This window comes from Anopheles moucheti, unplaced genomic scaffold, assembly GCF_943734755.1.
Source record: "Anopheles moucheti unplaced genomic scaffold, idAnoMoucSN_F20_07 U1, whole genome shotgun sequence".
In the NCBI taxonomy this organism is placed as follows: domain Eukaryota; kingdom Metazoa; phylum Arthropoda; class Insecta; order Diptera; family Culicidae; genus Anopheles; species Anopheles moucheti.
In genome coordinates, this window is record NW_026453624.1 from 1,788,830 (window position 1) to 1,860,918 (window position 72,089).

The 72,089-nt window shown below is 41.9% G+C and overlaps 1 protein-coding gene across 1 annotated transcript; it reads right to left on the reverse strand.

The window, feature by feature from the left end:
* Positions 1-32,419: 32,419 nt before the first annotated feature.
* On the reverse strand, positions 32,420-35,298 carry LOC128309250 (uncharacterized). Its single transcript, XM_053045623.1, has 5 exons — positions 35,106-35,298; positions 34,105-34,224; positions 32,844-34,044; positions 32,535-32,655; positions 32,420-32,491 (listed from the first exon to the last, which is right to left on the reverse strand). Exons 1-5 carry the CDS (start codon positions 35,296-35,298, stop codon positions 32,420-32,422), a joined length of 1,707 nt encoding a protein of 568 aa, XP_052901583.1.
* Positions 35,299-72,089: the final 36,791 nt, after the last annotated feature.

A 72,089-nucleotide genomic window follows, 5' to 3' on the forward strand; every position in this document is an offset into this window, starting at 1 on the left:
ACTTTCGCATCCATCGACCATCCGATTTGAACTTGGTACTTTTGAATTAAGGTCCGCGAGTAGTGACTTTGTCATTCAATAGCTTTTGACTTTCACATCCATCGACCATCCGACTTTAACTTGGTACTTTTGAATCGAGGTCCGCGAGTAGTGACTTTGTCATTCAATAGCTTTTGACTTCCACATCCATCGACCATCCGATTTGAACTTGGTACTTTTGAATTGTAGTCCGCGAGTAGTGACTTTGTCATTCCATAGCTTTTGACTTTCACATCCATCGACCATCCAATTTGAATTTGGACTTTTTGAACTTAGGTCCGCGAGTAGTGACTTTGTCATTCACTAGCTTTTGACTTTCGCATCCATCGACCATCCGATTTGAACTTGGTACTTTTGAATTGTGGTCCGCGAGTAGTGACTTTGTCATTCAATAGCTTTTGACTTTCGCATCCATCGACCATCCGATTTGAACTTGGTACTTTGGAATTGAGGTCCGCGAGTAGTGACTTTGTCATTCAATAGCTTTTGACTTTCGCATCCATCGACCATCCGATTTGAACTTGGTACTTTTGAGTTGTGGTCCGCGAGTAGTGACTTTGTCATTCAATAGCTTTTGACTTTTGCATCCATCGACCATCCGATTTGAACTTGGTACTTTTGAATTAAGGTCCGCGAGTAGTGACTTTGTCATTCAATAGCTTTTGACTTTCACATCCATCGACCATCCGACTTTAACTTGGTACTTTTGAAATGAGGTCCGCGAGTAGTGACTTTGTCATTCAATAGCTTTTGACTTTCGCATCCATCGACCATCCGATTTGCACTTGGTACTTTTGAATTAAGGTCCGCGAGTAGTGACTTTGTCATTCAATAGCTTTTGACTTTCGCATCCATCGACCATCCGATTTGAACTTGGTACTTTGGAATTGAGGTCCGCGAGTAGTGACTTTGTCATTCAATAGCTTTTGACTTTCGCATCCATCGACCATCCGATTTGAACTTGGTACTTTTGAATTAAGGTCCGCGAGTAGTGACTTTGTCATTCAATAGCTTTTGACTTTTGCATCCATCGACCATCCGATTTGAACTTGGTACTTTTGAATTAAGGTCCGCGAGTAGTGACTTTGTCATTCAATAGCTTTTGACTTTCACATCCATCGACCATCCGACTTTAACTTGGTACTTTTGAATTGTGGTCCGCGAGTAGTGACTTTGTCATTCAATAGCTTTTGACTTTCGCATCCATCGACCATCCGATTTGAACTTGGTACTTTTGAATTGTAGTCCGCGAGTAGTGACTTTGTCATTCAATAGCTTTTGACTTTCACATCCATCGACCATCCGACTTTAACTTGGTACTTTTGAATCGAGGTCCGCGAGTAGTGACTTTGTCATTCAATAGCTTTTGACTTCCACATCCATCGACCATCCGATTTGAACTTGGTACTTTTGAATTGTAGTCCGCGAGTAGTGACTTTGTCATTCCATAGCTTTTGACTTTCACATCCATCGACCATCCAATTTGAATTTGGACTTTTTGAACTTAGGTCCGCGAGTAGTGACTTTGTCATTCACTAGCTTTTGACTTTCGCATCCATCGACCATCCGATTTGAACTTGGTACTTTGGAATTGAGGTCCGCGAGTAGTGACTTTGTCATTCAATAGCTTTTGACTTTCGCATCCATCGACCATCCGATTTGAACTTGGTACTTTTGAATTAAGGTCCGCGAGTAGTGACTTTGTCATTCAATAGCTTTTGACTTTTGCATCCATCGACCATCCGATTTGAACTTGGTACTTTTGAATTAAGGTCCGCGAGTAGTGACTTTGTCATTCAATAGCTTTTGACTTTCACATCCATCGACCATCCGACTTTAACTTGGTACTTTTGAAATGAGGTCCGCGAGTAGTGACTTTGTCATTCAATAGCTTTTGACTTTCGCATCCATCGACCATCCGATTTGCACTTGGTACTTTTGAATTGAGGTTCGCGAGCAGTGACTTTGTCATTCACTAGCTTTTGACTTTCGCATCCATCGACCATCCGATTTGAACTTGGTACTTTTGAATTAAGGTCCGCGAGTAGTGACTTTGTCATTCAATAGCTTTTGACTTTCACATCCATCGACCATCCGACTTTAACTTGGTACTTTTGAATCGAGGTCCGCGAGTAGTGACTTTGTCATTCAATAGCTTTTGACTTCCACATCCATCGACCATCCGATTTGAACTTGGTACTTTTGAATTGTAGTCCGCGAGTAGTGACTTTGTCATTCCATAGCTTTTGACTTTCACATCCATCGACCATCCAATTTGAATTTGGACTTTTTGAACTTAGGTCCGCGAGTAGTGACTTTGTCATTCACTAGCTTTTGACTTTCGCATCCATCGACCATCCGATTTGAACTTGGTACTTTTGAATTGTGGTCCGCGAGTAGTGACTTTGTCATTCAATAGCTTTTGACTTTCGCATCCATCGACCATCCGATTTGAACTTGGTACTTTGGAATTGAGGTCCGCGAGTAGTGACTTTGTCATTCAATAGCTTTTGACTTTCGCATCCATCGACCATCCGATTTGAACTTGGTACTTTTGAGTTGTGGTCCGCGAGTAGTGACTTTGTCATTCAATAGCTTTTGACTTTTGCATCCATCGACCATCCGATTTGAACTTGGTACTTTTGAATTAAGGTCCGCGAGTAGTGACTTTGTCATTCAATAGCTTTTGACTTTCACATCCATCGACCATCCGACTTTAACTTGGTACTTTTGAAATGAGGTCCGCGAGTAGTGACTTTGTCATTCACTAGCTTTTGACTTTCGCATCCATCGACCATCCGATTTGAACTTGGTACTTTTGAATTGTGGTCCGCGAGTAGTGACTTTGTCATTCAATAGCTTTTGACTTTCGCATCCATCGACCATCCGATTTGAACTTGGTACTTTGGAATTGAGGTCCGCGAGTAGTGACTTTGTCATTCAATAGCTTTTGACTTTCGCATCCATCGACCATCCGATTTGAACTTGGTACTTTTGAATTAAGGTCCGCGAGTAGTGACTTTGTCATTCAATAGCTTTTGACTTTTGCATCCATCGACCATCCGATTTGAACTTGGTACTTTTGAATTAAGGTCCGCGAGTAGTGACTTTGTCATTCAATAGCTTTTGACTTTCACATCCATCGACCATCCGACTTTAACTTGGTACTTTTGAATTGTGGTCCGCGAGTAGTGACTTTGTCATTCAATAGCTTTTGACTTTCGCATCCATCGACCATCCGATTTGAACTTGGTACTTTTGAACTTAGGTCCGCGAGTAGTGACTTTGTCATTCACTAGCTTTTGACTTTCGCATCCATCGACCATCCGATTTGAACTTGGTACTTTTGAATTAAGGTCCGCGAGTAGTGACTTTGTCATTCAATAGCTTTTGACTTTCACATCCATCGACCATCCGACTTTAACTTGGTACTTTTGAATCGAGGTCCGCGAGTAGTGACTTTGTCATTCAATAGCTTTTGACTTCCACATCCATCGACCATCCGATTTGAACTTGGTACTTTTGAATTGTAGTCCGCGAGTAGTGACTTTGTCATTCCATAGCTTTTGACTTTCACATCCATCGACCATCCAATTTGAATTTGGACTTTTTGAACTTAGGTCCGCGAGTAGTGACTTTGTCATTCACTAGCTTTTGACTTTCGCATCCATCGACCATCCGATTTGAACTTGGTACTTTTGAATTGTGGTCCGCGAGTAGTGACTTTGTCATTCAATAGCTTTTGACTTTCGCATCCATCGACCATCCGATTTGAACTTGGTACTTTGGAATTGAGGTCCGCGAGTAGTGACTTTGTCATTCAATAGCTTTTGACTTTCGCATCCATCGACCATCCGATTTGAACTTGGTACTTTTGAGTTGTGGTCCGCGAGTAGTGACTTTGTCATTCAATAGCTTTTGACTTTTGCATCCATCGACCATCCGATTTGAACTTGGTACTTTTGAATTAAGGTCCGCGAGTAGTGACTTTGTCATTCAATAGCTTTTGACTTTCACATCCATCGACCATCCGACTTTAACTTGGTACTTTTGAAATGAGGTCCGCGAGTAGTGACTTTGTCATTCAATAGCTTTTGACTTTCGCATCCATCGACCATCCGATTTGCACTTGGTACTTTTGAATTGAGGTTCGCGAGCAGTGACTTTGTCATTCATAAGCTTTTGACTTTCGCATCCATCGACCATCCGATTTGAACTTGGTACTTTTGAATTGTGGTCTGCGAGTAGTGACTTTGTCATTCAATAGCTTTTGACTTTCACATCCATCGACCATCCGACTTTAACTTGGTACTTTTGAAATGAGGTCCGCGAGTAGTGACTTTGTCATTCAATAGCTTTTGACTTTCGCATCCATCGACCATCCGATTTGAACTTGGTACTTTTGAATTAAGGTCCGCGAGTAGTGACTTTGTCATTCAATAGCTTATGACTTTCGCATCCTTCGACCATCCGATTTGAACTTGGTACTTTGGAATTAAGGTCCGCGAGTAGTGACTTTGTCATTCAATAGCTTTTGACTTTCACATCCATCGACCATCCGACTTTAACTTGGTACTTTTGAAATGAGGTCCGCGAGTAGTGACTTTGTCATTCAATAGCTTTTGACTTTCGCATCCATCGACCATCCGATTTGAACTTGGTACTTTTGAATTAAGGTCCGCGAGTAGTGACTTTGTCATTCAATAGCTTATGACTTTCGCATCCTTCGACCATCCGATTTGAACTTGGTACTTTTGAATTGTGGTCTGCGAGTAGTGACTTTGTCATTCAATAGCTTTTGACTTTCACATCCATCGACCATCCGACTTTAACTTGGTACTTTTGAAATGAGGTCCGCGAGTAGTGACTTTGTCATTCAATAGCTTTTGACTTTTGCATCCATCGACCATCCGATTTGAACTTGGTACTTTTGAATTGTGGTCCACGTATAGTGACTTTGTCATTCAATAGCTTTTGACTTTCGCATCCATCGACCATCCGATTTGAACTTGGTACTTTTGAATTGAGGTCCGCGAGTAGTGACTTTGTCATTCAATAGCTTTTGACTTTCGCATCCATCGACCATCCGACTTGAACTTGGTACTTTTGAATTGTGGTCCGCGAGTAGTGACTTTGTCATTCAATAGCTTTTGACTTTCGCATCCATCGACCATCCAACTTGAACTTGGTACTTTTGAATTGAAGTCCGCGAGTAGTGACTTTGTCATTCAATAGCTTTTTTTTTCGCATCCATCGACCATCCGACTTGCACTTGGTACTTTTGAATTGAGGTTCGCGAGTAGTGACTTTGTCATTCACTAGCTTTTGACTTTCGCATCCATCGACCATCCGATTTGAACTTGGTACTTTTGAATTGTGGTCCGCGAGTAGTGACTTTGTCATTCAATAGCTTTTGACTTTCACATCCATCGAGCATCCGATTTGAACTTGGTACTTTTGAATTGAGGTTCGCGAGTAGTGACTTTGTCATTCAATAGCTTTTGACTTTCGCATCCATCGACCATTCGATTTTAACTTGGTACTTTTGAATTGTGGTCCGCGAGTAGTGACTTTGTCATTCAATAGCTTTTGACTTTCGCATCCATCGACCATCCAACTTGAACTTGGTACTTTTGAATTGTGGTCCGCGAGTAGTGACTTTCTCATTCAATAGCTTTTGACTTTTGCATCCATCGACCATCCGATTTGAACTTGGTACTTTTGAATTGTGGTCCGCGAGTAGTGACTTTGTCATTCAATAGCTTTTGACTTTCGCATCCATCGACCATCCAACTTGAACTTGATGCTTTTGAATTGAGGTCCGCGAGTATTGACTTTGTCATTCAATAGCTTTTGACTTTCGCATCCATCGACCATCCGATTTGAATTTGGTACTTTTGAAATGTGGTCCGCGAGTAGTGACTTTCTCATTCAATAGCTTTTGACTTTCGCATCCATCGACCATCCGATTTGAACTTGGTACTTTTGAATTGAGGTCCGCGAGTAGTGACTTTGTCATTCAATAGCTTTTGACTTTCGCATCCATCGACCATCCAACTTGAACTTGATGCTTTTGAATTCAGGTCCGCGAGTAGTGACTGTGTCATTCAATAGCTTTTAACTTTCGCATCCATCGACCATCCGACTTAAACTTGATGCTTTTGAATTGTGGTCCGCGAGTAGTGACTTTGTCATTCAATAGCTTTTGACTTTCGCATCCATCGACCATCCGACTTAAACTTGATGCTTTTGAATTGTGGTCCGCGAGTAGTGACTTTGTCATTCAATCGCTTTTGACATTCGCATCCATCGACCATCCAACTTGAACTTGGTACTTTTGAATTGTGGTCCGCGAGTAGTGACTTTCTCATTCAATAGCTTTTGACTTTTGCATCCATCGACCATCCGATTTGAACTTGGTACTTTTGAATTGTGGTCCGCGAGTAGTGACTTTGTCATTCAATAGCTTTTGACTTTCGCATCCATCGACCATCCAACTTGAACTTGATGCTTTTGAATTGTGGTCCGCGAGTAGTGACTTTGTCATTCAATAGCTTTTGACTTTCGCATCCATCGACCATCCGACTTGAACTTGGTACTTTTGAATTGAGGTCCGCGAGTAGTGACTTTCTCATTCAATAGCTTTTGACTTTTGCATCCATCGACCATCCGATTTGAACTTGGTACTTTTGAATTGTGGTCCGCGAGTAGTGACTTTGTCATTCAATAGCTTTTGACTTTCGCATCCATCGACTTTCGCATCCATCACTACTCGCGGACCTCAATTCAAAAGTACCAAGTTCAAATCGGATGGTCGATGGATGCGAAAGTCAAAAGCTATGGATTGACAAAGTCACTACTCGCGGACCTTAATTCAAAAGTACCAAGTTCAAATCGGATGGTCGATGGATGTGAAAGTCAAAAGCTATGGATTGACAAAGTCACTACTCGCGGACCTTAATTCAAAAGTATCAAGTTCAAATCGGATGGTCGATGGATGCGAAAGTCAAAAGCTATTGAATGACAAAGTCACTACTCGCGGACCTCAATTCAAAAGTACCAAGTTCAAGTCGGATGGTCGATGGATGCGAAAGTCAAAAGCTATTGAATGACTAAGTCACTATTCGCGGACCTCAATTCAAAAGTACAAAGTTGAAGTCGGATGGTCGATGGATGCGAAAGTCAAAAGCTATTGAATGACTAAGTCACTACTCGCGGACCTCAATTCAAAAGTACCAAGTTCAAATCGGATGGTCGATGGATGCGAAAGTCAAAAGCTATTGAATGACTAAGTCACTACTCGCGGACCTCAATTCAAAAGTACCAAGTTCAAATCGGATGGTCGATGGATGTGAAAGTCAAAAGCTATGGATTGACAAAGTCACTACTCGCGGACCTTAATTCAAAAGTACCAAGTTCAAATCGGATGGTCGATGGATGTGAAAGTCAAAAGCTATGGATTGACAAAGTCACTACTCGCGGACCTCAATTCAAAAGTACCAAGTTCAAGTCAGATGGTCGATGGATGCGAAAGTCAAAAGCTATGGATTGACAAAGTCACTACTCGCGGACCTCAATTCAAAAGTACCAAGTTCAAGTCAGATGGTCGATGGATGCGAAAGTCAAAAGCTATTGCATGAAATAGTCACTACTCGCGGACCACAATTCAAAAGTACCAAGTTCAAATCGGATGGTCGATGGATGCGACAGGCAAAAGCTATTGAATGACAAAGTCACACTCGCGGACCACAATTCAAAAGTACCAAGTTCAAATCGGATGGTCGATGGATGTGAAAGTCAAAAGTTATGGATTGACAAAGTCACTACTCGCGGACCTTAATTCAAAAGTATCAAGTTCAAATCGGATGGTCGATGGATGCGAAAGTCAAAAGCTATTGAATGACAAAGTCACTACTCGCGGACCTCAATTCAAAAGTACCAAGTTCAAATCGAATGGTCGATGGATGCGAAAGTCATAAGCTATTGAATGACAAAGTCACTACTCGCGGACCTCAATTCAAAAGTACCAAGTTCAAATCGGATGGTCGATGGATGTGAAAGTCAAAAGCTATGGACTGACAAAGTCACAACCCGCGGACCTCAATTCAAAAGTACCAAGTTCAAATCGGATGGTCGATGGATGCGACAGGCAAAAGCTATTGAATGACAAAGTCACACTCGCGGACCACAATTCAAAAGTACCAAGTTCAAATCGGATGGTCGAAGGATGCGAAAGTCATAAGCTATTGAATGACAAAGTCACTACTCGCGGACCTCAATTCAAAAGTACCAAGTTCAAATCGGATGGTCGATGGATGCGAAAGTCAAAAGCTATGGATTGACAAAGTCACTACTCGCGGACCTTAATTCAAAAGTACCAAGTTCAAATCGGATGGTCGATGGATGTGAAAGTCAAAAGCTATGGATTGACAAAGTCACTACTCGCGGACCTCAATTCAAAAGTACCAAGTTCAAGTCAGATGGTCGATGGATGCGAAAGTCAAAAGCTATTGCATGAAATAGTCACTACTCGCGGACCACAATTCAAAAGTACCAAGTTCAAATCGGATGGTCGATGGATGTGAAAGTCAAAAGCTATGGATTGACAAAGTCACTACTCGCGGACCTCAATTCAAAAGTACCAAGTTCAAGTCAGATGGTCGATGGATGCGAAAGTCAAAAGCTATTGCATGAAATAGTCACTACTCGCGGACCTTAATTCAAAAGTATCAAGTTCAAATCGGATGGTCGATGGATGCGAAAGTCAAAAGCTATTGAATGACAAAGTCACTACTCGCGGACCTCAATTCAAAAGTACCAAGTTCAAATCGAATGGTCGATGGATGCGAAAGTCATAAGCTATTGAATGACAAAGTCACTACTCGCGGACCTCAATTCAAAAGTACCAAGTTCAAATCGGATGGTCGATGGATGTGAAAGTCAAAAGCTATGGACTGACAAAGTCACAACCCGCGGACCTCAATTCAAAAGTACCAAGTTCAAATCGGATGGTCGATGGATGCGACAGGCAAAAGCTATTGAATGACAAAGTCACACTCGCGGACCACAATTCAAAAGTACCAAGTTCAAATCGGATGGTCGAAGGATGCGAAAGTCATAAGCTATTGAATGACAAAGTCACTACTCGCGGACCTCAATTCAAAAGTACCAAGTTCAAATCGGATGGTCGATGGATGCGAAAGTCAAAAGCTATGGATTGACAAAGTCACTACTCGCGGACCTTAATTCAAAAGTACCAAGTTCAAATCGGATGGTCGATGGATGTGAAAGTCAAAAGCTATGGATTGACAAAGTCACTACTCGCGGACCTCAATTCAAAAGTACCAAGTTCAAGTCAGATGGTCGATGGATGCGAAAGTCAAAAGCTATTGCATGAAATAGTCACTACTCGCGGACCACAATTCAAAAGTACCAAGTTCAAATCGGATGGTCGATGGATGTGAAAGTCAAAAGCTATTGAATGACAAAGTCACTACTCGCGGACCTTAATTCAAAAGTATCAAGTTCAAATCGGATGGTCGATGGATGCGAAAGTCAAAAGCTATGGATTGACAAAGTCACTACTCGCGGACCTCAATTCAAAAGTACCAAGTTCAAATCGGATGGTCGAAGGATGCGAAAGTCATAAGCTATTGAATGACAAAGTCACTACTCGCGGACCTCAATTCAAAAGTACCAAGTTCAAATCGGATGGTCGATGGATGCGAAAGTCAAAAGCTATGGATTGACAAAGTCACTACTCGCGGACCTTAATTCAAAAGTACCAAGTTCAAATCGGATGGTCGATGGATGTGAAAGTCAAAAGCTATGGATTGACAAAGTCACTACTCGCGGACCTCAATTCAAAAGTACCAAGTTCAAGTCAGATGGTCGATGGATGCGAAAGTCAAAAGCTATTGCATGAAATAGTCACTACTCGCGGACCACAATTCAAAAGTACCAAGTTCAAATCGGATGGTCGATGGATGCGACAGGCAAAAGCTATTGAATGACAAAGTCACACTCGCGGACCACAATTCAAAAGTACCAAGTTCAAATCGGATGGTCGATGGATGTGAAAGTCAAAAGCTATGGACTGACAAAGTCACAACCCGCGGACCTCAATTCAAAAGTACCAAGTTCAAATCGGATGGTCGATGGATGCGACAGGCAAAAGCTATTGAATGACAAAGTCACACTCGCGGACCACAATTCAAAAGTACCAAGTTCAAATCGGATGGTCGAAGGATGCGAAAGTCATAAGCTATTGAATGACAAAGTCACTACTCGCGGACCTCAATTCAAAAGTACCAAGTTCAAATCGGATGGTCGATGGATGCGAAAGTCAAAAGCTATGGATTGACAAAGTCACTACTCGCGGACCTTAATTCAAAAGTACCAAGTTCAAATCGGATGGTCGATGGATGTGAAAGTCAAAAGCTATGGATTGACAAAGTCACTACTCGCGGACCTCAATTCAAAAGTACCAAGTTCAAGTCAGATGGTCGATGGATGCGAAAGTCAAAAGCTATTGCATGAAATAGTCACTACTCGCGGACCACAATTCAAAAGTACCAAGTTCAAATCGGATGGTCGATGGATGTGAAAGTCAAAAGCTATGGATTGACAAAGTCACTACTCGCGGACCTTAATTCAAAAGTATCAAGTTCAAATCGGATGGTCGATGGATGCGAAAGTCAAAAGCTATTGAATGACTAAGTCACTACTCGCGGACCTCAATTCAAAAGTACAAAGTTGAAGTCGGATGGTCGATGGATGCGAAAGTCAAAAGCTATTGAATGACTAAGTCACTACTCGCGGACCTCAATTCAAAAGTACCAAGTTCAAATCGGATGGTCGATGGATGTGAAAGTCAAAAGCTATGGATTGACAAAGTCACTACTCGCGGACCTCAATTCAAAAGTACCAAGTTCAAATCGGATGGTCGATGGATGCGAAAGTCAAAAGCTATTGAATGACAAAGTCACTACTCGCGGAAATCAATTCAAAAGTACCAAGTTCAAGTCAGATGGTCGATGGATGCGAAAGTCAAAAGCTATTGCATGAAATAGTCACTACTCGCGGACCTCAATTCAAAAGTACCAAGTTCAAATCGGATGGTCGATGGATGTGAAAGTCAAAAGCTATGGATTGACAAAGTCACTACTCGCGGACCTTAATTCAAAAGTATCAAGTTCAAATCGGATGGTCGATGGATGTGAAAGTCAAAAGCTATGGATTGACAAAGTCACTACTCGCGGACCTCAATTCAAAAGTACCAAGTTCAAGTCAGATGGTCGATGGATGCGAAAGTCAAAAGCTATTGCATGAAATAGTCACTACTCGCGGACCTCAATTCAAAAGTACCAAGTTCAAATCGGATGGTCGATGGATGTGAAAGTCAAAAGCTATGGATTGACAAAGTCACTACTCGCGGACCTTAATTCAAAAGTATCAAGTTCAAATCGGATGGTCGATGGATGCGAAAGTCAAAAGCTATTGAATGACAAAGTCACTACTCGCGGACCTCAATTCAAAAGTATCAAGTTCAAATCGGATGGTCGATGGATGCGAAAGTCAAAAGCTATTGAATGACTAAGTCACTACTCGCGGACCTCAATTCAAAAGTACCAAGTTCAAATCGGATGGTCGATGGATGTGAAAGTCAAAAGCTATGGATTGACAAAGTCACTACTCGCGGACCTCAATTCAAAAGTACCAAGTTCAAGTCAGATGGTCGATGGATGCGAAAGTCAAAAGCTATTGCATGAAATAGTCACTACTCGCGGACCACAATTCAAAAGTACCAAGTTCAAATCGGATGGTCGATGGATGCGACAGGCAAAAGCTATTGAATGACAAAGTCACACTCGCGGACCACAATTCAAAAGTACCAAGTTCAAATCGGATGGTCGATGGATGCGAAAGTCAAAAGCTATTGAATGACTAAGTCACTACTCGCGGACCTCAATTCAAAAGTACCAAGTTCAAATCGGATGGTCGATGGATGTGAAAGTCAAAAGCTATGGATTGACAAAGTCACTACTCGCGGACCTTAATTCAAAAGTATCAAGTTCAAATCGGATGGTCGATGGATGCGAAAGTCAAAAGCTATTGAATGACAAAGTCACTACTCGCGGACCTCAATTCAAAAGTACCAAGTTCAAATCGGATGGTCGATGGATGCGAAAGTCAAAAGCTATTGAATGACTAAGTCACTACTCGCGGACCTCAATTCAAAAGTACCAAGTTCAAATCGGATGGTCGATGGATGTGAAAGTCAAAAGCTATGGATTGACAAAGTCACTACTCGCGGACCACAATTCAAAAGTATCAAGTTCAAATCGGATGGTCGATGGATGTGAAAGTCAAAAGCTATTGAATGACAAAGTCACTACTCGCGGACCTCAATTCAAAAGTACCAAGTTCAAGTCGGATGGTCGATGGATGCGAAAGTCAAAAGCTATTGAATGACTAAGTCACTACTCGCGGACCTCAATTCAAAAGTACAAAGTTGAAGTCGGATGGTCGATGGATGCGAAAGTCAAAAGCTATTGAATGACTAAGTCACTACTCGCGGACCTCAATTCAAAAGTACCAAGTTCAAGTCGGATGGTCGATGGATGCGAAAGTCAAAAGCTATTGCATGAAATAGTCACTACTCGCGGACCACAATTCAAAAGTTCCAAGTTCAAGTCGGATGGTCGATGGATGTGAAAGTCAAAAGCTATGGATTGACAAAGTCACTACTCGCGGACCTCAATTCAAAAGTACCAAGTTCAAATCGGATGGTCGATGGATGCGAAAGTCAAAAGCTATTGCATGAAATAGTCACTACTCGCGGACCTCAATTCAAAAGTACCAAGTTCAAGTCGGATGGTCGATGGATGCGAAAGTCAAAAGCTATTTAATGACAAAGTCACTACTCGCGGACCTCAATTCAAAAGTACCAAGTTCAAATCGGATGGTCGATGGATGCGAAAGTCAAAAGCTATTGCATGAAATAGTCACTACTCGCGGACCACAATTCAAAAGTACCAAGTTCAAATCGGATGGTCGATGGATGCGAAAGTCAAAAGCTATTGAATGACTAAGTCACTACTCGCGGACCTCAATTCAAAAGTATCAAGTTCAAATCGGATGGTCGATGGATGCGAAAGTCAAAAGCTATTGAATGACTAAATCACTACTCGCGGACCACAATTCAAAAGTATCAAGTTCAAATCGGATGGTCGATGGATGTGAAAGTCAAAAGCTATGGATTGACAAAGTCACTACTCGCGGACCGCAATTCAAAAGTACCAAGTTCAAGTCGGATGGTCGATGGATGCGAAAGTCAAAAGCTATTTAATGACAAAGTCACTACTCGCGGACCTCAATTCAAAAGTTCCAAGTTCAAGTCGGATGGTCGATGGATGTGAAAGTCAAAAGCTATGGATTGACAAAGTCACTACTCGCGGACCTCAATTCAAAAGTACCAAGTTCAAGTCGGATGGTCGATGGATGCGAAAGTCAAAAGCTATTTAATGACAAAGTCACTACTCGCGGACCTCAATTCAAAAGTACCAAGTTCAAATCGGATGGTCGATGGATGCGAAAGTCAAAAGCTATTGCATGAAATAGTCACTACTCGTGGACCACAATTCAAAAGTACCAAGTTCAAATCGGATGGTCGATGGATGCGAAAGTCAAAAGCTATTGAATGACTAAGTCACTACTCGCGGACCTCAATTCAAAAGTACCAAGTTCAAATCGGATGGTCGATGGATGCGAAAGTCAAAAGCTATTGAATGACTAAGTCACTACTCGCGGACCACAATTCAAAAGTACCAAGTTCAAATCGGATGGTCGATGGATGTGAAAGTCAAAAGCTATGGATTGACAAAGTCACTACTCGCGGACCTTAATTCAAAAGTATCAAGTTCAAATCGGATGGTCGATGGATGCGAAAGTCAAAAGCTATTGAATGACAAAGTCACTACTCGCGGACCTCAATTCAAAAGTACCAAGTTCAAGTCGGATGGTCGATGGATGCGAAAGTCAAAAGCTATTGAATGACTAAGTCACTACTCGCGGACCTCAATTCAAAAGTACAAAGTTGAAGTCGGATGGTCGATGGATGCGAAAGTCAAAAGCTATTGAATGACTAAGTCACTACTCGCGGACCTCAATTCAAAAGTACAAAGTTGAAGTCGGATGGTCGATGGATGCGAAAGTCAAAAGCTATTGAATGACTAAGTCACTACTCGCGGACCTCAATTCAAAAGTACCAAGTTCAAATCGGATGGTCGATGGATGCGAAAGTCAAAAGCTATTGAATGACTAAGTCACTACTCGCGGACCTCAATTCAAAAGTACCAAGTTCAAATCGGATGGTCGATGGATGTGAAAGTCAAAAGCTATGGATTGACAAAGTCACTACTCGCGGACCTCAATTCAAAAGTACAAAGTTGAAGTCGGATGGTCGATGGATGCGAAAGTCAAAAGCTATTGAATGACTAAGTCACTACTCGCGGACCTCAATTCAAAAGTACAAAGTTGAAGTCGGATGGTCGATGGATGCGAAAGTCAAAAGCTATTGAATGACTAAGTCACTACTCGCGGACCTCAATTCAAAAGTACCAAGTTCAAGTCGGATGGTCGATGGATGCGAAAGTCAAAAGCTATTGAATGACTAAGTCACTACTCGCGGACCTCAATTCAAAAGTACAAAGTTGAAGTCGGATGGTCGATGGATGCGAAAGTCAAAAGCTATTGAATGACTAAGTCACTACTCGCGGACCTCAATTCAAAAGTACAAAGTTGAAGTCGGATGGTCGATGGATGCGAAAGTCAAAAGCTATGGATTGACAAAGTCACTACTCGCGGACCTCAATTCAAAAGTACCAAGTTCAAATCGGATGGTCGATGGATGCGAAAGTCAAAAGCTATTGAATGACTAAGTCACTACTCGCGGACCTCAATTCAAAAGTACCAAGTTCAAATCGGATGGTCGATGGATGTGAAAGTCAAAAGCTATGGATTGACAAAGTCACTACTCGCGGACCTTAATTCAAAAGTATCAAGTTCAAATCGGATGGTCGATGGATGCGAAAGTCAAAAGCTATTGAATGACAAAGTCACTACTCGCGGACCTCAATTCAAAAGTACAAAGTTGAAGTCGGATGGTCGATGGATGCGAAAGTCAAAAGCTATTGAATGACTAAGTCACTACTCGCGGACCTCAATTCAAAAGTACAAAGTTGAAGTCGGATGGTCGATGGATGCGAAAGTCAAAAGCTATTGAATGACTAAGTCACTACTCGCGGACCTCAATTCAAAAGTACAAAGTTGAAGTCGGATGGTCGATGGATGCGAAAGTCAAAAGCTATTGAATGACTAAGTCACTACTCGCGGACCTCAATTCAAAAGTACCAAGTTCAAATCGGATGGTCGATGGATGTGAAAGTCAAAAGCTATGGATTGACAAAGTCACTACTCGCGGACCTCAATTCAAAAGTATCAAGTTCAAATCGGATGGTCGATGGATGCGAAAGTCAAAAGCTATTGAATGACTAAGTCACTACTCGCGGACCTCAATTCAAAAGTACCAAGTTCAAATCGGATGGTCGATGGATGTGAAAGTCAAAAGCTATGGATTGACAAAGTCACTACTCGCGGACCTTAATTCAAAAGTATCAAGTTCAAATCGGATGGTCGATGGATGCGAAAGTCAAAAGCTATTGAATGACTAAGTCACTACTCGCGGACCTCAATTCAAAAGTACCAAGTTCAAATCGGATGGTCGATGGATGCGAAAGTCAAAAGCTATTGAATGACTAAGTCACTACTCGCGGACCTCAATTCAAAAGTACAAAGTTGAAGTCGGATGGTCGATGGATGCGAAAGTCAAAAGCTATGGATTGACAAAGTCACTACTCGCGGACCTCAATTCAAAAGTACCAAGTTCAAGTCAGATGGTCGATGGATGCGAAAGTCAAAAGCTATGGATTGACAAAGTCACTACTCGCGGACCTCAATTCAAAAGTACCAAGTTCAAGTCAGATGGTCGATGGATGCGAAAGTCAAAAGCTATTGCATGAAATAGTCACTACTCGCGGACCACAATTCAAAAGTACCAAGTTCAAATCGGATGGTCGATGGATGTGAAAGTCAAAAGCTATGGATTGACAAAGTCACTACTCGCGGACCTCAATTCAAAAGTACCAAGTTCAAGTCAGATGGTCGATGGATGCGAAAGTCAAAAGCTATTGCATGAAATAGTCACTACTCGCGGACCACAATTCAAAAGTACCAAGTTCAAATCGGATGGTCGATGGATGCGACAGGCAAAAGCTATTGAATGACAAAGTCACTACTCGCGGACCTCAATTCAAAAGTATCAAGTTCAAATCGGATGGTCGATGGATGTGAAAGTCAAAAGCTATGGATTGACAAAGTCACTACTCGCGGACCTTAATTCAAAAGTATCAAGTTCAAATCGGATGGTCGATGGATGCGAAAGTCAAAAGCTATTGAATGACAAAGTCACTACTCGCGGACCTCAATTCAAAAGTACCAAGTTCAAATCGGATGGTCGATGGATGCGAAAGTCAAAAGCTATTGAATGACTAAGTCACTACTCGCGGACCTCAATTCAAAAGTACCAAGTTCAAATCGGATGGTCGATGGATGTGAAAGTCAAAAGCTATGGATTGACAAAGTCACTACTCGCGGACCTCAATTCAAAAGTACCAAGTTCAAGTCAGATGGTCGATGGATGCGAAAGTCAAAAGCTATTGCATGAAATAGTCACTACTCGCGGACCACAATTCAAAAGTACCAAGTTCAAATCGGATGGTCGATGGATGTGAAAGTCAAAAGCTATGGATTGACAAAGTCACTACTCGCGGACCTTAATTCAAAAGTATCAAGTTCAAATCGGATGGTCGATGGATGCGAAAGTCAAAAGCTATTGAATGACAAAGTCACTACTCGCGGACCTCAATTCAAAAGTACCAAGTTCAAGTCGGATGGTCGATGGATGCGAAAGTCAAAAGCTATTGAATGACTAAGTCACTACTCGCGGACCTCAATTCAAAAGTACCAAGTTCAAATCGGATGGTCGATGGATGTGAAAGTCAAAAGCTATGGATTGACAAAGTCACTACTCGCGGACCTCAATTCAAAAGTACAAAGTTGAAGTCGGATGGTCGATGGATGCGAAAGTCAAAAGCTATTGAATGACTAAGTCACTACTCGCGGACCTCAATTCAAAAGTACCAAGTTCAAATCGGATGGTCGATGGATGTGAAAGTCAAAAGCTATGGATTGACAAAGTCACTACTCGCGGACCTCAATTCAAAAGTATCAAGTTCAAATCGGATGGTCGATGGATGCGAAAGTCAAAAGCTATTGAATGACTAAGTCACTACTCGCGGACCTCAATTCAAAAGTACCAAGTTCAAATCGGATGGTCGATGGATGTGAAAGTCAAAAGCTATGGATTGACAAAGTCACTACTCGCGGACCTTAATTCAAAAGTATCAAGTTCAAATCGGATGGTCGATGGATGCGAAAGTCAAAAGCTATTGAATGACAAAGTCACTACTCGCGGACCTCAATTCAAAAGTACCAAGTTCAAGTCGGATGGTCGATGGATGCGAAAGTCAAAAGCTATTGAATGACTAAGTCACTACTCGCGAACCTCAATTCAAAAGTACAAAGTTGAAGTCGGATGGTCGATGGATGCGAAAGTCAAAAGCTATTGCATGAAATAGTCACTACTCGCGGACCACAATTCAAAAGTACCAAGTTCAAATCGGATGGTCGATGGATGCGAAAGTCAAAAGCTATTGAATGACAAAGTCACTACTCGCGGACCTCAATTCAAAAGTATCAAGTTCAAATCGGATGGTCGATGGATGCGAAAGTCAAAAGCTATTGAATGACTAAGTCACTACTCGCGGACCTCAATTCAAAAGTACCAAGTTCAAATCGGATGGTCGATGGATGTGAAAGTCAAAAGCTATGGATTGACAAAGTCACTACTCGCGGACCTCAATTCAAAAGTATCAAGTTCAAATCGGATGGTCGATGGATGTGAAAGTCAAAAGCTATGGATTGACAAAGTCACTACTCGCGGACCTCAATTCAAAAGTACCAAGTTCAAGTCAGATGGTCGATGGATGCGAAAGTCAAAAGCTATGGATTGACAAAGTCACTACTCGCGGACCTCAATTCAAAAGTACCAAGTTCAAGTCAGATGGTCGATGGATGCGAAAGTCAAAAGCTATTGCATGAAATAGTCACTACTCGCGGACCACAATTCAAAAGTACCAAGTTCAAATCGGATGGTCGATGGATGTGAAAGTCAAAAGCTATGGATTGACAAAGTCACTACTCGCGGACCTCAATTCAAAAGTACCAAGTTCAAGTCAGATGGTCGATGGATGCGAAAGTCAAAAGCTATTGCATGAAATAGTCACTACTCGCGGACCACAATTCAAAAGTACCAAGTTCAAATCGGATGGTCGATGGATGCGACAGGCAAAAGCTATTGAATGACAAAGTCACACTCGCGGACCACAATTCAAAAGTACCAAGTTCAAATCGGATGGTCGATGGATGTGAAAGTCAAAAGCTATGGACTGACAAAGTCACAACCCGCGGACCTCAATTCAAAAGTACCAAGTTCAAATCGGATGGTCGATGGATGCGACAGGCAAAAGCTATTGAATGACAAAGTCACACTCGCGGACCACAATTCAAAAGTACCAAGTTCAAATCGGATGGTCGAAGGATGCGAAAGTCATAAGCTATTGAATGACAAAGTCACTACTCGCGGACCTCAATTCAAAAGTACCAAGTTCAAATCGGATGGTCGATGGATGTGAAAGTCAAAAGCTATTGAATGACAAAGTCACTACTCGCGGACCTCAATTCAAAAGTACCAAGTTCAAGTCAGATGGTCGATGGATGCGAAAGTCAAAAGCTATTGCATGAAATAGTCACTACTCGCGGACCACAATTCAAAAGTACCAAGTTCAAATCGGATGGTCGATGGATGCGAAAGTCAAAAGCTATTGATTGACAAAGTCACTACTCGCGGACCACAATTCAAAAGTACCAAGTTCAAATCGGATGGTCGATGGATGCGACAGGCAAAAGCTATTGAATGACAAAGTCACACTCGCGGACCACAATTCAAAAGTACCAAGTTCAAATCGGATGGTCGATGGATGTGAAAGTCAAAAGCTATGGACTGACAAAGTCACAACCCGCGGACCTCAATTCAAAAGTACCAAGTTCAAATCGGATGGTCGATGGATGCGACAGGCAAAAGCTATTGAATGACAAAGTCACACTCGCGGACCACAATTCAAAAGTACCAAGTTCAAATCGGATGGTCGAAGGATGCGAAAGTCATAAGCTATTGAATGACAAAGTCACTACTCGCGGACCTCAATTCAAAAGTACCAAGTTCAAATCGGATGGTCGATGGATGCGAAAGTCAAAAGCTATGGATTGACAAAGTCACTACTCGCGGACCTTAATTCAAAAGTACCAAGTTCAAATCGGATGGTCGATGGATGTGAAAGTCAAAAGCTATTGAATGACAAAGTCACTACTCGCGGACCTCAATTCAAAAGTACCAAGTTCAAGTCAGATGGTCGATGGATGCGAAAGTCAAAAGCTATTGCATGAAATAGTCACTACTCGCGGACCACAATTCAAAAGTACCAAGTTCAAATCGGATGGTCGATGGATGCGAAAGTCAAAAGCTATTGATTGACAAAGTCACTACTCGCGGACCACAATTCAAAAGTACCAAGTTCAAATCGGATGGTCGAAGGATGCGAAAGTCATAAGCTATTGAATGACAAAGTCACTACTCGCGGACCTCAATTCAAAAGTACCAAGTTCAAATCGGATGGTCGATGGATGTGAAAGTCAAAAGCTATGGATTGACAAAGTCACTACTCGCGGACCTTAATTCAAAAGTATCAAGTTCAAATCGGATGGTCGATGGATGCGAAAGTCAAAAGCTATTGAATGACTAAGTCACTACTCGCGGACCTCAATTCAAAAGTACAAAGTTGAAGTCGGATGGTCGATGGATGCGAAAGTCAAAAGCTATTGAATGACAAAGTCACTACTCGCGGACCTCAATTCAAAAGTATCAAGTTCAAATCGGATGGTCGATGGATGCGAAAGTCAAAAGCTATTGAATGACAAAGTCACTACTCGCGGACCTCAATTCAAAAGTACAAAGTTGAAGTCGGATGGTCGATGGATGTGAAAGTCAAAAGCTATGGATTGACAAAGTCACTACTCGCGGACCTCAATTCAAAAGTATCAAGTTCAAATCGGATGGTCGATGGATGCGAAAGTCAAAAGCTATTGAATGACTAAGTCACTACTCGCGGACCTCAATTCAAAATTACCAAGTTCAAATCGGATGGTCGATGGATGTGAAAGTCAAAAGCTATGGATTGACAAAGTCACTACTCGCGGACCTTAATTCAAAAGTACCAAGTTCAAATCGGATGGTCGATGGATGCGAAAGTCAAAAGCTATTGAATGACAAAGTCACTACTCGCGGACCTCAATTCAAAAGTATCAAGTTCAAATCGGATGGTCGATGGATGCGAAAGTCAAAAGCTATTGAATGACTAAGTCACTACTCGCGGACCTCAATTCAAAAGTACAAAGTTGAAGTCGGATGGTCGATGGATGCGAAAGTCAAAAGCTATTGAATGACTAAGTCACTACTCGCGGACCTCAATTCAAAAGTACCAAGTTCAAATCGGATGGTCGATGGATGTGAAAGTCAAAAGCTATGGATTGACAAAGTCACTACTCGCGGACCTTAATTCAAAAGTATCAAGTTCAAATCGGATGGTCGATGGATGTGAAAGTCAAAAGCTATGGATTGACAAAGTCACTACTCGCGGACCACAATTCAAAAGTATCAAGTTCAAATCGGATGGTCGATGGATGTGAAAGTCAAAAGCTATTGAATGACAAAGTCACTACTCGCGGACCTCAATTCAAAAGTACCAAGTTCAAGTCGGATGGTCGATGGATGCGAAAGTCAAAAGCTATTGAATGACTAAGTCACTACTCGCGGACCTCAATTCAAAAGTACAAAGTTGAAGTCGGATGGTCGATGGATGCGAAAGTCAAAAGCTATTGCATGAAATAGTCACTACTCGCGGACCACAATTCAAAAGTACCAAGTTCAAATCGGATGGTCGATGGATGCGAAAGTCAAAAGCTATTGAATGACAAAGTTACTACTCGCGGACCTCAATTCAAAAGTATCAAGTTCAAATCGGATGGTCGATGGATGCGAAAGTCAAAAGCTATTGAATGACTAAGTCACTACTCGCGGACCTCAATTCAAAAGTACCAAGTTCAAGTCGGATGGTCGATGGATGCGAAAGTCAAAAGCTATTGAATGACTAAGTCACTACTCGCGGACCTCAATTCAAAAGTACAAAGTTGAAGTCGGATGGTCGATGGATGCGAAAGTCAAAAGCTATTGCATGAAATAGTCACTACTCGCGGACCTCAATTCAAAAGTACAAAGTTGAAGTCGGATGGTCGATGGATGCGAAAGTCAAAAGCTATGGATTGACAAAGTCACTACTCGCGGACCTTAATTCAAAAGTATCAAGTTCAAATCGGATGGTCGATGGATGCGAAAGTCAAAAGCTATTGAATGACTAAGTCACTACTCGCGGACCACAATTCAAAAGTATCAAGTTCAAATCGGATGGTCGATGGATGTGAAAGTCAAAAGCTATTGAATGACAAAGTCACTACTCGCGGACCTCAATTCAAAAGTACCAAGTTCAAGTCGGATGGTCGATGGATGCGAAAGTCAAAAGCTATTGAATGACTAAGTCACTACTCGCGGACCTCAATTCAAAAGTACAAAGTTGAAGTCGGATGGTCGATGGATGCGAAAGTCAAAAGCTATTGCATGAAATAGTCACTACTCGCGGACCACAATTCAAAAGTACCAAGTTCAAATCGGATGGTCGATGGATGCGAAAGTCAAAAGCTATTGAATGACAAAGTTACTACTCGCGGACCTCAATTCAAAAGTATCAAGTTCAAATCGGATGGTCGATGGATGCGAAAGTCAAAAGCTATTGAATGACTAAGTCACTACTCGCGGACCTCAATTCAAAAGTACCAAGTTCAAATCGGATGGTCGATGGATGCGAAAGTCAAAAGCTATTGAATGACTAAGTCACTACTCGCGGACCTCAATTCAAAAGTACCAAGTTCAAGTCGGATGGTCGATGGATGCGAAAGTCAAAAGCTATTGAATGACTAAGTCACTACTCGCGGACCTCAATTCAAAAGTACAAAGTTGAAGTCGGATGGTCGATGGATGCGAAAGTCAAAAGCTATTGAATGACTAAGTCACTACTCGCGGACCTCAATTCAAAAGTACCAAGTTCAAATCGGATGGTCGATGGATGTGAAAGTCAAAAGCTATGGATTGACAAAGTCACTACTCGCGGACCTCAATTCAAAAGTACCAAGTTCAAGTCAGATGGTCGATGGATGCGAAAGTCAAAAGCTATTGCATGAAATAGTCACTACTCGCGGACCTCAATTCAAAAGTACCAAGTTCAAATCGGATGGTCGATGGATGTGAAAGTCAAAAGCTATGGATTGACAAAGTCACTACTCGCGGACCTCAATTCAAAAGTATCAAGTTCAAATCGGATGGTCGATGGATGCGAAAGTCAAAAGCTATTGAATGACAAAGTCACTACTCGCGGACCTCAATTCAAAAGTACCAAGTTCAAGTCGGATGGTCGATGGATGCGAAAGTCAAAAGCTATTGAATGACTTAGTCACTACTCGCGGACCTCAATTCAAAAGTACAAAGTTGAAGTCGGATGGTCGATGGATGCGAAAGTCAAAAGCTATTGAATGACTAAGTCACTACTCGCGGACCTCAATTCAAAAGTACCAAGTTCAAATCGGATGGTCGATGGATGTGAAAGTCAAAAGCTATGGATTGACAAAGTCACTACTCGCGGACCTCAATTCAAAAGTATCAAGTTCAAATCGGATGGTCGATGGATGCGTAAGTCAAAAGCTATTGAATGACTAAGTCACTACTCGCGGACCTCAATTCAAAAGTACCAAGTTCAAATCGGATGGTCGATGGATGTGAAAGTCAAAAGCTATGGATTGACAAAGTCACTACTCGCGGACCTTAATTCAAAAGTATCAAGTTCAAATCGGATGGTCGATGGATGCGAAAGTCAAAAGCTATTGAATGACAAAGTCACTACTCGCGGACCTCAATTCAAAAGTACCAAGTTCAAATCGGATGGTCGATGGATGCGAAAGTCAAAAGCTATTGAATGACTAAGTCACTACTCGCGGACCTCAATTCAAAAGTACAAAGTTGAAGTCGGATGGTCGATGGATGCGAAAGTCAAAAGCTATGGATTGACAAAGTCACTACTCGCGGACCTCAATTCAAAAGTACCAAGTTCAAGTCAGATGGTCGATGGATGCGAAAGTCAAAAGCTATGGATTGACAAAGTCACTACTCGCGGACCTCAATTCAAAAGTACCAAGTTCAAGTCAGATGGTCGATGGATGCGAAAGTCAAAAGCTATTGCATGAAATAGTCACTACTCGCGGACCACAATTCAAAAGTACCAAGTTCAAATCGGATGGTCGATGGATGTGAAAGTCAAAAGCTATGGATTGACAAAGTCACTACTCGCGGACCTCAATTCAAAAGTACCAAGTTCAAGTCAGATGGTCGATGGATGCGAAAGTCAAAAGCTATTGCATGAAATAGTCACTACTCGCGGACCTCAATTCAAAAGTACCAAGTTCAAATCGGATGGTCGATGGATGTGAAAGTCAAAAGCTATGGATTGACAAAGTCACTACTCGCGGACCTCAATTCAAAAGTACCAAGTTCAAGTCAGATGGTCGATGGATGCGAAAGTCAAAAGCTATTGCATGAAATAGTCACTACTCGCGGACCACAATTCAAAAGTACCAAGTTCAAATCGGATGGTCGATGGATGTGAAAGTCAAAAGCTATGGATTGACAAAGTCACTACTCGCGGACCTCAATTCAAAAGTACCAAGTTCAAGTCAGATGGTCGATGTATGCGAAAGTCAAAAGCTATTGAATGACAAAGTCACTACTCGCGGACCACATTTCAAAAGTACAAAGTTCAAATCGGATGGTCGATGGATGCGAAAGTCAAAAGCTATTGAATGACAAAGTTACTACTCGCGGACCTCAATTCAAAAGTATCAAGTTCAAATCGGATGGTCGATGGATGCGAAAGTCAAAAGCTATTGAATGACTAAGTCACTACTCGCGGACCTCAATTCAAAAGTACCAAGTTCAAATCGGATGGTCGATGGATGTGAAAGTCAAAAGCTATGGATTGACAAAGTCACTACTCGCGGACCTCAATTCAAAAGTACCAAGTTCAAATCGGATGGTCGATGGATGCGAAAGTCAAAAGCTATGGATTGACAAAGTCACTACTCGCGGACCTCAATTCAAAAGTACCAAGTTCAAGTCAGATGGTCGATGGATGCGAAAGTCAAAAGCTATGGATTGACAAAGTCACTACTCGCGGACCTCAATTCAAAAGTACCAAGTTCAAGTCAGATGGTCGATGGATGCGAAAGTCAAAAGCTATTGCATGAAATAGTCACTACTCGCGGACCTCAATTCAAAAGTACCAAGTTCAAATCGGATGGTCGATGGATGTGAAAGTCAAAAGCTATGGATTGACAAAGTCACTACTCGCGGACCTCAATTCAAAAGTACCAAGTTCAAGTCAGATGGTCGATGGATGCGAAAGTCAAAAGCTATTGAATGAAATAGTCACTACTCGCGGACCACAATTCAAAAGTACCAAGTTCAAATCGGATGGTCGATGGATGTGAAAGTCAAAAGCTATGGATTGACAAAGTCACTACTCGCGGACCTTAACTCAAAAGTATCAAGTTCAAATCGGATGGTCGATGGATGCGAAAGTCAAAAGCTATTGAATGACAAAGTCACTACTCGCGGACCTCAATTCAAAAGTACCAAGTTCAAGTCGGATGGTCGATGGATGCGAAAGTCAAAAGCTATTGAATGACTAAGTCACTACTCGCGGACCTCAATTCAAAAGTACAAAGTTGAAGTCGGATGGTCGATGGATGCGAAAGTCAAAAGCTATTGAATGACTAAGTCACTACTCGCGGACCTCAATTCAAAAGTACCAAGTTCAAATCGGATGGTCGATGGATGTGAAAGTCAAAAGCTATGGATTGACAAAGTCACTACTCGCGGACCTCAATTCAAAAGTACCAAGTTCAAGTCAGATGGTCGATGGATGCGAAAGTCAAAAGCTATTGAATGACAAAGTCACTACTCGCGGACCACATTTCAAAAGTACAAAGTTCAAATCGGATGGTCGATGGATGCGAAAGTCAAAAGCTATGGATTGACAAAGTCACTACTCGCGGACCTCAATTCAAAAGTACAAAGTTGAAGTCGGATGGTCGATGGATGCGAAAGTCAAAAGCTATTGAATGACTAAGTCACTACTCGCGGACCTCAATTCAAAAGTACCAAGTTCAAATCGGATGGTCGATGGATGTGAAAGTCAAAAGCTATGGATTGACAAAGTCACTACTCGCGGACCTCAATTCAAAAGTACCAAGTTCAAATCGGATGGTCGATGGATGCGAAAGTCAAAAGCTATGGATTGACAAAGTCACTACTCGCGGACCTCAATTCAAAAGTACCAAGTTCAAGTCAGATGGTCGATGGATGCGAAAGTCAAAAGCTATTGAATGACAAAGTCACTACTCGCGGACCACAATTCAAAAGTACCAAGTTCAAATCGGATGGTCGATGGATGCGAAAGTCAAAAGCTATTGAATGACAAAGTTACTACTCGCGGACCACATTTAAAAAGTACAAAGTTCAAATCGGATGGTCGATGGATGCGAAAGTCAAAAGCTATTGAATGACAAAGTCACTACTCGCGGACCACATTTCAAAAGTACAAAGTTCAAATCGGATGGTCGATGGATGCGAAAGTCAAAAGCTATGGATTGACAAAGTCACTACTCGCGGACCTCAATTCAAAAGTACCAAGTTCAAGTCAGATGGTCGATGGATGCGAAAGTCAAAAGCTATTGAATGACAAAGTCACTACTCGCGGACCACAATTCAAAAGTACCAAGTTCAAATCGGATGGTCGATGGATGCGAAAGTCAAAAGCTATGGATTGACAAAGTCACTACTCGCGGACCTCAATTCAAAAGTACCAAGTTCAAATCGGATGGTCGATGGATGCGAAAGTCAAAAGCTATTGAATGACAAAGTCACTACTCGCGGACCTCAATTCAAAAGTACCAAGTTCAAATCGGATGGTCGATGGATGTGAAAGTCAAAAGCTATGGATTGACAAAGTCACTACTCGCGGACCTCAATTCAAAAGTACCAAGTTCAAATCGGATGGTCGATGGATGCGAAAGTCAAAAGCTATGGATTGACAAAGTCACTACTCGCGGACCTCAATTCAAAAGTACCAAGTTCAAGTCAGATGGTCGATGGATGCGAAAGTCAAAAGCTATTGAATGACAAAGTTACTACTCGCGGACCTCAATTCAAAAGTATCAAGTTCAAATCGGATGGTCGATGGATGCGAAAGTCAAAAGCTATGGATTGACAAAGTCACTACTCGCGGACCTCAATTCAAAAGTACCAAGTTCAAATCGGATGGTCGATGGATGCGAAAGTCAAAAGCTATTGAATGACAAAGTCACTACTCGCGGACCTCAATTCAAAAGTACCAAGTTCAAATCGGATGGTCGATGGATGTGAAAGTCAAAAGCTATGGATTGACAAAGTCACTACTCGCGGACCTCAATTCAAAAGTACCAAGTTCAAATCGGATGGTCGATGGATGCGAAAGTCAAAAGCTATTGAATGACAAAGTCACTACTCGCGGACCACAATTCAAAAGTACCAAGTTCAAATCGGATGGTCGATGGATGCGAAAGTCAAAAGCTATTGAATGACAAAGTTACTACTCGCGGACCTCAATTCAAAAGTATCAAGTTCAAATCGGATGGTCGATGGATGCGAAAGTCAAAAGCTATTGAATGACTAAGTCACTACTCGCAGACCTCAATTCAAAAGTACCAAGTTCAAATCGGATGGTCGATGGATGCGAAAGTCAAAAGCTATGGATTGACAAAGTCACTACTCGCGGACCTCAATTCAAAAGTACCAAGTTCAAGTCAGATGGTCGATGGATGCGAAAGTCAAAAGCTATTGCATGAAATAGTCACTACTCGCGGACCTCAATTCAAAAGTACCAAGTTCAAATCGGATGGTCGATGGATGCGAAAGTCAAAAGCTATTTAATGACAAAGTCACTACTCGCGGACCTCAATTCAAAAGTACCAAGTTCAAATCGGATGGTCGATGGATGTGAAAGTCAAAAGCTATGGATTGACAAAGTCACTACTCGCGGACCTCAATTCAAAAGTACCAAGTTCAAATCGGATGGTCGATGGATGCGAAAGTCAAAAGCTATGGATTGACAAAGTCACTACTCGCGGACCTCAATTCAAAAGTACCAAGTTCAAGTCAGATGGTCGATGGATGCGAAAGTCAAAAGCTATGGATTGACAAAGTCACTACTCGCGGACCTCAATTCAAAAGTACCAAGTTCAAGTCAGATGGTCGATGGATGCGAAAGTCAAAAGCTATTGCATGAAATAGTCACTACTCGCGGACCTCAATTCAAAAGTACCAAGTTCAAATCGGATGGTCGATGGATGTGAAAGTCAAAAGCTATGGATTGACAAAGTCACTACTCGCGGACCTCAATTCAAAAGTACCAAGTTCAAGTCAGATGGTCGATGGATGCGAAAGTCAAAAGCTATTGCATGAAATAGTCACTACTCGCGGACCACAATTCAAAAGTACCAAGTTCAAATCGGATGGTCGATGGATGTGAAAGTCAAAAGCTATGGATTGACAAAGTCACTACTCGCGGACCTTAATTCAAAAGTATCAAGTTCAAATCGGATGGTCGATGGATGCGAAAGTCAAAAGCTATTGAATGACAAAGTCACTACTCGCGGACCTCAATTCAAAAGTACCAAGTTCAAGTCGGATGGTCGATGGATGCGAAAGTCAAAAGCTATTGAATGACAAAGTCACTACACGCGGACCACAACTCAAAAGTACCAAGTTCAAATCGGATGGTCGATGGATGCGAAAGTCAAAAGCTATTGAATGACAAAGTCACTACTCGCGGACCTCAATTCAAAAGTACCAAGTTTAAATCGGATGGTCGATGGATGCGAAAGTCAAAAGCTATTGAATGAAAAAGTCACTACTCGCGGACCTCAATTCAAAAGTTCCAAGTTCAAGTTGAATGGTCGATGGATGCGAAAGTCAAAAGCTATTGAATGACAAAGTCACTACACGCGGACCACAACTCAAAAGTACCAAGTTCAAATCGGATGGTCGATGGATGCGAAAGTCAAAAGCTATTGAATGACAAAGTCACTACTCGCGGACCACAATTCAAAAGTACCAAGTTCAAATCGGATGGTCGATGGATGCGAAAGTCAAAAGCTATTGAATGACAAAGTCACTACACGCTGACTTCAATTCAAAAGTACCAAGTTCAAATCGGATGGTCGATGGATGTGAAAGTCAAAAACTATTGAATGAAAAAGTCGCTACTCGCGGACCACAATTCAAAAGTTCCAAGATCAAGTCATATGGTCGAAGGATGCGAAAGTCAAAAGCTATTGAATGACAAAGTCACTACTCGCGGATCTCAATGCAAAAGTACCAAGTTCAAGTCGGATGGTCGATGGATGCGAAAGTCAAAAGCTATTGAATGACAAAGTCACTACTCGCGAACCTCAATTCAAAAGTACCAAGTTCAAATCGGATGGTCGATGGATGTGAAAGTCAAAAACTATTGAATGAAAAAGTCGCTACTCGCGGACCACAATTCAAAAGTTCCAAGATCAAGTCATATGGTCGAAGGATGCGAAAGTCAAAAGCTATTGAATGACAAAGTCACTACTCGCGGATCTCAATGCAAAAGTACCAAGTTCAAGTCATATGGTCGAAGGATGCGAAAGTCAAAAGCTATTGAATGACAAAGTCACTACTCGCGGACCACAATTCAAAAGTACCAAGTTCAAATCGGATGGTCGATGGATGCAAAAGTCAAAAGCTATTGAATGACAAAGTCACTACTCGCGGACCACAATTCAAAAGTACCAAGTTCAAATCGGATGGTCGATGGATGTGAAAGTCAAAAACTATTGAATGAAAAAGTCGCTACTCGCGGACCACAATTCAAAAGTTCCAAGATCAAGTCATATGGTCGAAGGATGCGAAAGTCAAAAGCTATTGAATGACAAAGTCACTACTCGCGGACCACAATTCAAAAGTACCAAGTTCAAATCGGATGTGTTCGATATTGCAATTTTCACCAAGGATAGATGTAACCCCGTCGAAGGTCCAGTTGAAACTCGTTTATTCCTAAGTCAATGTACAGTTCATTTAGAATTCATTTGATAGTTCATCTGCTATGTCATTCCCATTATCCGGTTCGTCTATACTTGTTACTTAATTTCCTAGCTTCCTAATCCTAATAATTCAAACATTCCGGCCACCAAAAGAAGTAATTCTTTTCTTAATTAGCTGAGTTCATAGAGTATGTTCCTGAAACTATTAGAATTCAAATATGTATCGAGTTCACTTATTGACCGTCTCACTAATCTGATTTCCCTTCCGTGTCTGCAATCGGAAGAATGGCTAACCGAACAGATGGACGAACGATCTGTTTTCCTGATGCTGTGCGTAACGTAACTACACGAACAACATCATCCTTGCCCGGATGCAAAGCTACAATCCTACCCATCGGCCACATCGTAGGATGAACATTATCCTCCTTTATAATGACTAACTGATTTTCCTTTAGTGTCACTGGTGAACCGTTACAGTGTTTGGCACAGGATTGCAGTTGCTGAAGGTATTCGGGCATCCACCGGGACCAAATGTTCCGAACGTTTTTTTGTACCAACTGGTATTCCTTCAGGCGGTTGTCAGGTGTTTGACTGTGGTCCACTTCTGGTACAGCTTGCAGACTTCTGCCAATAAGAAAGTGAGCAGGAGTTAATGGTTCTAGATCTGAAGGGTCATTAGATAGAGGAGTTAAGGGACGGGAATTCAAGCATTGTTCGACTTGAGCTAGGAGCGTTAACATGCTTTCTTGTGTGATACTTATGGTTCCGATACTTCTGATGATGTGTTTCTTGGCCGATTTAACTGCTGCTTCCCAAAGACCACCAAAATGTGGTGCACGCGGTGGGATGAATTTCCAATTCAGTTCGTTGTTTGTGCACCAGTTGAAGATTTCTGCGCGGTCGGCTTCGTTGCACTTGAACATTTGATAGACTCGGTGAAGTTCGTGTGATGCTCCCTTGAAGGTCGTTGCATTATCCGAGTGCAGCTCACATATCCTTCCACGACGTGCAATTAGGCGACGAAGTGCTCCAAGAAAGGCCGCTGTTGTAAGATCTCCTACCAGCTCGATGTGCACGGCTTTAGTTGCAAAACAGACAAATATTGCAATGTACGCCTTTGTTGGGCTCCTGTTGCGAATCGTTGCCTTTAACAGGACTGGCCCACAGTAGTCGACACCGCATACAGTGAATGGGGTTGTTGGAGAAACTCTCGTTGATGGTAGATCTGCAACACATTGTCTCACCAGAGTTGGTTTGGCTTTAAAGCACGCATGGCAGTGGTGATAGACGGACTTTGATAAACTGCGTCCACCGATGATCCAAAATCTCTGTCGGAGAGATGCCAATAACAATTGAGGGCCAGCATGCAGTAACTGCAAATGGTATGCAGTTGCCAATAATGATGCTAAGGGATGCTTCGAATCCAATAAGATGGGATGTTTTGTAGCATCCGGTATATCTGCGTTCCTAAGCCGGCCACCGACGCGAAGGGTACCCGATGGGTCAATAAATGGTAAAACCCATTTCAGCTTCGAATTTCTTAAACATGCCTTGCCATGTGTAAGGTTGTGTAGGTCGTCTGGAAACGAATCTAATTGCGATAACTGACATAAACGCAATTCCGCCTGCTGGAGTTCTTCTACCGTGAGTAGAGGAATGGATGATGATAATTTCTCTACCGATCGAGGGGTGATATCATCGCTGGCTCGGATGTTTGCACCCTTGAAATCACGCAAACGATGTATGTATCGCATGCAATATGCCATAACCCGCCGAAGTTTGCTATAGCTGGAGAATCTCGAAAACAGCATGTTACGGAAGTCATCTACTGTTGAAATTGCTGCAATTCGCGTAGACACCAATCTTTCTTCGGGAACGTCCAATATTTCCGCCGAAGGAAGTGGATCCTTGGGCCAATTTTCCGGTTTCTCTGCTAACCATTTTGGACCATGCCACCATCGTTGACAAACTAACAGCTTCTGTGCATCAAGGCCACGTGAGACATCATCTGCTGGATTATCAACACCTGGTACATGTTTCCAGCTCTGGATTTCTGTTTCTCCTTGAATTTTAGCGATTCGGTTAGCCACAAAAGGCTTCCAACGGTTTGGAGGGGATTTAAGCCAATAAAGGACGGTCATCGAATCTGTCCAACAGATAGTAACCGTAAAGATGCTGAGTGATCGACTAACCTTGTGATATAGTTGAGTCGCCAGGCGCGCTGCACAAAGTTCCAACCGAGCAATGGAGTGAGTATTAGCTAACGCAACCACCTTAGATTTAGCTGCTAATAGCTGAACAGTGACGCGATGATTTGTCTCTGATCGAATGTAACAACATGTTCCGTAGGCCCTCTGGGACGCGTCAGCGGAGATGTGTAGTTGTACATTGGTAGCCTTGTATTGTGAAATAAACCGAGGAACTTGCAACTCCAGAAGAAGGTTCAATGATGAATGAAACTTCCGCCATTGCTCCCGAAGCGATGAAGGCAATTCTCGGTCCCAGTCCCATGGCTTGCCGTCGTGCTTTAGTGCCCATAATTGTTGCATAAACAATTTTCCGATGAGAATGGCTGGTCCTATCAGCCCGAGTGGGTCAAAAAGCTTAGCAATACATGAACACGTGATCCTTTTTGTAAGGACATCTGGTACTGGTGGTAACTCAACTCTGCACCGAAATGTATCACTTATTGGCTCCCAGGTGATACCCAATGCTGAGACTGCTAGAGTATCTTGCCATTCATGAGTAAGTAGTGTCGCTAGATCCTCCTGTGGGACACTTGTCAGTGCCGCTCGATTATTTGATGCCCATTTTTTCAACACGAATCCCGCCGAACGTAACATTGCGGAGATTTCCCTTTGAATCTTGATGGCATCTGATAGATCTTCTGCCCCAGACAAGAGATCATCCATGTAAAAATCATTCATTACCGAGTTCGCTGCCCGTGGGTACTCGTCCTGATGATCTTGTGCGATCTGCCGCAACGTCCTAGTCGCCAAAAACGGAGCTGAAGCAGTGCCATAAGTGACCGTCTGTAGTTCATAGGTATCTGTTAACGAAAATTGTAGGCGAGAATTAAATTGGCGTTCGATTTGGTTTAGTTCTAAAGCAATACTAATCTATATTTCTCTTAATCGGTATTCTTAATTCTATTCCCATTCGGGTTCGCTCGTGAGCGCCGTTTACATATTCCGCTTGGCCACTTCAGGCTGATCCTATCTCAATCCTTAACAGTATCTATAGGATCATTCGGGTTCTCTCGATACAGAATGCGCAGAAAGTTTCTATCTCGACTGTCGTGAAGGATTTGCCGGTACATTTTTTCGACGTCCGCGGTAATAGCAATTGCGTGAGATCGAAAGCGCAGCATGATGGTGAAAAGATCTTGCTGGATAACGGGACCAACAAGAAGCTTGTCGTTTAAAGAGACACCGGTAGAGGTCTTGCACGACGCATCGAACACAACTCGAACCTTTGTGCTGGTACTCTTCTCTTTAAAAACTGCGTGGTGAGGAAGGTAGTAGTGAGGGCAATCATCATCAACAGGATTAGGCATTTTCTTCATATGCCCCAATTTCTCGTATTCCTTCATAAACGCAGAATATGGTCCCTTCATCTGAGGGTTGGCTTCCAAACGTCGTTCTACTGCAAGGAACCTGCGTTTTGCGATCTCTCTCGAGGATCCTAAAACGATACTCGGAATAGGATTAATTGGCAAGCAAACAACATACCTCCCCGATGCATTACGAGTTGTAGTAGATACGTAATGTTTCTCGCAGCTGTCCTCTTCCACCGAATAAACAGGATCATCCGGTATGGTCTCGTTTTCCCAAAACCGTGTCATTATTGCTTCCAATGTTTGCTCGGTCGTTACAATATGACATATACGAGATGTGTGTGATGACTGCGATGTATTTCCTGCTACAGCCCATCCGAAATGCGTCTCCACTAGCCATGGTCTACCAGGGCCCAATGAACGCTTGTGCCCAGTGTGTAGCTCCCAGAAAGCGTCACCACCTATGACGACATCAATCCTGCCAGGAATGTGATACGTGGGATCCGCTAGTGTCACATTCGTCATGTCCCAGGATGATACATCGATTGGTGAAGTTGGTATGTCCGATGACGGTGTTTCCAATACAAGTAGTTCCAACTGAGTGGCGAAGTGTTGAGTTTTGGATCGAACGGTTGCCGTGATCGATCCCCTTACATGTTGAATAGCTTTCCCGATGCCAGAAACGGAAACATTCACCTTGGTGCGGGTGGTCATTAGTTTCCTAGCCAGAGCTTCCGAAACAAAGTTAGACATCGAGCCCGAATCAAGCAGTGCTCTTGCCTCGTGCTGCCTTCCATAATCGTCCAAAATATACACTATGGCCGTTTCCAAGAACACCATTTCGTCCTCCGATTGAGCCGCCATAGTAATCTTCGGTTGTGATGCTTGATGAAGCAGCGTGTGATGGCGTTCATGACATGAACGACAAGTGTAATATGACTTACACCCTTTAACCTGATGAGAACCACTGAGGCAGTTCCAACATAATCCCTTTGACTTTACAATGTCCCGCCGCTGTTGTGTATCGTTGGTGAGAAAGGCCGGACAATTACGTAGCAAATGAGCTTCCGAACAATTTAATGGACATTTCAGCGGTTGAGAACTGGTGGTGGAGGTAGGAGAACTAGATGAAGAACCTTGCGTTGCAGCAGCATTTGTAATCGATTTTCGATGCGTTATAGGGTGACGTTGGTTGCCGGCCACCTTGACATCCGCAGGCGTTGCTTCACTACAGAATCTCTTAGCAGATTTTAAAATCTGGATCCGTTCATGTAGGAAATCGACTATATCTTTGTACTGATCCTTATCAAAAGTCACCGAATGTTCCTCCCAGGCCAGAAGAGTAGCAGAATCCAATTTCATTAGCAGCAGATTTGACAGTGGTGTGTCCCAAGATTCGATCGGCTCGCGCAACTTTACCAAACCGCTAACATGACGAGTAAATTCATCCACCAAATGTGCTAAGTCATTGACACAACCCGTTTGCACTGCAGGAAAATGGTGGAGCTTACGATAATACTCGCGAATGAGCGATCTTGAGTTATCGTACCGTTTCAGTAATGAAGCCCACGTTACTGAATAATTATCTGCCGTTAAATTAGTGTGTTCATAAGGAATTGCCGCTTCACCCTTTAACGACGATAATAGATATTGGAGCTTGCAATCGAAGGGAGTTCCGTAGAAGCGTCTATCATGCCAATGAACCGATCGCGAAAAGAAAGCCATTTTGAATAATCACCATCAAAAGTAGGCAGGTCGATCTTAGGGAAACGGAGGTTCGACACATTTGGTTTACTAAACGCGAACGTGGATGAACTTGGCATCATCGTTGATTCATTCAGTGGGTTCGACTCCCTTGGCAGCTTGTCTCGCAAAAACGCGCGAAGATGTCGGCATCGATCGTCCATTGCGATTCTTTCCTGAATGCTTGCATCGATAGCCTCACAGCTATCGTCCAGCTCCATTAACTGCGTAATCGCGCCAAAATAATCGTCCTTGTACCGTTCTAAGCACTCTAACGCATCAGACACTTCATTTGTGACACTTTCCGTGAACGAGGACTCGAATTTCTCCAACGCCTTTATGTGCTCTTCTGCGATCCTCTTCTTCAGCTGCGCTGCTTTCTTCTTCTTATCCATCGCAAACCGTTCACTATCACCGAATATAGTTTAGCACGACTAACACTCCACTCCTAACACAGAACCAATCGAGGAAACGATACGCGCGATAACAGGTAACACTGATGCGTGCGAAGACACTTATGTGTGTGTAACGTGCGGATAGTAGCGTTCGAAGCGTGGTCTACCGATGACCTTGCACAACCGTTGCTCTTGTTGCCGAGCGCACTACGACCCGATACTCTTGATGCAGAGCGTTATCACTTGCTCGTGATGCCGAGCACAACACAAAAATGTTCTTGACACTGAATTACACCTATCCTTAATCCGGTTCGAAGGACCAAAATGTTCGATATTGCAATTTTCACCAAGGATAGATGTAACCCCGTCGAAGGTCCAGTTGAAACTCGTTTATTCCTAAGTCAATGTACAGTTCATTTAGAATTCATTTGATAGTTCATCTGCTATGTCATTCCCATTATCCGGTTCGTCTATACTTGTTACTTAATTTCCTAGCTTCCTAATCCTAATAATTCAAACAGGATGGTCGATGGATGCAAAAGTCAAAAGCTATTGAATGACAAAGTCACTACTCGCGGACCACAATTCAAAAGTACCAAGTTCAAATCGGATGGTCGATGGATGCGAAAGTCAAAAGCTATTGAATGACAAAGTCACTACTCGCGGACCTCAATTCAAAAGTACCAAGTGCAAATTGGATGGTCGATGGATGCGAAAGTCAAAAGCTATTGAATGACAAAGTCACTACTCGCGGACCACAATTCAAAAGTACTAAGTTCAAGTCGGATGGTCGATGGATGCGAAAGTCAAAAGCTATTGAATGACAAAGTCACTACTCGCGGACCTCAATTCAAAAGTACTAAGTTCAAATCGGATGGTCGATGGATGCGACAGTCAAAAGTTATGGAATGACAAAGTCACTACTCGCGGACCTCAATTCAAAAGTACCAATTTCGAATCGGATGGTCGATGGATGCGAAAGTCAAAAGCTATTGAATGACAAAGTCACTACTCGCGGACCACAATTCAAAAGTACCAAGTTCAAATCGGATGGTCGATGGATGCGAAAGTCAAAAGCTATTGAATGACAAAGTCACTACTCGCGGACCTCAATTCAAAAGTACCAAGTTCAAATCGGATGGTCGATGGATGCGAAAGTCAAAAGCTATTGAATGACAAAGTCACTACTCGCGGACCACAATTCAAAAGTACCAAGTTCAAATCGGATGGTCGATGGATGCAAAAGTCAAAAGCTATGGAATGACAAAGTCACTACTCGCGGACCTCAATTCAAAAGTACCAAGTTCAAATCGGATGGTCGATGGATGCGAAAGTCAAAAGCTATTGAATGACAAAGTCACTACTCGCGGACCTCAATTCAAAAGTACTAAGTTCAAATCGAATGGTCGATGGATGCGAAAGTCAAAAGCTATTGAATGACAAAGTCACTACTCGCGGACCTCAATTCAAAAGTACCAAGTTCAAATCGGATGGTCGATGGAAGCGAAAGTCAAAAGCTATTGAATGACAAAGTCACTGCTCGCGAACCTCAATTCAAAAGTACCAAGTTCAAATCGGATGGTCGATGGATGCGAAAGTCAAAAGCTATTGAATGACAAAGTCACTACTCGCGGACCTCAATTCAAAAGTACCAAGTTCAAATCGGATGGTCGATGGATGCGAAAGTCAAAAGCTATTGAATGACAAAGTCACTACTCGCGGACCACAATTCAAAAGTACCAAGTTCAAATCGGATGGTCGATGGATGCGAAAGTCAAAAGCTATTGAATGACAAAGTCACTACTCGCGGACCACAATTCAAAAGTACCAAGTTCAAATCGGATGGTCGATGGATGCGAAAGTCAAAAGCTATTGAATGACAAAGTCACTGCTCGCGAACCTCAATTCAAAAGTACCAAGTTCAAATCGGATGGTCGATGGATGCGAAAGTCAAAAGCTATTGAATGACAAAGTCACTACTCGCGGACCTCAATTCAAAAGTACCAAGTTCAAATCGGATGGTCGATGGATGCGAAAGTCAAAAGCTATTGAATGACAAAGTCACTACTCGCGGACCACAATTCAAAAGTACCAAGTTCAAATCGGATGGTCGATGGATGCGAAAGTCAAAAGCTATTGAATGACAAAGTCACTACTCGCGGACCACAATTCAAAAGTACCAAGTTCAAATCGGATGGTCGATGGATGCGAAAGTCAAAAGCTATTGAATGACAAAGTCACTACTCGCGGACCTCAATTCAAAAGTACCAAGTTCAAATCGGATGGTCGATGGATGCGACAGTCAAAAGTTATGGAATGACAAAGTCACTACTCGCGGACCTCAATTCAAAAGTACCAATTTCGAATCGGATGGTCGATGGATGCGAAAATCAAAAGCTATTGAATGACAAAGTCACTACTCGCGGACCACAATTCAAAAGTACCAAGTTCAAATCGGATGGTCGATGGATGCAAAAGTCAAAAGCTATGGAATGACAAAGTCACTACTCGCGGACCTCAATTCAAAAGTACCAAGTTCAAATCGGATGGTCGATGGATGCGAAAGTCAAAAGCTATTGAATGACAAAGTCACTACTCGCGGACCTCAATTCAAAAGTACTAAGTTCAAATCGAATGGTCGATGGATGCGAAAGTCAAAAGCTATTGAATGACAAAGTCACTACTCGCGGACCTCAATTCAAAAGTACCAAGTTCAAATCGGATGGTCGATGGAAGCGAAAGTCAAAAGCTATTGAATGACAAAGTCACTGCTCGCGAACCTCAATTCAAAAGTACCAAGTTCAAATCGGATGGTCGATGGATGCGAAAGTCAAAAGCTATTGAATGACAAAGTCACTACTCGCGGACCTCAATTCAAAAGTACCAAGTTCAAATCGGATGGTCGATGGATGCGAAAGTCAAAAGCTATTGAATGACAAAGTCACTACTCGCGGACCACAATTCAAAAGTACCAAGTTCAAATCGGATGGTCGATGGATGCGAAAGTCAAAAGCTATTGAATGACAACGTCACTACTCGCGGACCACAATTCAAAAGTACCAAGTTCAAATCGGATGGTCGATGGATGCGAAAGTCAAAAGCTATTGAATGACAAAGTCACTACTCGCGGACCTCAATTCAAAAGTACCAAGTTCAAATCGGATGGTCGATGGATGCGAAAGTCAAAAGCTATTGAATGACAAAGTCACTACTCGCGGACCTCAATTCAAAAGTACTAAGTTCAAATCGAATGGTCGATGGATGCGAAAGTCAAAAGCTATTGAATGACAAAGTCACTACTCGCGGACCTCAATTCAAAAGTACCAAGTTCAAATCGGATGGTCGATGGAAGCGAAAGTCAAAAGCTATTGAATGACAAAGTCACTGCTCGCGAACCTCAATTCAAAAGTACCAAGTTCAAATCGGATGGTCGATGGATGCGAAAGTCAAAAGCTATTGAATGACAAAGTCACTACTCGCGGACCTCAATTCAAAAGTACTAAGTTCAAATCGAATGGTCGATGGATGCGAAAGTCAAAAGCTATTGAATGACAAAGTCACTACTCGCGGACCTCAATTCAAAAGTACCAAGTTCAAATCGGATGGTCGATGGAAGCGAAAGTCAAAAGCTATTGAATGACAAAGTCACTGCTCGCGAACCTCAATTCAAAAGTACCAAGTTCAAATCGGATGGTCGATGGATGCGAAAGTCAAAAGCTATTGAATGACAAAGTCACTACTCGCGGACCTCAATTCAAAAGTACCAAGTTCAAATCGGATGGTCGATGGATGTGAAAGTCAAAAGCTATTGAATGACAAAATCACTACTCGCGAACCTCAATTCAAAAGTACCAAGTTCAAATCGGATGGTCGATGGATGCGAAAGTCAAAAGCTATTGAATGACAAAGTCACTACTTGCGGACCTCAATTCGAAAGTTCCAAGTTCAAATCGGATGGTCGATGGATGCGAAAGTCAAAAGCTATTGAATGACAAAGTCACTACTCGCGGACCTCAATTCAAAAGTACCAAGTTCAAATCGGATGGTCGATGGAAGCGAAAGTCAAAAGCTATTGAATGACAAAGTCACTGCTCGCGAACCTCAATTCAAAAGTACCAAGTTCAAATCGGATGGTCGATGGATGCGAAAGTCAAAAGCTATTGAATGACAAAGTCACTACTCGCGGACCTCAATTCAAAAGTACTAAGTTCAAATCGAATGGTCGATGGATGCGAAAGTCAAAAGCTATGGATTGACAAAGTCACTACTCGCGGACCTCAATTCAAAAGTACCAAGTTCAAGTCGGATGGTCGATGGATGCGAAAGTCAAAAGCTATTGAATGAAAAAGTCACTACTCGCGGACCTCAATTCAAAAGTTCCAAGTTCAAGTTGAATGGTCGATGGATGCGAAAGTCAAAAGCTATTGAATGACAAAGTCACTACTCGCGGACCTCAATTCAAAAGTACCAAGTTCAAATCGGATGGTCGATGGATGCGAAAGTCAAAAGCTATTGAATGACAAAGTCACTACTCGCGGACCTCAATTCAAAAGTACTAAGTTCAAATCGAATGGTCGATGGATGCGAAAGTCAAAAGCTATTGAATGACAAAGTCACTACTCGCGGACCTCAATTCAAAAGTACCAAGTTCAAATCGGATGGTCGATGGAAGCGAAAGTCAAAAGCTATTGAATGACAAAGTCACTGCTCGCGAACCTCAATTCAAAAGTACCAAGTTCAAATCGGATGGTCGATGGATGCGAAAGTCAAAAGCTATTGAATGACAAAGTCACTACTCGCGGACCTCAATTCAAAAGTACTAAGTTCAAATCGAATGGTCGATGGATGCGAAAGTCAAAAGCTATTGAATGACAAAGTCACTACTCGCGGACCTCAATTCAAAAGTACCAAGTTCAAATCGGATGGTCGATGGATGCGAAAGTCAAAAGCTATTGAATGACAAAGTCACTACTCGCGGACCTCAATTCAAAAGTACCAAGTTCAAATCGGATGGTCGATGGATGCGACAGTCAAAAGTTATGGAATGACAAAGTCACTACTCGCGGACCTCAATTCAAAAGTACCAATTTCGAATCGGATGGTCGATGGATGCGAAAGTCAAAAGCTATTGAATGACAAAGTCACTACTCGCGGACCACAATTCAAAAGTACCAAGTTCAAATCGGATGGTCGATGGATGCGAAAGTCAAAAGCTATTGAATGACAAAGTCACTACTCGCGGACCTCAATTCAAAAGTACCAAGTTCAAATCGGATGGTCGATGGATGCGAAAGTCAAAAGCTATTGAATGACAAAGTCACTACTCGCGGACCACAATTCAAAAGTACCAAGTTCAAATCGGATGGTCGATGGATGCAAAAGTCAAAAGCTATGGAATGACAAAGTCACTACTCGCGGACCTCAATTCAAAAGTACCAAGTTCAAATCGGATGGTCGATGGATGCGAAAGTCAAAAGCTATTGAATGACAAAGTCACTACTCGCGGACCTCAATTCAAAAGTACCAAGTTCAAATCGGATGGTCGATGGATGCGAAAGTCAAAAGCTATTGAATGACAAAGTCACTACTCGCGGACCTCAATTCAAAAGTACAAAGTTCAAATCGGATGGTCGATGGATGCGACAGTCAAAAGTTATGGAATGACAAAGTCACTACTCGCGGACCTCAATTCAAAAGTACCAATTTCGAATCGGATGGTCGATGGATGCGAAAGTCAAAAGCTATTGAATGACAAAGTCACTACTCGCGGACCACAATTCAAAAGTACCAAGTTCAAATCGGATGGTCGATGGATGCGAAAGTCAAAAGCTATTGAATGACAAAGTCACTACTCGCGGACCTCAATTCAAAAGTACCAAGTTCAAATCGGATGGTCGATGGATGCGACAGTCAAAAGTTATGGAATGACAAAGTCACTACTCGCGGACCTCAATTCAAAAGTACCAAGTTCAAATCGGATGGTCGATGGATGCGAAAGTCAAAAGCTATTGAATGACAAAGTCACTACTCGCGGACCTCAATTCAAAAGTACAAAGTTCAAATCGGATGGTCGATGGATGCGACAGTCAAAAGTTATGGAATGACAAAGTCACTACTCGCGGACCTCAATTCAAAAGTACCAATTTCGAATCGGATGGTCGATGGATGCGAAAGTCAAAAGCTATTGAATGACAAAGTCACTACTCGCGGACCACAATTCAAAAGTACAAAGTTCAAATCGGATGGTCGATGGATGCGACAGTCAAAAGTTATGGAATGACAAAGTCACTACTCGCGGACCTCAATTCAAAAGTACAAAGTTCAAATCGGATGGTCGATGGATGCGACAGTCAAAAGTTATGGAATGACAAAGTCACTACTCGCGGACCTCAATTCAAAAGTACCAAGTTCAAATCGGATGGTCGATGGAAGCGAAAGTCAAAAGCTATTGAATGACAAAGTCACTGCTCGCGAACCTCAATTCAAAAGTACCAAGTTCAAATCGGATGGTCGATGGATGCGAAAGTCAAAAGCTATTGAATGACAAAGTCACTACTCGCGGACCTCAATTCAAAAGTACTAAGTTCAAATCGGATGGTCGATGGATGCGAAAGTCAAAAGCTATTGAATGACAAAGTCACTACTCGCGGACCTCAATTCAAAAGTACAAAGTTCAAATCGGATGGTCGATGGATGCGACAGTCAAAAGTTATGGAATGACAAAGTCACTACTCGCGGACCTCAATTCAAAAGTACCAATTTCGAATCGGATGGTCGATGGATGCGAAAGTCAAAAGCTATTGAATGACAAAGTCACTACTCGCGGACCACAATTCAAAAGTACAAAGTTCAAATCGGATGGTCGATGGATGCGACAGTCAAAAGTTATGGAATGACAAAGTCACTACTCGCGGACCTCAATTCAAAAGTACCAATTTCGAATCGGATGGTCGATGGATGCGAAAGTCAAAAGCTATTGAATGACAAAGTCACTACTCGCGGACCACAATTCAAAAGTACCAAGTTCAAATCGGATGGTCGATGGATGCGAAAGTCAAAAGCTATTGAATGACAAAGTCACTACTCGCGGACCTCAATTCAAAAGTACCAAGTTCAAATCGGATGGTCGATGGATGCGACAGTCAAAAGTTATGGAATGACAAAGTCACTACTCGCGGACCTCAATTCAAAAGTACCAAGTTCAAATCGGATGGTCGATGGATGCGAAAGTCAAAAGCTATTGAATGACAAAGTCACTACTCGCGGACCTCAATTCAAAAGTACAAAGTTCAAATCGGATGGTCGATGGATGCGACAGTCAAAAGTTATGGAATGACAAAGTCACTACTCGCGGACCTCAATTCAAAAGTACCAATTTCGAATCGGATGGTCGATGGATGCGAAAGTCAAAAGCTATTGAATGACAAAGTCACTACTCGCGGACCACAATTCAAAAGTACAAAGTTCAAATCGGATGGTCGATGGATGCGACAGTCAAAAGTTATGGAATGACAAAGTCACTACTCGCGGACCTCAATTCAAAAGTACAAAGTTCAAATCGGATGGTCGATGGATGCGACAGTCAAAAGTTATGGAATGACAAAGTCACTACTCGCGGACCTCAATTCAAAAGTACCAAGTTCAAATCGGATGGTCGATGGATGCGAAAGTCAAAAGCTATTGAATGACAAAGTCACTACTCGCGGACCTCAATTCAAAAGTACCAAGTTCAAATCGGATGGTCGATGGATGCGAAAGTCAAAAGCTATTGAATGACAAAGTCACTACTCGCGGACCACAATTCAAAAGTACCAAGTTCAAATCGGATGGTCGATGGATGCAAAAGTCAAAAGCTATGGAATGACAAAGTCACTACTCGCGGACCTCAATTCAAAAGTACCAAGTTCAAATCGGATGGTCGATGGATGCGACAGTCAAAAGTTATGGAATGACAAAGTCACTACTCGCGGACCTCAATTCAAAAGTACCAATTTCGAATCGGATGGTCGATGGATGCGAAAGTCAAAAGCTATTGAATGACAAAGTCACTACTCGCGGACCACAATTCAAAAGTACCAAGTTCAAATCGGATGGTCGATGGATGCGAAAGTCAAAAGCTATTGAATGACAAAGTCACTACTCGCGGACCACAATTCAAAAGTACCAAGTTCAAATCGGATGGTCGATGGATGCGAAAGTCAAAAGCTATTGAATGACAAAGTCACTACTCGCGGACCACAATTCAAAAGTACCAAGTTCAAATCGGATGGTCGATGGATGCGAAAGTCAAAAGCTATTGAATGACAAAGTCACTGCTCGCGAACCTCAATTCAAAAGTACCAAGTTCAAATCGGATGGTCGATGGATGCGAAAGTCAAAAGCTATTGAATGACAAAGTCACTACTCGCGGACCACAATTCAAAAGTACCAAGTTCAAATCGGATGGTCGATGGATGCGAAAGTCAAAAGCTATTGAATGACAAAGTCACTACTCGCGGACCTCAATTCAAAAGTACCAAGTTCAAATCGGATGGTCGATGGATGCGACAGTCAAAAGTTATGGAATGACAAAGTCACTACTCGCGGACCTCAATTCAAAAGTACCAATTTCGAATCGGATGGTCGATGGATGCGAAAGTCAAAAGCTATTGAATGACAAAGTCACTACTCGCGGACCACAATTCAAAAGTACCAAGTTCAAATCGGATGGTCGATGGATGCAAAAGTCAAAAGCTATGGAATGACAAAGTCACTACTCGCGGACCTCAATTCAAAAGTACCAAGTTCAAATCGGATGGTCGATGGATGCGAAAGTCAAAAGCTATTGAATGACAAAGTCACTACTCGCGGACCTCAATTCAAAAGTACTAAGTTCAAATCGAATGGTCGATGGATGCGAAAGTCAAAAGCTATTGAATGACAAAGTCACTACTCGCGGACCTCAATTCAAAAGTACCAAGTTCAAATCGGATGGTCGATGGAAGCGAAAGTCAAAAGCTATTGAATGACAAAGTCACTGCTCGCGAACCTCAATTCAAAAGTACCAAGTTCAAATCGGATGGTCGATGGATGCGAAAGTCAAAAGCTATTGAATGACAAAGTCACTACTCGCGGACCTCAATTCAAAAGTACCAAGTTCAAATCGGATGGTCGATGGATGCGAAAGTCAAAAGCTATTGAATGACAAAGTCACTACTCGCGGACCACAATTCAAAAGTACCAAGTTCAAATCGGATGGTCGATGGATGCGAAAGTCAAAAGCTATTGAATGACAAAGTCACTACTCGCGGACCACAATTCAAAAGTACCAAGTTCAAATCGGATGGTCGATGGATGCGAAAGTCAAAAGCTATTGAATGACAAAGTCACTACTCGCGGACCTCAATTCAAAAGTACCAAGTTCAAATCGGATGGTCGATGGATGCGAAAGTCAAAAGCTATTGAATGACAAAGTCACTACTCGCGGACCTCAATTCAAAAGTACTAAGTTCAAATCGAATGGTCGATGGATGCGAAAGTCAAAAGCTATTGAATGACAAAGTCACTACTCGCGGACCTCAATTCAAAAGTACCAAGTTCAAATCGGATGGTCGATGGAAGCGAAAGTCAAAAGCTATTGAATGACAAAGTCACTGCTCGCGAACCTCAATTCAAAAGTACCAAGTTCAAATCGGATGGTCGATGGATGCGAAAGTCAAAAGCTATTGAATGACAAAGTCACTACTCGCGGACCTCAATTCAAAAGTACTAAGTTCAAATCGAATGGTCGATGGATGCGAAAGTCAAAAGCTATTGAATGACAAAGTCACTACTCGCGGACCTCAATTCAAAAGTACCAAGTTCAAATCGGATGGTCGATGGAAGCGAAAGTCAAAAGCTATTGAATGACAAAGTCACTGCTCGCGAACCTCAATTCAAAAGTACCAAGTTCAAATCGGATGGTCGATGGATGCGAAAGTCAAAAGCTATTGAATGACAAAGTCACTACTCGCGGACCTCAATTCAAAAGTACCAAGTTCAAATCGGATGGTCGATGGATGTGAAAGTCAAAAGCTATTGAATGACAAAATCACTACTCGCGAACCTCAATTCAAAAGTACCAAGTTCAAATCGGATGGTCGATGGATGCGAAAGTCAAAAGCTATTGAATGACAAAGTCACTACTTGCGGACCTCAATTCGAAAGTTCCAAGTTCAAATCGGATGGTCGATGGATGCGAAAGTCAAAAGCTATTGAATGACAAAGTCACTACTCGCGGACCTCAATTCAAAAGTACCAAGTTCAAATCGGATGGTCGATGGAAGCGAAAGTCAAAAGCTATTGAATGACAAAGTCACTGCTCGCGAACCTCAATTCAAAAGTACCAAGTTCAAATCGGATGGTCGATGGATGCGAAAGTCAAAAGCTATTGAATGACAAAGTCACTACTCGCGGACCTCAATTCAAAAGTACTAAGTTCAAATCGAATGGTCGATGGATGCGAAAGTCAAAAGCTATGGATTGACAAAGTCACTACTCGCGGACCTCAATTCAAAAGTACCAAGTTCAAGTCGGATGGTCGATGGATGCGAAAGTCAAAAGCTATTGAATGAAAAAGTCACTACTCGCGGACCTCAATTCAAAAGTTCCAAGTTCAAGTTGAATGGTCGATGGATGCGAAAGTCAAAAGCTATTGAATGACAAAGTCACTACTCGCGGACCTCAATTCAAAAGTACCAAGTTCAAATCGGATGGTCGATGGATGTGAAAGTCAAAAGCTATTGAATGACAAAATCACTACTCGCGAACCTCAATTCAAAAGTACCAAGTTCAAATCGGATGGTCGATGGATGCGAAAGTCAAAAGCTATTGAATGACAAAGTCACTACTTGCGGACCTCAATTCGAAAGTTCCAAGTTCAAATCGGATGGTCGATGGATGCGAAAGTCAAAAGCTATTGAATGACAAAGTCACTACTCGCGGACCACAATTCAAAAGTACCAAGTTCAAATCGGATGGTCGATGGATGCAAAAGTCAAAAGCTATGGAATGACAAAGTCACTACTCGTGGACCTCAATTCAAAAGTACCAAGTTCAAATCGGATGGTCGATGGATGCGAAAGTCAAAAGCTATTGAATGACAAAGTCACTACTCGCGGACCACAATTCAAAAGTACTAAGTTCAAGTTGAATGGTCGATGGATGCGAAAGTCAAAAGCTATTGAATGACAAAGTCACTACACGCGGACCTCAATTCAAAAGTACCAAGTTCAAATCGGATGGTCGATGGATGCGAAAGTCAAAAGCTATTGAATGACAAAGTCACTACTCGCGGACCACAATTCAAAAGTACTAAGTTCAAGTTGAATGGTCGATGGATGCGAAAGTCAAAAGCTATTGAATGACAAAGTCACTACACGCGGACCTCAATTCAAAAGTACCAAGTTCAAATCGGATGGTCGATGGATGCGAAAGTCAAAAGCTATTGAATGACAAAGTCACTACACGCGGACCTCAATTCAAAAGTACCAAGTTCAAATCGGATGGTCGATGGATGCGAAAGTCAAAAGCTATTGAATGACAAAGTCACTACTCGCGGACCACAATTCAAAAGATCCGAGTTCAAGTCGGATGGTCGATGGATGCGAAAGTCAAAAGCTATTGAATGACAAAGTCACTACTCGCGGACCACAATTCAAAAGTACCAAGTTCAAATCGGATGGTCGATGGATGCAAAAGTCAAAAGCTATGGAATGACAAAGTCACTACTCGTGGACCTCAATTCAAAAGTACCAAGTTCAAATCGGATGGTCGATGGATGCGAAAGTCAAAAGCTATTGAATGACAAAGTCACTACTCGCGGACCACAATTCAAAAGTACTAAGTTCAAGTTGAATGGTCGATGGATGCGAAAGTCAAAAGCTATTGAATGACAAAGTCACTACACGCGGACCTCAATTCAAAAGTACCAAGTTCAAATCGGATGGTCGATGGATGCGAAAGTCAAAAGCTATTGAATGACAAAGTCACTACACGCGGACCTCAATTCAAAAGTACCAAGTTCAAATCGGATGGTCGATGGATGCGAAAGTCAAAAGCTATTGAATGACAAAGTCACTACTCGCGGACCACAATTCAAAAGTTCCAAGTTCAAGTTGAATGGTCGATGGATGCAAAAGTCAAAAGCTATGGAATGACAAAGTCACTACTCGTGGACCTCAATTCAAAAGTACCAAGTTCAAATCGGATGGTCGATGGATGCGAAAGTCAAAAGCTATTGAATGACAAAGTCACTACTCGCGGACCACAATTCAAAAGTACCAAGTTCAAATCGGATGGTCGATGGATGCAAAAGTCAAAAGCTATGGAATGACAAAGTCACTACTCGTGGACCTCAATTCAAAAGTACCAAGTTCAAATCGGATGGTCGATGGATGCGAAAGTCAAAAGCTATTGAATGACAAAGTCACTACTCGCGGACCACAATTCAAAAGTACTAAGTTCAAGTTGAATGGTCGATGGATGCGAAAGTCAAAAGCTATTGAATGACAAAGTCACTACACGCGGACCTCAATTCAAAAGTACCAAGTTCAAATCGGATGGTCGATGGATGCGAAAGTCAAAAGCTATTGAATGACAAAGTCACTACACGCGGACCTCAATTCAAAAGTACCAAGTTCAAATCGGATGGTCGATGGATGCGAAAGTCAAAAGCTATTGAATGACAAAGTCACTACTCGCGGACCTCAATTCAAAAGTACCAAGTTCAAGTCGGATGGTCGATGGATGCGAAAGTCAAAAGCTATTGAATGAAAAAGTCACTACTCGCGGACCTCAATTCAAAAGTTCCAAGTTCAAGTTGAATGGTCGATGGATGCGAAAGTCAAAAGCTATTGAATGACAAAGTCACTACACGCGGACCACAACTCAAAAGTACCAAGTTCAAATCGGATGGTCGATGGATGCGAAAGTCAAAAGCTATTGAATGACAAAGTCACTACTCGCGGACCACAATTCAAAAGTACCAAGTTCAAATCGGATGGTCGATGGATGCGAAAGTCAAAAGCTATTGAATGACAAAGTCACTACACGCTGACTTCAATTCAAAAGTACCAAGTTCAAATCGGATGGTCGATGGATGTGAAAGTCAAAAACTATTGAATGAAAAAGTCGCTACTCGCGGACCACAATTCAAAAGTTCCAAGATCAAGTCATATGGTCGAAGGATGCGAAAGTCAAAAGCTATTGAATGACAAAGTCACTACTCGCGGATCTCAATGCAAAAGTACCAAGTTCAAATCGGATGGTCGATGGATGCGAAAGTCAAAAGCTATTGAATGACAAAGTCACTACTCGCGGACCTCAATTCAAAAGTACCAAGTTCAAATCGGATGGTCGATGGATGTGAAAGTCAAAAACTATTGAATGAAAAAGTCGCTACTCGCGGACCACAATTCAAAAGTTCCAAGATCAAGTCATATGGTCGAAGGATGCGAAAGTCAAAAGCTATTGAATGACAAAGTCACTACTCGCGGATCTCAATGCAAAAGTACCAAGTTCAAATCGGATGGTCGATGGATGCGAAAGTCAAAAGCTATTGAATGACAAAGTCACTACTCGCGGACCTCAATTCAAAAGTACCAAGTTCAAATCGGATGGTCGATGGATGTGAAAGTCAAAAACTATTGAATGAAAAAGTCGCTACTCGCGGACCACAATTCAAAAGTTCCAAGATCAAGTCATATGGTCGAAGGATGCGAAAGTCAAAAGCTATTGAATGACAAAGTCACTACTCGCGGATCTCAATGCAAAAGTACCAAGTTCAAATCGGATGGTCGATGGATGCGAAAGTCAAAAGCTATTGAATGACAAAGTCACTACTCGCGGACCTCAATTCAAAAGTACCAAGTTCAAATCGGATGGTCGATGGATGTGAAAGTCAAAAACTATTGAATGACAAAGTCACTGTTCGCGGACCTCAATTCAAAGGTACCAAGTTCAAATCGGATGGTCGATGGATGCGAAAGTCAAAAGCTATTGAATGACAAAGTCACTACTCGCGGACTTCAATTCAAAAGTACCAAGTTCAAATCGGATGGTCGATGGATGCAAAAGTCAAAAGCTATGGAATGACAAAGTCACTGTTCGCGGACCACAACTCAAAAGTACCAAGTTCAAATCGGATGGTCGATGGATGCGAAAGTCAAAAGCTATTGAATGACAAAGTCACTACTCGCGGACCACAATTCAAAAGTACCAAGTTCAAGTCGAATGATCAATGGATGCGAAAGTCAAAAGCTATTGAATGACAAAGTCACTACTCGCGGACCTCAATTCAAAAGCATCAAGTTCATGTCGGATGGTCGATGGATGCGAAAGTCAAAAGCTATTGAATGACAAAGTCACTACTCCCGGACCTCAATTCAAAAGTACCAAGTTCAAATCGGATGGTCGATGGATGCGAAAGTCAAAAGCTATGGAATGACAAAGTCACTACTCGCGGACCTCAATTCAAAAGTACCAAGTTCAAATTGGCTGGTCGATGGATGTGAAAGTCAAAAGCTATTGAATGACAAAGTCACTACTCGCGGACCTCAATTCAAAAGTTCCAAGTTCAAATCGGATGGTCGATGGATGTGAAAGTCAAAATCTATGGAATGACAAAGTCACTACTCGCAGACCTCAATTCAAAAGTACCAAGTTCAAGTCGGATGGTCGATGGATGCGAAAGTCAAAAGCTATTGAATGACAAAGTCACTACACGCGGACCACAACTCAAAAGTACCAAGTTCAAGTCGGATGGTCGATGGATGCGAAAGTCAAAAGCTATTGAATGACAAAGTCACTACTCCCGGACCTCAATTCAAAAGTACCAAGTTCAAATTGGATGGTCGATGGATGCGAAAGTCAAAAGCTATTGAATGACAAAGTCACTACTCGCGGACCTCAATTCAAAAGTACCAAGTTCAAATCGGATGATCAATGGATGCGAAAGTCAAAAGCTATTGAATGACAAAGTCACTACTCGCGGACCTCAATTCAAAAGCATCAAGTTCATGTCGGATGGTCGATGGATGCGAAAGTCAAAAGCTATTGAATGACAAAGTCACTACTCCCGGACCTCAATTCAAAAGTACCAAGTTCAAATCGGATGGTCGATGGATGCGAAAGTCAAAAGCTATGGAATGACAAAGTCACTACTCACGGACCTCAATTCAAAAGTTCCAAGTTCAAATCGGATGGTCGATGGATGCGAAAGTCAAAAGCTATTGAATGACAAAGTCACTACTCGCGGACCTCAATTCAAAAGTTCCAAGTTCAAATCGGATGGTCGATGGATGTGAAAGTCAAAATCTATGGAATGACAAAGTCACTACTCGCAGACCTCAATTCAAAAGTACCAAGTTCAAGTCGGATGGTCGATGGATGCGAAAGTCAAAAGCTATTGAATGACAAAGTCACTACACGCGGACCACAATTCAAAAGTACCAAGTTCAAGTCGGATGGTCGATGGATGCGAAAGTCAAAAGCTATTGAATGACAAAGTCACTACTCCCGGACCTCAATTCAAAAGTACCAAGTTCAAATTGGATGGTCGATGGATGCGAAAGTCAAAAGCTATTGAATGACAAAGTCACTACTCGCGGACCTCAATTCAAAAGTACCAAGTTCAAATCGGATGGTCGATGGATGTGAAAGTCAAAAGCTATTGAGTGACAAAGTCACTACTCACGGACCTCAATTCAAAAGTTCCAAGTTCAAATCGGATGGTCGATGGATGCAAAAGTCAAAAGCTATTGAATGACAAAGTCACTACTCGCGGACCACAATTCAAAAGTACTAAGTTCAAGTTGAATGGTCGATGGATGTGAAAGTCAAAAGCTATTGAATGACAAAGTCACTACTCGCGGACCTCAATTCAAAAATACCAAGTTCAAATCGGATGGTCGATGGATGCGAAAGTCAAAAGCTATGGAATGACAAAGTCACTACTCGCGGACCTCAATTCAAAAGTACCAAGTTCAAATTGGCTGGTCGATGGATGTGAAAGTCAAAAGCTATTGAATGACAAAGTCACTACTCACGGACCTCAATTCAAAAGTTCCAAGTTCAAATCGGATGGTCGATGGATGCGAAAGTCAAAAGCTATTGAATGACAAAGTCACTACTCGCGGACCTCAATTCAAAAGTTCCAAGTTCAAATCGGATGGTCGATGGATGTGAAAGTCAAAATCTATGGAATGACAAAGTCACTACTCGCAGACCTCAATTCAAAAGTACCAAGTTCAAGTCGGATGGTCGATGGATGCGAAAGTCAAAAGCTATTGAATGACAAAGTCACTACACGCGGACCACAATTCAAAAGTACCAAGTTCAAGTCGGATGGTCGATGGATGCGAAAGTCAAAAGCTATTGAATGACAAAGTCACTACTCCCGGACCTCAATTCAAAAGTACCAAGTTCAAATTGGATGGTCGATGGATGCGAAAGTCAAAAGCTATTGAATGACAAAGTCACTACTCGCGGACCTCAATTCAAAAGTACCAAGTTCAAATCGGATGGTCGATGGATGTGAAAGTCAAAAGCTATTGAGTGACAAAGTCACTACTCACGGACCTCAATTCAAAAGTTCCAAGTTCAAATCGGATGGTCGATGGATGCAAAAGTCAAAAGCTATTGAATGACAAAGTCACTACTCGCGGACCACAATTCAAAAGTACTAAGTTCAAGTTGAATGGTCGATGGATGTGAAAGTCAAAAGCTATTGAATGACAAAGTCACTACTCGCGGACCTCAATTCAAAAGTACCAAGTTCAAATCGGATGGTCGATGGATGCGAAAGTCAAAAGCTATTGAATGACAAAGTCACTACTCGCGGACCTCAATTCAAAAGTACTAAGTTCAAATCGAATGGTCGATGGATGCGAAAGTCAAAAGCTATTGAATGACGAAGTCACTACTCGCGGACCTCAATTCAAAAGTACCAAGTTCAAATCGGATGGTCGATGGATGCGAAAGTCAAAAGCTATTGAATGACAAAGTCACTACTCGCGGACCTCAATTCAAAAGTACTAAGTTCAAATCGAATGGTCGATGGATGCGAAAGTCAAAAGCTATTGAATGACAAAGTCACTACTCGCGGACCTCAATTCAAAAGTACCAAGTTCAAATCGGATGGTCGATGGATGCGAAAGTCAAAAGCTATTGAATGACGAAGTCACTACTCGCGGACCTCAATTCAAAAGTACCAAGTTCAAATCGGATGGTCGATGGATGCGAAAGTCAAAAGCTATTGAATGACAAAGTCACTACTCGCGGACCTCAATTCAAAAGTACTAAGTTCAAATCGAATGGTCGATGGATGCGAAAGTCAAAAGCTATTGAATGACAAAGTCACTACTCGCGGACCTCAATTCAAAAGTACTAAGTTCAAATCGAATGGTCGATGGATGCGAAAGTCAAAATCTATGGAATGACAAAGTCACTACTCGCAAACCACAATTCAAAAGTACCAAGTTCATATCGTATGGTCGATGGATGCAAAAGTCAAAATCTATGGACTGACAAAGTCACTACTCGTGGACCTCAATTCAAAAGTACCAAGTTCAAATCGGATGGTCGATGGATGCAAAAGTCAAAAGCTATTGAATAACAAAGTCACTACTCGTGGATCTCAATTCAAAAGTACCAAGTTCAAATCGGATGGTCGATGGATGCGAAAGTCAAAAGCTATTGAATGACAAAGTCACTACTCGCAGACCTCAATTCAAAAGTACCAAGTTCAAGTCGGATGGTCGATGGATGCGAAAGTCAAAAGCTATTGAATGACGAAGTCACTACTCGCGGACCTCAATTCAAAAGTTCCAAGTTCAAATCGGATGGTCGATGGATGCGAAAGTCAAAAGCTATTGAATGACAAAGTCACTACTCGCGGACCTCAATTCAAAAGTACCAAGTTCAAGTCGGATGGTCGATGGATGCAAAAGTCAAAAGCTATTGAATGACGAAGTCACTACTCGCGGACCTCAATTCAAAAGTACCAAGTTCAAATCGGATGGTCGATGGATGCGAAAGTCAAAAGCTATTGAATGACAAAGTCACTACTCGCGGACCTCAATTCAAAAGTTCCAAGTTCAAGTTGAATGGTCGATGGATGCGAAAGTCAAAAGCTATTGAATGACAAAGTCACTACTCGCGGACCTCAATTCAAAAGTACCAAGTTCAAATCGGATGGTCGATGGATGCGAAAGTCAAAAGCTATTGAATGACAAAGTCACTACACGCTGACTTCAATTCAAAAGTACCAAGTTCAAATCGGATGGTCGATGGATGCGAAAGTCAAAAGCTATTGAATGACAAAGTCACTACTCGCGGACCTCAATTCAAAAGTACCAAGTTCAAATCGGATGGTCGATGGATGCGAAAGTCAAAAGCTATTGAATGACAAAGTCACTACTCGCGGACCACAATTCAAAAGTACCAAGTTCAAGGCGGATGGTCGATGGATGCAAAAGGCAAAAGTGTTTGTATGACAAAGTTACTACTCGTGGACCTCAATTCAAAAGTACCAAGTTCAAATCGGATGGTCGATGGATGCGAAAGTCAAAAGCTATTGAATGACAAAGTCACTACTCGCAGACCTCAATTCAAAAGTACCAAGTTCAAGTCGGATGGTCGATGGATGCGAAAGTCAAAAGCTATTGAATGACAAAGTCACTACTCGTGGACCTCAATTCAAAAGTACCAAGTTCATATCGTATGGTCGATGGATGCAAAAGTCAAAATCTATGGAATGACAAAGTCACTACTCGCAGACCTCAATTCAAAAGTACCAAGTTCAAGTCGGATGGTCGATGGATGCGAAAGTCAAAAGCTATTGAATGGCAAAGTCACTACTCGTGGACCTCAATTCAAAAGTACCAAGTTCAAATCGGATGGTCGATGGATGCAAAAGTCAAAATCTATGGAATGACAAAGTCACTACTCGCAAACCACAATTCAAAAGTACCAAGTTCATATCGTATGGTCGATGGATGCAAAAGTCAAAATCTATGGACTGACAAAGTCACTACTCGTGGACCTCAATTCAAAAGTACCAAGTTCAAATCGGATGGTCGATGGATGCAAAAGTCAAAATCTATGGAATGACAAAGTCACTACTCGCAGACCTCAATTCAAAAGTACCAAGTTCAAGTCGGATGGTCGATGGATGCGAAAGTCAAAAGCTATTGAATGGCAAAGTCACTACTCGTGGACCTCAATTCAAAAGTACCAAGTTCAAATCGGATGGTCGATGGATGCAAAAGTCAAAATCTATGGAATGACAAAGTCACTACTCGCAGAACTCAATTCAAAAGTACCAAGTTCAAGTCGAATGGTCGATGGATGCGAAAGTCAAAAGCTATTGAATGACAAAGTCACTACTCGCGGACCACAATTCAAAAGTACCAAGTTCAAGTCGGATGGTCGATGGATGCGAAAGTCAAAAGCTATTGAATGACAAAGTCACTACTCCCGGACCTCAATTCAAAAGTACCAAGTTCAAATCGGATGGTCGATGGATGCAAAAGTCAAAATCTATGGAATGACAAAGTCACTACTCGCAGAACTCAATTCAAAAGTACCAAGTTCAAGTCGAATGGTCGATGGATGCGAAAGTCAAAAGCTATTGAATGACAAAGTCACTACTCGCGGACCACAATTCAAAAGTACCAAGTTCAAATCGGATGGTCGATGGATGCGAAAGTCAAAAGCTATTGAATGACAAAGTCACTACTCGCGGACCTCAATTCAAAAGTACCAAGTTCAAATCGGATGGTCGATGGATGCAAAAGTCAAAATCTATGGACTGACAAAGTCACTACTCGCGGACCTCAATTCAAAAGTACCAAGTTCAAATCGGATGGTCGATGGATGCAAAAGTCAAAATCTATGGAATGACAAAGTCACTACTCGCGAACCTCAATTCAAAAGTACCAAGTTCATATCGGATGGTCGATGGATGCGAAAGTCAAAAGCTATTGAATGACAAAGTCACTACTCGCGGACCTCAATTCAAAAGTACCAAGTTCATATCGGATGGTCGATGGATGCGAAAGTCAAAAGCTATTGAATGACAAAGTCACTACTCGCGGACCACAATTCAAAAGTACCAAGTTCAAGTCGGATGGTCGATGGATGCGAAAGTCAAAAGCTATGGAATGACAAAGTCACTACTCGCAGACCTCAATTCAAAAGTACCAAGTTCAAGTCGGATGGTCGATGGATGCGAAAGTCAAAAGCTATTGAATGGCAAAGTCACTACTCGCAAACCACAATTCAAAAGTACCAAGTTCATATCGTATGGTCGATGGATGCAAAAGTCAAAATCTATGGACTGACAAAGTCACTACTCGTGGACCTCAATTCAAAAGTACCAAGTTCAAATCGGATGGTCGATGGATGCAAAAGTCAAAATCTATGGAATGACAAAGTCACTACTCGCAGACCTCAATTCAAAAGTACCAAGTTCAAGTCGGATGGTCGATGGATGCGAAAGTCAAAAGCTATTGAATGGCAAAGTCACTACTCGTGGACCTCAATTCAAAAGTACCAAGTTCAAATCGGATGGTCGATGGATGTGAAAGTCAAAAGCTATTGAATGACAAAGTCACTACTCGCGGACAACAATTCAAAAGTACCAAGTTCAAATCGGATGGTCGATGGATGCAAAAGTCAAAATCTATGGAATGACAAAGTCACTACTCGCAGAACTCAATTCAAAAGTACCAAGTTCAAGTCGAATGGTCGATGGATGCGAAAGTCAAAAGCTATTGAATGACAAAGTCACTACTCGCGGACCACAATTCAAAAGTACCAAGTTCAAGTCGGATGGTCGATGGATGCGAAAGTCAAAAGCTATTGAATGACAAAGTCACTACTCCCGGACCTCAATTCAAAAGTACCAAGTTCAAATCGGATGGTCGATGGATGCAAAAGTCAAAATCTATGGAATGACAAAGTCACTACTCGCAGAACTCAATTCAAAAGTACCAAGTTCAAGTCGAATGGTCGATGGATGCGAAAGTCAAAAGCTATTGAATGACAAAGTCACTACTCGCGGACCACAATTCAAAAGTACCAAGTTCAAATCGGATGGTCGATGGATGCGAAAGTCAAAAGCTATTGAATGACAAAGTCACTACTCGCGGACCTCAATTCAAAAGTACCAAGTTCAAATCGGATGGTCGATGGATGCAAAAGTCAAAATCTATGGACTGACAAAGTCACTACTCGCGGACCTCAATTCAAAAGTACCAAGTTCAAATCGGATGGTCGATGGATGCAAAAGTCAAAATCTATGGAATGACAAAGTCACTACTCGCGAACCTCAATTCAAAAGTACCAAGTTCATATCGGATGGTCGATGGATGCGAAAGTCAAAAGCTATTGAATGACAAAGTCACTACTCGCGGACCTCAATTCAAAAGTACCAAGTTCATATCGGATGGTCGATGGATGCGAAAGTCAAAAGCTATTGAATGACAAAGTCACTACTCGCGGACCACAATTCAAAAGTACCAAGTTCAAGTCGGATGGTCGATGGATGCGAAAGTCAAAAGCTATGGAATGACAAAGTCACTACTCGCGGAACTCAATTCAAAAGTACCAAGTTCAAGTCGGATGGTCGATGGATGCGAAAGTCAAAAGCTATTGAATGGCAAAGTCACTACTCGTGGACCTCAATTCAAAAGTACCAAGTTCAAATCGGATGGTCGATGGATGTGAAAGTCAAAAGCTATTGAATGACAAAGTCACTACTCGCGGACCTCAATTCAAAAGTACCAAGTTCAAATCGGATGGTCGATGGATGGGAAAGTCAAAAGCTATTGAATGACAAAGTCACTACTCCCGGACCTCAATTCAAAAGTACCAAGTGCAAATCGGATGGTCGATGGATGCAAAAGTCAAAAGCTATTGAATGAAAAAGTTACTACTCGCGGACCTCAATTCAAAAGTACCAAGTTCAAATCGAATGGTCGATGGATGCGAAAGTCAAAAGCTATTGAATGACAAAGTCACTACTCGCGGAACTCAATTCAAAAGTACCAAGTTCAAATCGGATGGTCGATGGATGCGAAAGTCAAAAGCTATTGAATGACAAAGTCACTACTCGCGGAACTCAATTCAAAAGTACCAAGTTCAAATCGGATGGTCGATGGATGTGAAAGTCAAAAGCTATTGAATGACAAAGTCACTACTCGCGAACCTCAATTCAAAAGCATCAAGTTCAAGTCATATGGTCGAAGGATGCGAAAGTCAAAAGCTATTGAATGACAAAGTCACTACTCGCGAACCTCAATTCAAAAGCATCAAGTTCAAGTCATATGGTCGATGGATGCGAAAGTCAAAAGCTATTGAATAACAAAGTCACTACTCGTGGACCTCAATTCAAAAGTACCAAGTGCAAATCGAATGGTCGATGGATGCGAAAGTCAAAAGCTATTGAATGACAAAGTCACTACTCACGGACCTCAATTCAAAAGTTCCAAGTTCAAATCGGATGGTCGATGGATGCAAAAGTCAAAAGCTATTGAATGACAAAGTCACTACTCCCGGACCTCAATTCAAAAGTACCAAGTGCAAGTCGGATGGTCGATGGATGCAAAAGTCAAAAGCTATTGAATGAAAAAGTCACTACTCGCGGACCTCAATTCAAAAGTACCAAGTGCAAATCGGATGGTCGATGGATGCGAAAGTCAAAAGCTATTGAATGACAAAGTCACTACTCGCGGACCTCAATTCAAAAGTACCAAGTTCAAATCGGATGGTCGATGGATGCAAAAGTCAAAATCTATGGACTGACAAAGTCACTACTCGCGGACCTCAATTCAAAAGTACCAAGTTCAAATCGGATGGTCGATGGATGCAAAAGTCAAAATCTATGGAATGACAAAGTCACTACTCGCGAACCTCAATTCAAAAGTACCAAGTTCATATCGGATGGTCGATGGATGCGAAAGTCAAAAGCTATTGAATGACAAAGTCACTACTCGCGGACCTCAATTCAAAAGTACCAAGTTCATATCGGATGGTCGATGGATGCGAAAGTCAAAAGCTATTGAATGACAAAGTCACTACTCGCGGACCACAATTCAAAAGTACCAAGTTCAAGTCGGATGGTCGATGGATGCGAAAGTCAAAAGCTATGGAATGACAAAGTCACTACTCGCAGACCTCAATTCAAAAATACCAAGTTCAAGTCGGATGGTCGATGGATGCGAAAGTCAAAAGCTATTGAATGGCAAAGTCACTACTCGTGGACCTCAATTCAAAAGTACCAAGTTCAAGTTGGATGGTCGATGGATGCGAAAGTCAAAAGCTATTGAATGACAAAGTCACTACTCGCGGACCTCAATTCAAAAGTAAAAAGTTCAAGTTGGATGGTCGATGGATGCGAAAGTTAAAAGCTATTGAATGACAAAGTCACTACTCGCGGACCACAATTCAAAAGTACCAAGTTCAAATCGGATGGTCGATGGATGCGAAAGTCAAAAGCTATTGAATGGCAAAGTCACTACTCGTGGACCTCAATTCAAAAGTACCAAGTTCAAATCGGATGGTCGATGGATGCAATAGTCAAAATCTATGGAATGACAAAGTCACTACTCGCAGACCTCAATTCAAAAGTACCAAGTTCAAGTCGAATGTTCGATAGATGCGAAAGTCAAAAGCTATGGACTGACAAAGTCACTACTCGCGGACCTCAATTCAAAAGTACCGAGTTCAAATCGGATGGTCGATGGATGCAAAAGTCAAAATCTATGGAATGACAAAGTCACTACTCGCGGACCACAATTCAAAAGTACCAAGTTCAAATCGGATGGTCGATGGATGCGAAAGTCAAAATCTATTGAATGACAAAGTCACTGCTCGCAGACCTCAATTCAAAAGTACCAAGTTCAAGTCGAATGTTCGATAGATGCGAAAGTCAATAGCTATTGAATGACAAAGTCACTACTCGCGGACTACAATTCAAAAGTTCCAAGTTCAAATCGGATGGTCGATGGATGCGAAAGTCAAAAGCTATTGAATGACAAAGTCACTACTCGCGGACCTCAATTCAAAAGTACCAAGTTCAAATCGGATGGTCGATGGATGCGAAAGTCAAAAGCTATTGAATGACAAAGTCACTACTCGCGGACCTCAATTCAAAAGTTCCAAGTTCAAGTTGAATGGTCGATGGATGCGAAAGTCAAAAGCTATTGAATAACAAAGTCACTACTCGTGGACTTCAATTCAAAAGTACCAAGTTCAAATCGGATGGTCGATGGATGCGAAAGTCAAAAGCTATTGAATGACAAAGTCACTACTCGCGGACCTCAATTCAAAAGTACTAAGTTCAAATCGGATGGTCGATGGATGCGAAAGTCAAAAGCTATTGAATGACAAAGTCACTACTCGCGGACCTCAATTCAAAAGTACTAAGTTCAAATCGAATGGTCGATGGATGCGAAAGTCAAAAGCTATTGAATGACAAAGTCACTACTCGCGGACCTCAATTCAAAAGTACCAAGTTCAAATCGGATGGTCGATGGATGCGAAAGTCAAAAGCTATTGAATGACGAAGTCACTACTCGCGGACCTCAATTCAAAAGTTCCAAGTTCAAATCGGATGGTCGATGGATGTGAAAGTCAAAAGCTATTGAATGACAAAGTCACTACTCGTGGACCTCAATTCAAAAGTTCCAAGTTCAAGTTGAATGGTCGATGGATGCGAAAGTCAAAAGCTATTGAATGACAAAGTCACTACTCGCGGATCTCAATTCAAAAGTTCCAAGTTCAAATCGGATGGTCGATGGATGCGAAAGTCAAAAGCTATTGAATGACAAAGTCACTACTCGCGGACCTCAATTCAAAAGTACCAAGTTCAAATCGGATGGTCGATGGATGCGAAAGTCAAAAGCTATTGAATGACAAAGTCACTACTCGCGGACCTCAATTCAAAAGTACTAAGTTCAAATCGAATGGTCGATGGATGCGAAAGTCAAAAGCTATTGAATGACAAAGTCACTACTTGCGGACCTCAATTCAAAAGTACCAAGTTCAAATCGGATGGTCGATGGATGCGAAAGTCAAAAGCTATTGAATGACAAAGTCACTACTCGCGGACCTCAATTCAAAAGTTCCAAGTTCAAATCGGATGGTCGATGGATGCAAAAGTCAAAATCTATGGAATGACAAAGTCACTACTCGCGGACCACAACTCAAAAGTACCAAGTTCAAATCGGATGGTCGATGGATGCGAAAGTCAAAAGCTATTGAATGACAAAGTCACTACTCGCGGACCTCAATTCAAAAGTACTAAGTTCAAATCGAATGGTCGATGGATGCGAAAGTCAAAAGCTATTGAATGACAAAGTCACTACTCGCGGACCTCAATTCAAAAGTACTAAGTTCAAATCGAATGGTCGATGGATGCGAAAGTCAAAAGCTATTGAATGACAAAGTCACTACTCGCGGACCTCAATTCAAAAGTACCAAGTTCAAATCGGATGGTCGATGGATGCGAAAGTCAAAAGCTATTGAATGACAAAGTCACTACTCGCGAACCTCAATTCAAAAGTTCCAAGTTCAAATCGGATGGTCGATGGATGCGAAAGTCAAAAGCTATTGAATGACAAAGTCACTACTCGCGGACCTCAATTCAAAAGTACTAAGTTCAAATCGAATGGTCGATGGATGCGAAAGTCAAAAGCTATTGAATGACAAAGTCACTACTCGCGGACCTCAATTCAAAAGTACTAAGTTCAAATCGGATGGTCGATGGATGTGAAAGTCAAAAGCTATTGAATGAAAAAGTCACTACTCGCGGACCTCAATTCAAAAGTTCCAAGTTCAAATCGGATGGTCGATGGATGTGAAAGTCAAAAGCTATTGAATGAAAAAGTCACTACTCGCGGACCACAACTCAAAAGTACCAAGTTCAAATCGGATGGTCGATGGATGCGAAAGTCAAAAGCTATTGAATGACAAAGTCACTACTCGCGGACCTCAATTCAAAAGTACCAAGTTCAAATCGGATGGTCGATGGATGCGAAAGTCAAAAGCTATTGAATGACAAAGTCACTACTCGCGGACCTCAATTCAAAAGTTCCAAGTTCAAATCGGATGGTCGATGGATGCGAAAGTCAAAAGCTATTGAATGACAAAGTCACTACTCGCGGACCTCAATTCAAAAGTACTAAGTTCAAATCGGATGGTCGATGGATGTGAAAGTCAAAAGCTATTGAATGAAAAAGTCACTACTCGCGGACCTCAATTCAAAAGTACTAAGTTCAAATCGAATGGTCGATGGATGCGAAAGTCAAAAGCTATTGAATGACAAAGTCACTACTCGCGGACCTCAATTCAAAAGTACTAAGTTCAAATCGAATGGTCGATGGATGCGAAAGTCAAAAGCTATTGAATGACAAAGTCACTACTCGCGGACCTCAATTCAAAAGTACTAAGTTCAAATCGAATGGTCGATGGATGCGAAAGTCAAAAGCTATTGAATGACAAAGTCACTACTCGCGGACCTCAATTCAAAAGTACTAAGTTCAAATCGGATGGTCGATGGATGTGAAAGTCAAAAGCTATTGAATGACAAAGTCACTACTCGCGAACCTCAATTCAAAAGTACCAAGTTCAAATCGGATGGTCGATGGATGCGAAAGTCAAAAGCTATTGAATGACAAAGTCACTACTCGCGGACCTCAATTCAAAAGTACCAAGTTCAAATCGGATGGTCGATGGAAGCGAAAGTCAAAAGCTATTGAATGACAAAGTCACTGCTCGCGAACCTCAATTCAAAAGTACCAAGTTCAAATCGGATGGTCGATGGATGCGAAAGTCAAAAGCTATTGAATGACAAAGTCACTACTCGCGGACCTCAATTCAAAAGTACCAAATTCAAGTCGGATGGTCGATGGATGCGAAAGTCAAAAGCTATTGAATGACAAAGTCACTACTCGCGGACCTCAATTCAAAAGTACCAAGTTCAAATCGGATGGTCGATGGATGCGAAAGTCAAAAGCTATTGAATGACAAAGTCACTACTCGCGGACCTCAATTCAAAAGTACCAAGTTCAAATCGGATGGTCGATGGATGTGAAAGTCAAAAGCTATTGAAGGACAAAGTCACTACTCGCGGACCTCAATTCAAAAGTACCAAGTTCAAATCGGATGGTCGATGGATGCGAAAGTCAAAAGCTATTGAATGACAAAGTCACTACTTGCGGACCTCAATTCAAAAGTTCCAAGTTCAAATCGGATGGTCGATGGATGTGAAAGTCAGAAGCTATTGAATGACAAAGTCACTACTCGCGGACCTCAATTCAAAAGTTCCAAGTTCAAGTTGAATGGTCGATGGATGCGAAAGTCAAAAGCTATTGAATAACAAAGTCACTACTCGTGGACCTCAATTCAAAAGTACCAAGTTCAAATCGGATGGTCGATGGATGCAAAAGTCAAAATCTATGGAATGACAAAGTCACTACTCGCGAACCTCAATTCAAAAGTACCAAGTTCATATCGGATGGTCGATGGATGCGAAAGTCAAAAGCTATTGAATGACAAAGTCACTACTCGCGGACCTCAATTCAAAAGTACCAAGTTCATATCGGATGGTCGATGGATGCGAAAGTCAAAAGCTATTGAATGACAAAGTCACTACTCGCGGACAACAATTCAAAAGTACCAAGTTCAAATCGGATGGTCGATGGATGCGAAAGTCAAAAGCTATTGCATGAAATAGTCACTACTCGCGGACCACAATTCAAAAGTACCAAGTTCAAATCGGATGGTCGATGGATGCGAAAGTCAAAAACTATTGAATGACAAAGTCACTACTCGCGGACCACATTTCAAAAGTACCAAGTTCAAGTCGGATGGTCGATGGATGCGAAAGTCAAAAGCTATTGAATGACAAAGTCACTACTCGCAGACCTCAATTCAAAAGTACCAAGTTCAAGTCGAATGGTCGATAGATGCGAAAGTCAAAAGCTATGGACTGACAAAGTCACTACTCGCGGACCTCAATTCAAAAGTACCAAGTTCAAGTCGGATGGTCGATGGATGCGAAAGTCAAAAGCTATTGAATGACAAAGTCACTACTCGCAGACCTCAATTCAAAAGTACCAAGTTCAAGTCGAATGGTCGATAGATGCGAAAGTCAAAAGCTATGGACTGACAAAGTCACTACTCGCGGACCTCAATTCAAAAGTACCAAGTTCAAATCGGATGGTCGATGGATGCGAAAGTCAAAAGCTATTGCATGAAATAGTCACTACTCGCGGACCACAATTCAAAAGTACCAAGTTCAAATCGGATGGTCGATGGATGCGAAAGTCAAAAACTATTGAATGACAAAGTCACTACTCGCGGACCACATTTCAAAAGTACCAAGTTCAAGTCGGATGGTCGATGGATGCGAAAGTCAAAAGCTATTGAATGACAAAGTCACTACTCGCGGACCTCAAGTCAAAAGTACCAAGTTCAAATCGGATGGTCGATGGATGCGAAAGTCAAAAGTGTTTGTATGACAAAGTCACTATTCGCGGACCTCAATTCAAAAGTACCAAGTTCAAATCGGATGGTCGATGGATGCGAAAGTCAAAAGCTATTGAATGAAATAGTCACTACTCGCGGACAACAATTCAAAAGTACCAAGTTCAAATCGGATGGTCGATGGATGCAAAAGTCAAAATCTATGGAATGACAAAGTCACTACTCGCAGACCTCAATTCAAAAGTACCAAGTTCAAGTCGAATGATCGATAGATGCGAAAGTCAAAAGCTATGGACTGACAAAGTCACTACTCGCGGACCTCAATTCAAAAGTACCAAGTTCAAATCGGATGGTCGATGGATGCGAAAGTCAAAAGCTATTGCATGAAATAGTCACTACTCGCGGACCACAATTCAAAAGTACCAAGTTCAAATCGGATGGTCGATGGATGCGAAAGTCAAAAACTATTGAATGACAAAGTCACTACTCGCGGACCACATTTCAAAAGTACCAAGTTCAAGTCGGATGGTCGATGGATGCGAAAGTCAAAAGCTATTGAATGACAAAGTCACTACTCGCGGACCTCAAGTCAAAAGTACCAAGTTCAAATCGGATGGTCGATGGATGCGAAAGTCAAAAGTGTTTGTATGACAAAGTCACTATTCGCGGACCTCAATTCAAAAGTACCAAGTTCAAATCGGATGGTCGATGGATGCGAAAGTCAAAAGCTATTGAATGACAAAGTCACTACTCGCGGACCTCAATTCAAAAGTACCAAGTTCAAATCGGATGGTCGATGGATGCAAAAGTCAAAAGCTATTGAATGACAAAGTCACTACTCGCAGACCTCAATTCAAAAGTACCAAGTTCAAGTCGAATGTTCGATAGATGCGAAAGTCAAAAGCTATGGACTGACAAAGTCACTACTCGCGGACCTCAATTCAAAAGTACCAAGTTCAAATCGGATGGTCGATGGATGCAAAAGTCAAAATCTATGGAATAACAAAGTCACTACTCGCGGACCACAATTCAAAAGTACCAAGTTCAAGTCGAATGTTCGATAGATGCGAAAGTCAAAAGCTATTGAATGACAAAGTCACTACTCACGGACCTCAATTCAAAAGTACCAAGTTCAAATCGGATGGTCGATGGATGCAAAAGTCAAAAGCTATTGAATGACAAAGTCACTACTCGCGGACCTCAATTCAAAAGTACCAAGTTCATATCGGATGGTCGATAGATGCGAAAGTCAAAAGCTATGGACTGACAAAGTCACTACTCGCGGACCTCAATTCAAAAGTACCAAGTTCAAATCGGATGGTCGATGGATGCAAAAGTCAAAATCTATGGAATAACAAAGTCACTACTCGCGGACCACAATTCCAAAGTACCAAGTTCAAATCGGATGGTCGATGGATGTGAAAGTCAAAAGCTATTGAATGACAAAGTCACTACTCACGGACCTCAATTCAAAAGTACCAAGTTCAAATCGGATGGTCGATGGATGCAAAAGTCAAAAGCTATTGAATGACAAAGTCACTACTCGCGGACCTCAATTCAAAAGTACCAAGTTCATATCGGATGGTCGATAGATGCGAAAGTCAAAAGCTATGGACTGACAAAGTCACTACTCGCGGACCTCAATTCAAAAGTACCAAGTTCAAATCGGATGGTCGATGGATGCAAAAGTCAAAATCTATTGAATGACAACGTCACTACTCGCGGACCTCAATTCAAAAGTACCAAGTTCAAATCGGATGGTCGATGGATGCAAAAGTCAAAATCTATGGAATGACAAAGTCACTACTCGCAGACCTCAATTCAAAAGTACCAAGTTCAAGTCGAATGTTCGATAGATGCGAAAGTCAAAAGCTATGGACTGACAAAGTCACTACTCGCGGACCTCAATTCAAAAGTACCAAGTTCAAATCGGATGGTCGATGGATGCAAAAGTCAAAATCTATGGAATAACAAAGTCACTACTCGCGGACCACAATTCAAAAGTACCAAGTTCAAGTCGAATGTTCGATAGATGCGAAAGTCAAAAGCTATTGAATGACAAAGTCACTACTCGCAGACCACAATTCCAAAGTACCAAGTTCAAATCGGATGGTCGATGGATGTGAAAGTCAAAAGCTATTGAATGACAAAGTCACTATTCGCGGACCACAATTCAAAAGTACCAAGTTCAAGTTGGATGGTCGATTGATGCGAAAGTTAAAAGCTATTGAATGACAAAGTCACTACTCGCAGACCTCAATTCAAAAGTACCAAGTTCATATCGGATGGTCGATGGATGCAAAAGTCAAAATCTATGGAATGACAAAGTCACTACTCGCGGACCTCAATTCAAAAGTACCAAGTTCAAATCGGATGGTCGATGGATGCGAAAGTCAAAAGCTATTGAATGACAAAGTCACTACTCGCGGACCTCAATTCAAAAGTACCAAGTTCAAATCGGATGGTCGATGGATGCAAAAGTCAAAAGCTATTGAATGACAAAGTCACTATTCGCGGACCACAATTCAAAAGTACCAAGTTCAAGTTGGATGGTCGATTGATGCGAAAGTTAAAAGCTATTGAATGACAAAGTCACTACTCGCAGACCTCAATTCAAAAGTACCAAGTTCAAATCGGATGGTCGATGGATGCAAAAGTCAAAATCTATGGAATGACAAAGTCACTACTCGCAGACCTCAATTCAAAAGTACCAAGTTCAAGTCGAATGTTCGATAGATGCGAAAGTCAAAAGCTATGGACTGACAAAGTCACTACTCGCGGACCTCAATTCAAAAGTACCAAGTTCAAATCGGATGGTCGATGGATGCAAAAGTCAAAATCTATTGAATGACAAAGTCACTGCTCGCAGACCTCAATTCAAAAGTACCAAGTTCAAGTCGAATGTTCGATAGATGCGAAAGTCAAAAGCTATTGAATGACAAAGTCACTACTCGCAGACCACAATTCCAAAGTACCAAGTTCAAATCGGATGGTCGATGGATGTGAAAGTCAAAAGCTATTGAATGACAAAGTCACTACTCACGGACCTCAATTCAAAAGTACCAAGTTCAAATCGGATGGTCGATGGATGCAAAAGTCAAAAGCTATTGAATGACAAAGTCACTACTCGCGGACCTCAATTCAAAAGTACCAAGTTCATATCGGATGGTCGATGGATGCGAAAGTGAAAAGCTATTGAATGACAAAGTCACTGCTCGCAGACCTCAATTCAAAAGTACCAAGTTCAAGTCGAATGTTCGATAGATGCGAAAGTCAAAAGCTATTGAATGACAAAGTCACTACTCGCAGACCTCAATTCAAAAGTACCAAGTTCAAATCGGATGGTCGATGGATGCAAAAGTCAAAATCTATGGACTGACAAAGTCACTACTCGCGGACCTCAATTCAAAAGTACCAAGTTCAAATCGGATGGTCGATGGATGCAAAAGTCAAAATCTATTGAATGACAAAGTCACTGCTCGCAGACCTCAATTCAAAAGTACCAAGTTCAAGTCGAATGTTCGATAGATGCGAAAGTCAAAAGCTATTGAATGACAAAGTCACTACTCGCAGACCACAATTCCAAAGTACCAAGTTCAAATCGGATGGTCGATGGATGTGAAAGTCAAAAGCTATTGAATGACAAAGTCACTACTCACGGACCTCAATTCAAAAGTACCAAGTTCAAATCGGATGGTCGATGGATGCAAAAGTCAAAAGCTATTGAATGACAAAGTCACTACTCGCAGACCTCAATTCAAAAGTACCAAGTTCAAATCGGATGGTCGATGGATGCAAAAGTCAAAATCTATGGAATGACAAAGTCACTACTCGCAGACCTCAATTCAAAAGTACCAAGTTCAAGTCGAATGTTCGATAGATGCGAAAGTCAAAAGCTATGGACTGACAAAGTCACTACTCGCGGACCTCAATTCAAAAGTACCAAGTTCAAATCGGATGGTCGATGGATGCAAAAGTCAAAATCTATGGACTGACAAAGTCACTACTCGCGGACCTCAATTCAAAAGTACCAAGTTCAAATTGGATGGTCGAGGGATGCGAAAGTCAAAAGGTATTGAATGACAAAGTCACTACTCACGGACCTCAATTCAAAAGTACCAAGTTCAAATCGGATGGTCGATGGATGCAAAAGTCAAAAGCTATTGAATGACAAAGTCACTACTCGCGGACCTCAATTCAAAAGTACCAAGTTCAAGTTGAATGGTCGATGGATGCGAAAGTCAAAAGCTATTGAATGACAAAGTCACGACTCGCGGACCACAATTCAAAAGTACCAAGTTCAAGTTGAATGGTCGATGGATGCGAAAGTCAAAAGCTATTGAATGACAAAGTCACTACTCGCGGACCTCAATTCAAAAGTACCAAGTTCAAGTCGGATGGTCGATGGATGCAAAAGTCAAAAGGTATTGAATGACAAAGTCACTACTCACGGACCTCAATTCAAAAGTACCAAGTTCAAATCGGATGGTCGATGGATGCAAAAGTCAAAATCTATTGAATGACAAAGTCACTGCTCGCAGACCTCAATTCAAAAGTACCAAGTTCAAGTCGAATGTTCGATAGATGCGAAAGTCAAAAGCTATTGAATGACAAAGTCACTACTCGCAGACCACAATTCCAAAGTACCAAGTTCAAATCGGATGGTCGATGGATGTGAAAGTCAAAAGCTATTGAATGACAAAGTCACTACTCACGGACCTCAATTCAAAAGTACCAAGTTCAAATCGGATGGTCGATGGATGCAAAAGTCAAAAGCTATTGAATGACAAAGTCACTACTCGCGGACCTCAATTCAAAAGTACCAAGTTCATATCGGATGGTCGATGGATGCGAAAGTGAAAAGCTATTGAATGACAAAGTCACTACTCGCGGACCACAATTCAAAAGTACCAAGTTCAAGTCGGATGGTCGATGGATGCAAAAGTCAAAAGGTATTGAATGACAAAGTCACTACTCGCGGACCTCAATTCAAAAGTACCAAGTTCAAATCGGATGGTCGATGGATGCAAAAGTCAAAAGGTATTGAATGACAAAGTCACTACTCACGGACCTCAATTCAAAAGTACCAAGTTCAAATCGGATGGTCGATGGATGCAAAAGTCAAAAGCTATTGAATGACAAAGTCACTACTCGCGGACCTCAATTCAAAAGTACCAAGTTCAAGTTGAATGGTCGATGGATGCGAAAGTCAAAAGCTATTGAATGACAAAGTCACGACTCGCGGACCACAATTCAAAAGTACCAAGTTCAAGTTGAATGGTCGATGGATGCGAAAGTCAAAAGCTATTGAATGACAAAGTCACTACTCGCGGACCTCAATTCAAAAGTACCAAGTTCAAGTCGGATGGTCGATGGATGCAAAAGTCAAAAGGTATTGAATGACAAAGTCACTACTCACGGACCTCAATTCAAAAGTACCAAGTTCAAATCGGATGGTCGATGGATGCAAAAGTCAAAAGCTATTGAATGACAAAGTCACGACTCGCGGACCTCAATTCAAAAGTACCAAGTTCAAGTTGAATGGTCGATGGATGCAAAAGGCAAAAGTGTTTGTATGACAAAGTTACTACTCGTGGACCTCAATTCAAAAGTACCAAGTTCAAGTCGGATGGTCGATGGATGCAAAAGTCAAAAGCTATTGAATGACAAAGTCACTACTCGCGGACCTCAATTCAAAAGTACCAAGTTCAAATCGGATGGTCGATGGATGCAAAAGTCAAAAGGTATTGAATGACAAAGTCACTACTCACGGACCTCAATTCAAAAGTACCAAGTTCAAATCGGATGGTCGATGGATGCGAAAGTCAAAAGCTATTGAATGACAAAGTCACTACTCGCGGACCTCAATTCAAAAGTACCAAGTTCAAGTCGGATGGTCGATGGATGCAAAAGTCAAAAGGTATTGAATGACAAAGTCACTACTCGCGGACCTCAATTCAAAAGTACCAAGTTCAAATCGGATGGTCGATAGATGCAAAAGTCAAAAGGTATTGAATGACAAAGTCACTACTCACGGACCTCAATTCAAAAGTACCAAGTTCAAATCGGATGGTCGATGGATGCAAAAGTCAAAAGCTATTGAATGACAAAGTCACTACTCGCGGACCTCAATTCAAAAGTACCAAGTTCAAGTCGGATGGTCGATGGATGCAAAAGTCAAAAGCTATTGAATGACAAAGTCACTACTCGCGGACCTCAATTCAAAAGTACCAAGTTCAAATCGGATGGTCGATGGATGCGAAAGTCAAAAGCTATTGAATGACAAAGTCACTACTCGCGGACCTCAATTCAAAAGTACCAAGTTCAAATCGGATGGTCGATGGATGTGAAAGTCAAAAGCTATTGAATGACAAAGTCACTACTCGCGAACCTCAATTCAAAAGTACCAAGTGCAAGTCGGATGGTCGATGGATGTGAAAGTCAAAAGCTATTGAATGACAAAGTCACTACTCGCGGACCTCAATTCAAAAGTACCAAGTTCAAATCGGATGGTCGATGGATGTGAAAGTCAAAAGCTATTGAATGACAAAGTCACTACTCGCGGACCTCAAATCAAAAGTACCAAGTTCAAATCGGATGGTCGATGGATGCAAAAGTCAAAAGCTATTGAATGACAAAGTCACTACTCGCGGACCTCAAATCAAAAGTACCAAGTTCAAATCGGATGGTCGATGGATGCAAAAGTCAAAAGCTATTGAATGACAAAGTCACTACTCGCGGACCTCAAATCAAAAGTACCAAGTTCAAATCGGATGGTCGATGGATTTGAAAGTCAAAAGCTATTGAATGAAAAAGTCACTACTCGCGGACCTCAATTCAAAAGTACCAAGTTCAAGTCGGATGGTCGATCAATGCGAAAGTCAAAAGCTATTGAATGACAAAGTCACTACTCGCGGACCTCAATTCAAAAGTACCAAGTGCAAGTCGGATGGTCGATGGATGTGAAAGTCAAAAGCTATTGAATGACAAAGTCACTACTCGCGGACCTCAATTCAAAAGTACCAAGTTCAAATCGGATGGTCGATGGATGCAAAAGTCAAAAGCTATTGAATGACAAAGTCACTACTCGCGGACCACAATTCAAAAGTACAAAGTTCAAATCGGATGGTCGATGGATGCGAAAGTCAAAAGCTATTGAATGACAAAGTCACTACTCGCGGACCTCAATTCAAAAGTACCAAGTGCAAGTCGGATGGTCGATGGATGCGAAAGTCAAAAGCTATTGAATGACAAAGTCACTACTCGCGGACCTCAATTCAAAAGTACCAAGTACAAATCGGATGGTCGATGGATGCGAAAGTCAAAAACTATTGAATGACAAAGTCACTACTCGCGGACCTCAATTCAAAAGCACCAAGTTCAAATCGGATGGTCGATGGATGCAAAAGTCAAAAGCTATTGAATGACAAAGTCACTACTCGCGGACCTCAATTCAAAAGTACCAAGTTCAAATCGGATGGTCGATGGATGCAAAAGTCAAAAGCTATTGAATGACAAAGTCACTACTCGCGGACCTCAATTCAAAAGTTCCAAGTTCAAATCGGATGGTCGATGGATGTGAAAGTCAGAAGCTATTGAATGACAAAGTCACTACTCGCGGACCTCAATTCAAAAGTACCAAGTGCAAGGCGGATGGTCGATGGATGCGAAAGTCAGAAGCTATTGAATGACAAAGTCACTACTCGCGGACCTCAATTCAAAAGTACCAAGTGCAAGGCGGATGGTCGATGGATGCGAAAGTCAGAAGCTATTGAATGACAAAGTCACTACTCGCGGACCTCAATTCAAAAGTACCAAGTTCAAATCGGATGGTCGATGGATGCGAAAGTCAAAAGCTATTGAATGACAAAGTCACTACTCGCGGACCTCAATTCAAAAGTACCAAGTTCAAATCGGATGGTCGATGGATGCGAAAGTCAAAAGCTATTGAATGACAAAGTCACTACTCGCGGACCTCAATTCAAAAGTACCAAGTGCAAGTCGGATGGTCGATGGATGCGAAAGTCAGAAGCTATTGAATGACAAAGTCACTACTCGCGGACCTCAATTCAAAAGTACCAAGTTCAAATCGGATGGTCGATGGATGCGAAAGTCAGAAGCTATTGAATGACAAAGTCACTACTCGCGGACCTCAATTCAAAAGTACCAAGTTCAAATCGGATGGTCGATGGATGCGAAAGTCAAAAGCTATTGAATGACATAGTCACTACTCGCGGACCACAATTTAAAAGTACCAAGTTCAAATCGGATGGTCGATGGAA

Excerpts from the sequence above, each read along its gene's own strand:
- LOC128309250 (XM_053045623.1), bottom strand. The coding sequence starts at position 35,298 with ATGGATAAGAAGAAGAAAGCAGCGCAGCTGAAGAAGAGGATCGCAGAA. Across the intron at positions 32,656-32,843 it reads GAGAACCCGAATGATCCTAT|AGATACCTATGAACTACAGA; the intron begins AGATACTGTTAA and ends ATTTTCGTTAAC. Across the intron at positions 32,492-32,534 it reads ACCCACGGGCAGCGAACTCG|AAGATCTATCAGATGCCATC; the intron begins GTAATGAATGAT and ends TGTCTGGGGCAG.